Below are 72089 nucleotides of genomic sequence, written 5' to 3'. Positions count from 1 at the left end.
TGGTTATAGTAGCAAACTTGTGAGACTATATTGGTGAAAAGATTAATACTGTCATGTAAATTAAAACTTTCCTGGCTGAAGATAAAAAAGGACATATAAGAGTGCCTTTATTCGAAATGTACTTTCTTTTCAGTGGGTGGTGACAGACTGAATCTTGTCAAACCCGTACAAAAAGTCTTGCTGAAATTAATGTATCTCTACTGTTTGCCTTAAGAGAAAAAAAAATATTTTAAATAAGCAAGAAAATCTGAAAAGCTATTAAAAAAAATCTGTGCAGTTCAGAACTGTAACTTTTTAACAAAGTCTTGATTTTTAAACCCAATGGCTGAATTAACAGAAGTCTTCTGAAAGTAAAAATGTTCCCTTCACATCTGTTGTTTACAGTGAAAGATCCAAACCTAAATCAGCAAGAAGCTCAGGAGAAAATTCACAGTACACGTGTGGGTGGATGTCTTGAAAGCATGTTTATTCCCATTATCCACCAAAAAATGCCCCACAGTGCCCATGATTTTGCCAGGAGCAGAGCAGACTCTGCAGGTCTCTGCAGAAACTGTCACCAGCCCCAGACTTTCAGCTGTGCTCTGTGCTGTCATCCAGAGAGACATTAGCTGTTAATCATAGAACCATAGAATGGTTTGGGTTGGAAGGGCATCTGATCCAAACTCCAGGAATAGAGCAGAGGCATTTTCAACTATATTGGGTTGCTCAGAGCCCATCCAGCCCAACCTTGAATATTTTATGGATGGAGAATCTCAATTCCCTGTCTTGAAAGAGGGATTGATGGTAGCAGTACATGTATGCAGCTTTCTTCCACTCAGACATACAAAGTGACCTTTATTACCTGGATAAAACTCATTTGATGCTGCTCAGAACTTTCCCTTTCGTTGAACAGAAATAGTCAATAAGTAACAAAGTAGTGAAGTATTGGCTGCTTTTGCAATGACCCAGTACCAACAATATTATTTCCCATTCTGATACTGAGAAAACTTTGCAGTCTAAAAGTCTCACACAATGATTTCTGCAATTAATTATAAGGGTACTCCAGCACTCAACTATGTATTTTTCTACATGTATATATTTATACACATACACTCATACATCTATACAGCTTTTCATGCAGATACTCTATATATACCATATATACATACCATATATGTTTCCCATGGAGATAAATATAAAGTACATGTGTAATACCTAATTAATGCATGATATCAATGCACAATTATATATGTATATATGTGCTACTAATTGGCATGTAATTAGATGTGATACCGGTGCTCACAGGTTCAAGAAAACATACTTATACAAGGAAGTTAGTAATTCTAAATGGATATTTTCCAGAAATAAGTGAACAGAAAGTGAAAAGATAAAAAGTGTAGCTGCAGTCATGCAAGCTCGTTTTGAAATTATAAACCAATTAATAAAAAGTAGGAATTGTGTATTACTTGTCCATAAAATTTACCAGCATCTTCATCTCTTACATGATGTAGTCTAGCTTGTAAGCCTAATACTAGTAGTAGTAGTCTAGCACTTGTAAGACTATTTCCCTGTGTCTCTATGTATATACGTTTAAGAGAAAAATTCCAAATAAAAATATCCTGACTGTTACGTTACCTATATAAGGTTTACAGCTTGGGTGGATGACAGCAAAATTTAGCTTTAGAAAATAAAATAATTTATCTCCACAAAAAAATGTATATGTAAAAGTGTGGGTTTCATTATGCATTTAGGTTGTTAATATACTGAAAGCAATAATTTTGCTGTTTGTTTTAAACTTGGTTCCTTTTACAATTTGAATTTCACAGAAGAGTAATTTCTACAGGTAATGTAGAGACACAGGATTGAAAAGTGTTAGCTTTATAAACAAATGAAATAAGCCACAATTAGGTTTAAATTCCTCTCACACTCAAGGGATTATGAAATAACACGTGAGACTTAAACTGAATAAGTGAAAATAAATAATTTAATAAGTCTTGGTTAACATTCTAACAACTTTTAACATTGGAAAGAATAATATGCCATGCTTAAACTGGCTGATTAATGATTGATGCTGTAACATTTTAAACCTGACTGACTGATGTACAAGTGTTTAACAGCCTTTGTCGTGCTTTATTCCTCTGTTGGGCTGGAAAAACTCATAATTTAACAAGTTTCTTAGAGAACCAGAATGCAGCTCAGAAGAGTTTATTAAGGTTGGATTAAGTATTTTTCTTCATATGCATGCATATATATCTATGAAACTTAACATAAAGAACATTTATAAAAAATAGTCTTTAATCAATTGAAAGATGTTTAGCTCAGTTAACATGCTGAATCTTTCATATGTTTTTGTTTGGATCAATTAAAAAATATTATGTTATTTCAGGAAGCCAAACCAGAACTCAGGAGAAAAATACTTCAATTAATATCAGCATGATCTGGATAAAGCATTCATCCTTCCTGGAAAGAAAAATGGAGGTGATTATTAGAAAACCTTGTTGCTAAACCAATATGCAAAAAATAACTTTTATTGCACTCTTTTCAACAGTGTTTGCCTGCAGAAGAAATACACAATTCCTAATCCTAAATCTTCTCTTGCTCACTTCTCAAAATTCCCAGTCTTCAAGGTGACTCATTATTTTACCTTAAAATCTAAGCTATCAGTTTCATATTTGAGACTTTTCATATGTTTTAAAATGTGGCTTTTAGTTTTTCATTCAAAAATCTCATTAAGTAAGAGTTGGAAATGTGTTGCCATTTTTAAAGTAGTATTTGTTACTTTAATGCTGGAAATTGAGAGAAATTGGAAAATTAAACATTGCAGACATTTGAAATATCTTACTGCAAATTCTGGAAGAAATTATTTCTTACACAGTTATCCTAGAGGGAATGAAGAACATTTACTGAAATTGTACAAAAGATTTTATGAAAACTAGTATTTTTAGCAATGTTTTCAAAATTATTCTTTGACTTTTGAATATTTAGAGTGTTATTGACATTGCTATAGCTTTACATAGCTTTATGTGTGTGTAAAAAAATTATCATAACATACATATACAATACATAGCAAAGCACATTTTATTAAGTGTAAAGTTCAGATTGATTATATGCCATACTCCACTGTAGGTTGTCATAAATATGCAGGTGTATTGATTATATACATTAGAAACAGAAATTAGATCAGTAGATTTTTGTATCATTTTTTATCATCATTCAATATATTCAATATATTTTAGGTAGGCACTTATGTATCATAATTTTTCATATGTTTGTGTGTTTTCAAGAGATTAGAAGAACTGCATTTAACTTGTCCATGTAAAAGTATTTTTTTCCTTCAGATAGTATGCACAAAAGTACAGATATTAGGCAGAAAGAATAAAACACTACCAAAAAACCCACCGTGAGGAACTCTGAACAAAGAGTTTTAAAACATGCTGCACACCAATAACCAGAAAAACAACTTGGTATCTCTTTTTCTGGAATGTTGAAAATAGCTTTCTGATTCTCCTGAACCCATCTGTGAAAAGGATGGATATGAAAACTGGGCTGATACTACTGTATTAACTAGTATATTTACAGCTCAGAGCAGGATAACAAGGAAAATGTATTTAGTGCAGAATTCCTGAAAGGTGTTCAGTGGTTTGGTGCAACCACAAGCAAGAAGTATCAGAAGAGTGACAATCAAGAGATCAGTGAAGCACACTATGATATCTTTCTATATCATATCCATATGTTATGTCTTAACCACATGAAGTTTTAGTTCTAGTAAGTATTTATAGTATGAAGATAATTTTGGGGGCAGAAGGGGGTGAAGTGTCTATAAGTTGCAGAGCTAAGTATATCAAACATTTATTTAGTGACACAGTACAATGTGTTTGAAGTCTTTAAGGTTTCTGGCTCCACTGTAAGTCTAGATTCCAGGATCCAGAACAGTAAAGACACTGTTACACTTTGCACAGTTTAGAAATTGCCTCAGAGCTTGAGCTCTGGAAGGAAAAGGTAAAAAATTAGTGAAGTGCCAAAGCAGTGGCTGAAATAGCCTGATTCCTGCTCATGGCTCTTGATCTGTATTTTATACCATATGTATTAACACCTTATTCTCTTGAGTGTCAGTAAGTATAGTCCTGCTATCAGATCAGCCAAGAAATGTATGTTTAACCTGACTGTAAGATAATTAATATAAGAGACAATCAGCAAGAAGAACTGAAATAGAGGTTATGGTCAGATGTTACAGTAAATCGAAATTTACTGGACCACATCAAAATTGCTGAGGTCACTTGGGAAAAGTAGTCCAGTGGGTCAGATTTGTCTAAGAAAATGTGTGACAACAATTTTGAATAGGCAGATTTTCTTGCATTAGCCTGTCCTGCATTATGTATCTTTTTTCTGTCTCTTACTTGTTCCTCTTCCATTTTCTGAGGCCAGGACCTGCAAGCAGATGCTGCTCCACACTATGTCCCTTGTTGCCAGAACCACTTCTGGCCCTTCTTGCCAGATTCAGACCCGTTTTTACCCACCACCATGTTCTCTGAGCCAGAACTACTTCTCAGAAGGACCTTTTCAAACCTAATACTCAACCAAACTACTCATATGACTTTTCAAAGAGACTTAAGAAATAAATCCTTTTATTTTTATTCCAGACTCTCTGTCTCTTGACCATCCTGACAGCAAAGAGCTTTATTTACTCCCACCAAATGGTAAGCAGAATTACATCTCAGATGTGAGCTGATCCTGCAAAGTAATATTGGCTATTTCACTCTGCTTTTTCAACAATTAAAATAGTTTAAACACAGAGTGAAGCTGAATTGAATCTACTGATCTTTTTAACCTATCCTGAATTATTTGCTTCCTTTGTTATGATTAATAATAAAGAAGTGATAGTCTAAAAATTATCTCAGGCATGTGATCCCCACCCTTTTAACACAGTAGTGATTACTCAATAAATTACTCTTAAACCCAACTATTTGTGGAATGACAACTGAGAAAATGATTTGAGAACTGGAAACATATTTCTGAACTGTTTAACTTAAAAACAGATTCTAGATTCATTTAAAATCTTGTTTGAAGTTTCCTTTCATGCGAACTCTTTTGTGAGAAGCAGTTAAAGGGAGCTTTTAACAACTTCAACATAGAACTAAATCTTTATTGCAATTTCATAATTTACTGAATGGTCAGTGAAAAAGTCTACCAACCCAGCAAGCAGTAGCTATAGAGTTGTATTGTTTGACTGTGAGAGTTGTAAATGAAGCATAATTTATACATGTTTTTAAAAATTCTATGAGAAGAGCCAGAGGTTATTTGGCAAAGCTTCTGATGAGCTTGTTTTATGTTAAGAGCTGCCAGAGTAGCAACCATTAATGCAGTAATTGATGTGCTACATCCTTAGAAATTGCAAAACAATATTTTATTTCCAAATGTTCCTATAATTTTCTTCTTTTCTTTAGTATTGACCTTTGGTATGAATCTTCATATTTCATATTAAAATTAATCTGTAGTCCACATAATTCTTATTAAACCACTTATATTTTGATCTCTCCCTTACCTACTTCTCTCTTACTAATCTTTTTTTTTAGACTTGGCTTCCTCAGTCCTTTTTACAGAAAGGTCCATTAGAAATCTAATACAGAGACTGATGGTGAAGGCTGTGAGCATGGCTTTAAAGTCTAAACACCTCATCACTTCAATAATGTGGTTAGCCTTTGAAGCTTTATTAGGCCTTGGACAGTGTCTGATCACTTTCACAGTTTTCCCACTTGGCAGCCATTGACTGTTAACACATAATTGAAACAGCTACTTAAGAAACTTGTATTTTATTGGTTTAAACACTTTTCAGCATACTAGGAGTTAGAGTAGGATTATAGATTAAAGGAACTCAGCTATTTTTTACTGAATATTTTTGTCTCTATTTGATGAATTATTCCTCAATAATAAGTTGGAGCAACGTCACCTAATTTTTTAAGTATTTAAATAAGAGACAAGAAAAAGCATTTGAATAAGAAAAGGTTGATTTGGTTCTACCAGAGAGTAACAAAGAAGTATTTAAAATGGAACATCTCAGCTATGTAATGGCCACCTGTTAGCCATATATTAGTTTGGCTGACACAGTCACCAAATATTTATTAAAACCACCTCTTAAAGCTTCTTAGACAATTTTATTCTTCTCAGCATTGAAAAAACTGTGATTTAAATGAGGAAAATAAGTTCACTATTAGGAAATTCCAAGAAGAAAAGAAAATTAAATGATAACCACAGAAAATACACTGGACATGAAATTTTTCAAGCACTTTTATACTGTACACTCTAAGAGTCAAAATAGAAAGTCTCCATTGATGTCATTCATCATAATTGCACTGGAGCTGGTGGATTTATTCCCACTGGCTTTAGCCTCTGGATCCATACTGTATAGTTCTCATTCCATCTGTCCTCATCCTCACCCCCCAGTTCTTCCCAACTCTTCCTCTTACACATTCCTGCACAGAATAAAAAGCAGTGGAAAACTTCCACTATATATGATGGGCCAAATTCCTCAGACATTAGCACCTGAGTAATTATTGATTATCAGAGAAACTAAATACAGGATCAGGACAACATATTCTAGAAAAACACTTTCAAGCATTTGTGTTTTCCATCTCCTTTATTTTCCTGAAGAGACAACCTCATTTTGCTGAGGTTACCTACAGCCTTAAAGGGTATCTACTGCCTATCTTTTACAAAATGAGCATTCAAGATCAGAAGATAGTTGAAAGACTCTATATGCAACACCAGAGTGGCAGGAAACCAAACAATAACAATGAAGTAAAAAATAAAGTGCAAGATGCTTTTTCTAATGAATATTTCACACAATATTTTTTTCAGATTCAGAACTTTGGTATTCTTTTTGCTAATGGCAATTAAAACACTAAAAAACTATCAGTATTCTCAAATAGAAGTTTTTTCTCATTCCTGGACTTTTTCTCAAAGGGGAAAAAAAAAAAGTGTGCTTCACAAAAACACACATATTTTCCCACACTGGAAAATAACCAATAATACAGTTGCAACTGATATTGCAATATTGCAGGATATAGAACTGAAGAATACAATCTGACCTGTAATTCTCTTGCCTAATCCAACATGCAGAACTTTTGTGATGCAAACATAAATCAAACATCATCTGCCAAAGCAAGAGGATGTGTAAAAATGTATCTGCTATAAATAGAATTAAGATTAGATTTAACAGCAGAGAAGCCTTAAAGGGCAACTTAAATTTCTATGTTCCATAATAACTAAGATAAAGTACTGTTAACATTCAAAACACTTTCTACAACTGGAAGTGAAAAAAGAGTAAAACTCACATCTACATATCATGGTCAGTAAACCAAAACAAGTCCTTTTTGTCTTATCACTGGTCTATAATCATTGCCACAGGAGTGAAAATAAGCAATGAAATGGAGATGAATAACAGAACTTACAATTTTCAGACAGTATAAATGCTTAATGAAAAGCACAAAACTTAAAATGGCTTCACTATAGATAGTAGAAATGGTATATCTCTCAGAATTTGTGTAAAAAATGTTTTGTTATTTCTTTAAAACTTAAACATTCCTAAACTAGCTACAGCCCTCAAAAATGTTAATTGAAAGTGTAGTATGGCTCATTCCCCATGTCATAATATTCACTAAGATGGGTAAAAAGCTGGAAAGCAAGTAAATTACTTTCTTCTTTAGTGTTTTACTCATGATAATACGCTGATGAGTCTTATTTCTTCCAAAGTGAAAGCTAATTTCTTCGCTTTCTAGAGAGGTAAGCAGGGATATTCAATGTTGCTTAAGAAAATACCAAACTTATAGGATATGGATTGCCTTAAGTTCATCTTATCAACATATTAGACATGATAAAATTAATCCTATCATTGCAATATACTTCTATTTTGAAAGGTAAGGCAAGCTTCAGCACTGAACATATTGTACTGCTCAAAAGTACTCGGAGAAATCTTGTAAGCCAAGTGTGTGTGAGGATAGCAGCCTGTCAGGTTCCCATGGATACTCCTAATGCATGAAGACCCAAAGGTCGATGGGTCATGAGAAAGAAGAGTTACCAACCTGAAGAGTACGGCTGCTAAACCTGTGAACAAGTTCCCAAGAACAGCAGCGGTGCATGAGTGGCTGGAGGTCATGAGGCCACGAGAATTTGGGGTGTTCCTGCCCAGTGAAGTCCACCCCTAGAGCCCACCAACTTCACTTTATCTAAGGTTCATGTAACCACACTCTTCAGCAACATCAGGATGCCAACAAAATCTCAACATACCGCTGTTGCCTAGAAATTCCACCTCTTGAAAATAGGATATCTAATATGTGGTTATCATGGAAGCACACTTCTCTTAAACAGACCATATAATTTCCACAATGTATATAAAACATTTTTCAGAGTAAATGCATGTAATGTAAGTTTCAGGATGCATAAACTCTGAACGCATCATAAAATAACCCAAGGGTTCCTTATCTTTGCAGAAAAAGATAAATGTCCAAAACCAAAACTGTCTCATAAAGAAGATGCCTTTTATTCTCCCCAGAGTAATTTGCTTCATCGTTCGCTCATATAGAAAGTATATCTGAAACACATGGTAATATTACCAAGAGTTAAAGATTAATTTGTAAAATTCAGAAAAGAGCTCAAGTTAAGAAGATGAAGTTGCCATGAATTAGGACATGTCAGATCAAGAGAAATAGAGAAATTCTTTCTTCATCCTAGTCTCTAAACCAGGTGTGTAATCAAGGAAGTGAATCACTCAAGAGACTCTCGGGTACACAGTTGTTACAACTTTCTTGGTGAAAACCATTATTTTGTAGTTTGGTGTTGATGAGAGAGGCAAGTATAGACATTCCTGGCAAGGCAGCCCCTGGTATCTTAAACCTCAACAGAAGACAATCCCAGACTGCATAGCTCTGACTATTCACCTCGAGGCAGCTAAGCCCTTCAGTCCCTCAAATTCTCTTATTCAAGGGGAGGATAAATACAGTATCTCTTTTTTATTATATATTTATTAAAAACAAACAAACAAAAACAAAAAAACCAAAAACAAAACCCAAAACAAAACAAAAAGGCAAAAGGAAGCCTCTTCATTGATTTCTTTTATCTTATTTTCAGTTTTCATTTAACCCATTCCTTGTGTACATAAAGCAGGATCCTTTCTCCCAGATGGAATATTTACTGGTTTCTTCTGTGTCTGTCCCTCACCATCAAAGGACATAGTTTCAGTTTTAATATATAAGATCAGGTAATAGACAGCCAAACTTATTCATAATATGTCCTAACCCTGTCAAGCCTTTGGTAGTTCTCACCTTTCCTCATGCCAGGTCACAGAATCACAGAATCACAGAATCACAGAATGGATAAGATTGGAATGGAATACAGTGGCTTAGCTGGTCCAACATCTCTGTACAAGCTGGGTCAGCTTAGAGCATATTGTACAAATTGCATCCAGACAATTCCTGAATATCTCTAGGGAGGGAGACTTCACAACCACTCTGGGCAACCTGTTGCAGTGCTTGGTCATCTGCACAATTCTCTGACTTCACCACATCCTGAAGACCTGTGCTATTGAGAGTTTACAAAAAAGAACATGACATTTTCAGCAGAAAGTTTGTGGGAGTCTTAAGTGTTCTTTTCATTTATTTTCTTTCTCTTTAGCCAAGTTACTAGGCTCTTCTATTATACCAAGTGGAGATAGAGATATTCTTTTTGCTTTCACCACCACCTAGTGCAGTGCAGTACAGTGGATCAAGGAAGTAATAAACTCAGTGTTCTGAATTGCGCTGAAGGCACACAGAGTATCTTTTCCAGCTTCAGGTCTGTCCTGAATTTTCAGAAAAGATGAAGAAAAGAAACTGGACTTGCTAAGTCCCTACCTTGGGAATGAAAGCTACCTTCTATAGCATATGGAAAACTGGCAGAACTAAGGATCTGACCAGATTGTGAGATTACCACCAAGGCAGAGTAGTTATTTCAAAGTGCTGTTAGTAACAAACACTACAGAAAATCACTTTTCTCCACTGTGGCTAATTCCTGGGTCCTTGTCAATTAGCAGTGGTATAGAAATTCTCAAATAAGGTGTTTGAAACAATGGTAATAAGATTCATACCTCAGCCTAATCTGAGACAGAATAAAATACAATTTTTGAATGTAAAAGCTCTTTTTGTGCAATGTTACAAAAGAATCTGTCCTAGGGCACTGGCAGTATTAAGAAGAGGGGGCGGGGGGAGGGTGTTAGTTATTGATTGGTTAACTCCAGGTTTATAAATTTCACCCACTTCTCCCAGAGTTGCTTTCTGACATTGCTATGCTATGTATACATCATACTAGAGCAATATCTAGGAGTAATAAACTACTTCTCACTAGAAAATTAAATCCACAGCTGCCTTTGTGTGTTTACCATCTGAGACTAGGGTAAGGATGCACATATCTGGCTCCACATCAAGTGATCAAATATTTTATAGCTATCCAAGGATATGATGATTTTATAATGTGAGCTTTCAAATTCCTTTTGCATTCAGTAATAAAGGAATGCCTTTGTTAATGTCCCAAGCCAATCATCTTACCTGATAAGTGAACCTTTGAAATAGATGTCATCCCAGCAAAAGGAATTTGAATATTGAAGATTGTGTTATATTACTTACAAGTAAACACAGTTGACAAGATGCATATTTTCTATCCTCTCTTTAGTTTTTGATATGTCTTTGATAGCTTTTTGTTATGGAAGGAGAAAAGATGATCCAGAAACCTTCAGAATTATACAAAATGGAAATAAACATATTTGTAGTCTTCTATTCCATCACTATTGTTTATTAAATTCTATGTTTTGGATGGTGTAAACTCCCTGTGAAAAAAGAACTCATCACCTTATTCATATACCCCTTGCAAAGGTTTTCAAATTGTGGTAAATGTGGAAAATGTATTTTAAGCCAAAACTTCAAGTATGAATTCTTGGGATTCAGTCTGAATGTCAGAGTTCTGACCTTTAACACTTCCTAGACCAAAAGGGAAACTATAACAAATATGTGTCAAGAGGTGATGACTCTTCTCTCTGTCATCTTAAGGAACTGAACAGTATCTATGCCTTCAAAACATAAGCATTACTGCATCAATAACAAGTGATGTCCAGATGAAGCAAGGAAATCTTTAATTAATTAAGAATTAAGCTATTTCATATTGTTTGCTATCTGATTAGCTTTCATTTGATGAATGCTAACAAGATCTTTATCCTTCCTCGTTTTTCTCATTTTGGAACGAATACCACAGAAATAACCATAGAAACCTATTTTTGATCATCAGAGCATTTACAGCTATCAGACTTATCAGTTGCTCTATTAAGAATAAAAAATACATCTGCTTCCATTCTAGGGGATATTAATGCAATACAGATGACTAAGTACTTACACATAGAATACAGCCCTGCCTGAACAAACTGGTGAGGAAATTTGTAAGAAAACTCCACAACTGGCTTAAAAAATGTGGAAGTAAAGCCAGTTAAGAAATTTGTAAAAATCAAGTGCACATCTGAAATAGATAATGTCACCATATTAGTGTGGATAGTGTATTTTTCTTTTTGAGGTGGTTATAGGAAGATAGAGTGATTTGCCATGCCTGTCAGTAGTTCAGCTCCAGGGTTGGTTTTTCTTTTTCCTAGAACAAAGCCAAAGAGAGAACAAAATGGCAAAAAACAGATCACTGTTTTCTTCTTTACAATGCAAGAGAAAGTGCAAACAAAAGTACTGGAACACTAATGCAGGAAAAGATACAGCAAGTGATTTCTAATGGCCTTGCACTCGGTTTTGACAAAGACAGAGATAAGGATCTGCTGCAAGAACACAGTGGTTATTGCAATGCAGGGATGTATCAGAAAATGCGGAATATCAGGGACATGGTGTCAAATCTTTGCTTTAAGACTACAAAGAAGCAGTCAGCAAATCAATAGCATTCATAAGCAGTTTAGTGATAAGTCCTGGACGTAAAATGATCTCTTCTCAGCTAAGCCTCTAATCTATGATTATTTTACCATCAAAATGTGTCTTCTATTTTCCCTGGATATAACAGAATACAAATAAATTTGCAAAGATGACTGACTCCATTTTGAAAAAATAACAGTTTGCTATCATAAATCACACTGCAACTAAACCTCATAATTCATTATATCATGACTACTGGTGGAAGAAGGGAAGAAACATGAGAAAAATGTCATTTTAGGAGTGAAAGGTGGTAAAAATAAGCTGAGATTGCATAGAACTACTGTCAATCATGCAATTATAGCTGTTCTATTGTACTTCAGTAGTGTGTCTAGTCTTCTCCTTATGAGTGGCTAATAAATCCATCTAATCATGTTTTTCCATCCCAGTGACAGTTCTCAAGTCTGGTCACCTTCCCCTTTTTGCTGACAGTTACAGCTTTTTTGCCTGCTTCTAAGGAGAAGGATTTTCCATAACTGAGAAGCAGAGAAAGGTTGAGGTAATGTTGACAAAGCAATTAAATCCCTATTGGGCCATTTGATCATCATATTCTGCTGTATACAGAAATATATGAAGATACTTTGGCTACCTTAGGAGTGTGATTCCATAATACCCAATTTTTTTTATGTCTATAAGTGTCCACCTATCACCTGTGAAGAAGTTACATATCAGCTTGTTTGTGCTCAGTACAGGTTATAAATCAGTAAAAGTCTACTACAGACAATACCTAGTGAAAGATATATTTAATGAATTCTATGAGGAATGACAAGATATCCAACATCACTCTCATATATGTGCATAACACAGTAGATAAGATTTCACAGTAGAACTGCTGGCCAGTTTAGATGTCATTCCTCATTTCTTCTATATGAATAGAATTATAGGTATAAAAAAAAAAACAGAGAGAGAGAGTCATAATGTTTACAGACTAATTAGAAACATTAAATTGGTGAAGGAGTTTGCAATGTTATTAATGAATCATTTGAAAACTTATTTTCTATACTAACGAAACTATCATTGGCATTATATATCCCATTTTAGTATCATTATCCCAATGCTCCTCATCAATATCAGTAAGTACAAGAACACTGAAAAATATCCTTTCAAATGTAATTTAAATATTCCTAATGTGATTTCAAAACCACTAGAAAAAAATTTATTAATATCTTCAAAATGACTTGTCACTTTTTGAAAGAGAAAACAAAAAGAAGTTCAAACCTGACAGTCCAATGTTATAAAATGTTATCGGACAGGTTAGTTGGAAAAAGTCTAAGTAGCTTTCATTGCTCCTTTTCTTTGTATTGCAATGCCCCCTGCAGGTATAACAGATCTTCTGTTTCTCCACAGAATTTTTCTTTAGCTCTTTGAGGGGAGCATTTCATCTGACAAATTTATGGCTTCAAAACCCCTCTCTAATCACAAATTATTTTTTGAATCACAGAAAAAAGTGTAACCTCCCTCCGCCCTGATAGTGGAGAAAATAGAACGAAAAAGGGAAAACACTAACTGGATATATCCTGTATATTAGATGGAAAAGACTGTGTAAAACCATGAAAAAACTCCACTTTGCAAAGGTTAGTGAAAAATGTCTCAAGAGGCTTAAACTGGAGAGGAACATGATGGTCCTCAAAAAACATTCGAGTCTAAAACCTCTGAATTCAGTTTTAAATGAACTGCATGTTGTTATTATTTAACTGTTGTTATTACTATTTTTCTTAGGTGAACACAAGAGAAAACGTAAATGAATTTTCTCAGGATGACAGATTACATGAACTACCCACCTGCACCCATATATGTTAAGCTTGAACCCAGACCACTGACTGATTACCATTATCTTGCAGAAGATACTTGGACAAATAATGGATGCTCATACCTCTTCAACAGGTTTTGGACAAAGAGGTATGGAGTAGACAGTCAAAAAGACTCATGAGACAACATAAATCTCTGACATCCAGGTGTGGGCCAGGTGCCCCTCAACAGCAGCTGTGGTGGCATGATTAGAGTGATTGCCGCTCTATACCAAGCGCATTGTTAAAACTAGGTAGTCTGAAGGAATGGTGGATGCTGTTCACAGGCTAGCATCTTGATTAAAGATTTTTTGTCAAAAAATACCCCCAAAAACAAACAAGAAAGCAAGGAAATTTCACAGTTGTTTGCAGGTAATATTGGGTTGTATTAATTAAGTGTCATGTTTCCTACTGTATCAAGCTCTGCAATTAGAAGATCCATTAAGTAATTACAACATCCTGGCAACATAGCTGAGGCAAGGAGTGGATATAAATGTACACAGTGTGCTTTCTCTGTTTCAGTGGGACTTTTCTCAGTAAGAAGAATGTGTAAATACAGTTAGATATACAGACCCTTAAGCATTAAAGAAAATCACTACATAATCAGAATTAATGAATATACCATGGATGAATTGAAGACATTACACAGGATTTGTAAAAGTTCTATGAGGCTAAGAGGACAAGAGAATGAGTACATAAAACAGTTACCATTGCTGCCTAAGAAATGACAGCATACATACACTTCTGCTTAGGGAAGTATGTGTAGAAAAATGGAAAGGAAGATATTATATTAAAAAATTTAAACCATTGAAATAAACAACTATATTTATTTGAATATTGTAAAATTAGTCACATAGAATAATTACATGTGATCAGGAATACACAGTCATTTTAACCTGTCCTTCTGGAATAGGAAACAGCTTTGTCTGAAAAAAAAACTTTTTTTTTTTTTTGTTTTCCACTGGTAGGACTGGATCATGAGTGATATAGGAGTTATGAAGAAGAGGAAGAGGGACTTTCTTTTCAAGAGCAGCTCATATCTATGCAACTTTTACAGAAACCTCTAGCTATGGGCTTCCACTTGCAAGGAACTAGATCCAGAGAGCAAGAAGTGTCTCCCACTTCAATATATCATTGAAAGTACTCAGAAACTGTGCACAAATAACAAACGCCTTATGGGAGGGGGAAAGATTGAAAGCAAAACAAAGATACAGTCCACCTTTTTCTTTCCAGGCAAATCCAAAAGTTAGGCCTATATTCATATTTTAGGTTAACCACTGCTTTTACTCTGTTAAACATTTATGACATCAATGATGATGTTTGATGTTCAAAGATGAGGGCATAAGGTGAATGTGGAACAACAAGGGCACTTAATATGCTATTAGAAAGAGGTTTCATACAGTTTTAATAGTTTTCTGAAAAAAAAAAGTTTCATCCTGATAAGTCATATGTGCTCATTTGTTGCTTACAAACAGCTCAAAGGCTGTTTCATTTCATCAGTTGAACTAGGAAAGACGCTTACCTACATTTCTTAAAAAAATAGCAAAAAATGCAGCACATCTGAGTGAAATTAGACTGTAGGCATCTATCCATTTTAACAATTTCTGACTGAAGTTGTTAAAATTAATCAAACACTTCAGGAGGTGTTTCACTCTAGCTTTATAAATACAGAATATCAAGATTCAGCAGCTAAAAGATAACAACTGGACTTAGAAGGACTCTTGTTCTAGTTTGATCAAAGAGCATTGGCGTCTTGGAGTTTGTTATTTTCTTAAAAATTAGAAATCTAATTCCATATCAACATTTCCTTGGTTTAATTTAAAACTACACAAATTTTTTATTCAAAATAGGAAAGCAGAGAAAAGTGTAACTTCAGCAAAGGTTATGCATAGGTAAAAACCCTTTCAGAACACCCAGTGATATAGCCCTGAATTCATATTTTTACATGAAACAGCCTTCCTTCGTTCTACTGCAGTCTTACAAGTGTGTCATACCTAGATCAATTTCCAACATCAAAAAATGAAATAACTGCTTTTTATTTTTGCTCTTACTTGACCTTCTTATTAAGGGAATATTTTTTAGACAGATACATATGAAATGTTACAACCTAATCTCAGTCCTGTTTTCTTTTGAAGTTTGGTTTTCTTATATTTTACAAATTTACAGTGTAATAAAAGTCTTTCTACACATTAGAAATTAGGTAGGCAGAGACTAATTGTACAGAAAATTATAATGGAGATATGAAAACCTGCTATCAAATTTATTTAAGAACATTACCACACAGTTTGAACTATTAGAGAAGCAGGATAAAATGATAGAGGTTTTTCCATTTGAGATCAAGCCAAAAATATGCAAACTTCTTCATTTTGTACAACTCAAGATTACAAGATAAGAATTATTTCCTCCTAGATTCACTGGATTGGAAAGCATAAACATTGAGAAACTGTCAAAATGCAATCTGTTAATCTTAATTTAAAATGTAATAAATCAGACTCTAAAGGATGATAAGCAAAATCCTTTTGTAGTAAAGAAAGCCTAAAGCAAAAATTACTAAGATTAAGTAAAAAAGGTAATGTACAAAAAGAAGACGACTTTTGCCCCAGATAGTTGCAAGAATGTCAAATCTTTTTCGCTGAACAAACATAACCTTTTTGTACTACAAAGTCTATATGGCCACATGGTGAATTTACAGCTTGGTAAATCTGACAGCTTGCAGTCCAAAAACTTCCAGTTGCATGAATATTATCTGAATACAGATCAAGACAACTATGAAATTGTAACTAAACACCAACTGAAAAAGGCTATTCCTTTTAGAGGTTCATCTAACACCTATCAAAACATCAGTCAGTGTATACGCTGATTTGAACAGAGAGGCATCACTGCCTCTGTCATGAAGGTCTCATCCAGGTTACAACAGTAACCATTGCCTTTACTGAAAGACAGAGAGGGACTTCAAAAGGCTATGCATTGATAGAACAAGGTGTGGTGGCTTTAAACTGAAAGAGGGTGGGTTTAGATTAGATATTAGGAAGAAATTCTTTACTGTGTGGGTGATGAGGCACTGGAACCCTGCAAGTGTTCAAAGACAAGTTGGATAAGGCTTTGAGCAACCTGGTCTAGCAGAAGGTGTTCGACCCATGGCAGAAGGATTGGAACTATATGTATTTACGGTCACTTCCAACCCTAACCATTCTATGATTTTATTCTCCATTCTCCAGTGAAAAAAGTTTTACCTTGTGGTTTTTGGTTGAAGTTTTTCTTGGAGTTTACACACTTACAGAACTGCAAAGAATGATTATTTTATAAAGTATAACTCTTGAGCTACAGTTTTTTAAATTATCAATCAAGTTGAACTTTATAATGCTTACAGAAACATGATGCTTCAATGAGCCTTACATATGCATTTGAAGCCTGTTCACCTATTAAAACATCTTAAAAAGTACTTTTCTGCCAGTTGCATTGATTGATCAAGAGGAAATAAAAATGCAACGCCTTTCTTCTTCAGGTTCTGTGTATTCCGATGCAGAATATCTTCCAAACTCAGGAGCTACGCATTCACCTATTCTGTACATGATAAAGGCATGTAAATCAAAGCTTCTTTTACATTTCCATTAATAATATGTAAAAATACTTTCTTTCCTTCACAACCTGTATAAGATGTTCATCAGAGGTACTAACGCTGGGATGTCATTACTTCTCCTGTGTATTCTGTAAGAATCTTTACCTGTAATGGCATTTCTCATAAGGATTGTGACCATAAAGATTGTCTTTTATTTTAAAAATAGAAGTTATTTATTCACAACACAATAGTAGGAAAGGATGTTTTGGAGGTTTTGTCTCTAGCAGTTCCAGTAAGCAGAAATGCTTTGTCCAGTAAGGACAAAGGAAAAGCTTGAAATGAAATGCTTCTGCCTGAAGATTTAATTTCATGGTTATTTAACTATCTGTACTTATGTAATGCTTTCAATATTTTGTATTCAAATTATTCATAAGGAAATTGTCATTCGTTGCTAATGACGATTGCAGAAGAGTATTTGCACATTCTTTTCCAACAAATGCTTGGGGAAATCTATTCATTGATTTGTAAATTACAGAATGAATGTAAAATGCAATGTTTACCAACTAATATACTTAATGAATATATAGGGTGATTTTTTTTCATGATCAAAACTAATAGGAACGATCCTAAAATACAATTTCTGAAATTATATTCAGTTCTGGAAGGTTATTATTATTATATTGTATTTCACCTGTGCATTACAAACCTGGACATCTTTTTGCAACAAAAATTAATAAATTAGATTGCTTGGAAATTATGTTACTATAAAATGTGAAAACATAATTAAAAGGATGATTGCCAGTAACTGAGACCAAAATATCCCATTAAGGCATATTCAGAAATCACAAACTTAGAACACATTGATGCCAAAAGCCATCAGGAACTTTCTATAGCATTTAAAAGCTGTTAGTAAATTGCACTGAAAATATTGTAGTATTTTAAAGTGTTCTTGTAAGAAAATAAATATTTTTAGTTTGATTTCACCTAAAGAATTCCTTCATTCTGAAATTATTTTGTTGTTTCCTTAGTTCTCCAGTCTCTCCCAGCCTTTACAGAGGTGACAAGCCCTGTCCCTGTATGAGAGTTGGTCTGGGCTGAGAAATGAGAAGTCATCATTGCTCCTCCTTAGGATTCCACATAAGCAGGGTCAGAGACTTGTCATTCAATGGCAGCTTCTGCTGTTTACTGCCACATGTAACCTGGATTCAAAAAGACTTGACCCTTTCCCTGCACTACAGTGAAAAAAGCTGTGATATTCCTTATGCATTATCTATGAAGCTTCTGCAAAGGCTCCTGAGGATCCATAGCAAGAAATTATAGTCAGACAGGACTGACATGCAAAGACACTGGAATTTTTCAAACAATGTTTTCTACCTACTGGAGCAAAACCATTCAAATGAAGACTTAAACAAAATTCTCAGTATGGCATTTCTGGAAGAAGAGAATGGCCTCCCACCAAGTGACTTCATGTTTAGATAATGGTCTTCATTCTAAACCCAGTTCTGCCTCATCTGGAACAGATTTCAACTCAGATGAGCTTTTCATCACTTAGCTGTTTCAGCGTAGGTATATTTCCACTGTTTCTGTTGGAGCTGAACTATTTAAATGTCTACTGAGTTAAATTCACATATCAAATTCACATTAGAGAGATGAAAAATAATATGACTAAACGTGAATTTTTATGTCTAAAATTCACATCCTAGAAATATTTATAAAACGCCATCATGACAACATAAGTTCACTGATGAAAGCAGAGAGTTCTTTTATTCCTTTCATACCATTCTGATTTAAAGTGTCATACCTTTGTCATCCCTATATTCCCCAGCAGGATGCTTCCCACTTGTTTCAGGATCCACTAAGTCATACAGAAAACAGTATTACTGGATACAATTTTATCAAAATCCCTGCCTAAAAATCTTGATCCACCAATAAACAAAATTATCAAAATAATCACACTTAGTTCCCATTTCCCTCTCAGCAAATTCAGTTAAATCTGTCAGAAAACATTACTACAGAAGTCTTGGTTAGATAAATATATTTCAGAGTGACAGACTCAATTCTCCACTTTTTGAGACATCAGGTAACAAGTAGTAGTTTAAAATAAACGTTACTAAACTGTTGATACTTCACAATTTTCTTCTGTCTGGCTTCTGTTCCTCGCTGAATTCCTTCTAGTCTGGTAAAGGTTATTATTTTGGAGTCTTGCTTGGAAAGTGGAGGACGTACACAAATCATTCAGCACATGAAGTTCAGGCTTTGAAGGACTGAAATGTTAAATCTACTTTGCCCCCTTTTTAAACTATATTATATTTATGCACATGTGCCTATTACAAGAACTCCAAGTAATTTAACCACATAATTACTATAAAAGTGCAGTCTATCAGACTGGTGATAGAATCCTAAGGAAGGAAAGGTCATGCAAACTAGTCATATTTATGGCTTCACTTTATCTCTATCATACAGTACAACTAAAATCTGCCCTTTATCTGATGAAGAAAGAGCTTCAATTAACAAGGTTTTGTCTTATGCAAATGTTGCTCAATAGCTTTATGATACTGATAATTATCAATGCAATAATGTCCTATACTCATTTCACAGTGATGGAGATGATATTGGCTAGTAAAGAAAACTGGTATAAAATATAAAGTGAAATATAGAGCTGAACAAGCTGTGGAGCTAAAGCAGAAATCAGAAAAAAAAAAAAAAAGTGATATTTTAAGAAATTACCTGATACTATACCTGACAAAACAGATCAAAATATGAATTGGAATTAAGATAATTTTATCTTTTATTGCCTTCTGCTTACAGAACCTCTTATTCGGTTATTCAAAACCCTTTTCTATTGCCCTGCTCAGTCATTTTTATCTTGTTTAGCACTGAACTTGCCACAGTTTCCTGTAAACAGGTTATTTTTAGATAAAAAAGAATATTTTTCCATAGCAAATTAACAAATAACTTTCTTCTCACTGTCTAGTACTATCTCAGCCAGTAGAAGAGACATTTCAGTTAAATGTCAGTGACAGTGTAATTAATAGTATCTGTAGATAGTAGAAAGAGATCATGTGCTCTTGAGGTGTGTTATGTGGTGAAAGAGCAGACAAATCACTTTGGTTATTAAAAGCCATTTGTGAGCCATTTGAGGCCATGTCGATTCATCACAAACGGCCTGAATGGAAATATGAAGCTGTGTTTCTACATGGAGGGGAGATAACAGGTCATAGGATGATCAAAAGTTGCCCAAAAAAAAGCTGAAGCAATCACTTATGTCCTTATTCAGGAGACTTTTCCCTCAATTACTTTTTTGTATTTTTACAAAGATCAAATTCCCATCTGAGCACAGGGATCAAAGCGTTATCTGCTCTTTTTACCTTTTTATACAGAGAAACAGAAAATAAAGATGAAAATGCTTTAATATGTCTTGAGATCTTTATTTTAATATCTAAACATTTTTATGTCTAAAAACTCAGCTATGATCTTTTTTTATTCTGAATCAGTAGCTAAAAAGAGTTCATGGAGCCAATAAATTGATAGCACATTACAAAAAATAGACTGAGAGATGATTTGCTTAACTAGTCACCAAAAGACAAATGTTGTTACAAGCAGCACTATTTTTAAAAATGTCACATGCTCAATGTAGTGGATACATGGGAAATACTCATATAGAGATATGATGTCAGCACAGTCATTAAGTTTGCCACTGAATAGTTTTAACACCTGAAAAATAAAAAAAGTCAAGATAAAACAATGGGAAGGTGAGATAAAGGCTCAAAAGAGGAGAAATGGCAAGAAGATGAAAAAACCCAAACAAATGAAATGGTAATGGCATATACAATGTATTATGCAATACAGGGAAGTTATCAATAGTATAAAGATTTTAAAATCCATGTCAAGCCACATAAAAATTATTTTTTCATAGCTAGTACAAGACTGAGGGGAAAAAAAAAAAGATAATTTCATAGGAAATTGGGCAAAAATGTAATAACTTATCAATATGCTAAAGCTAAGGATTAAAACCATGAAAGATGCAAAAAAACCCTAACTGCTTGCATATCAAGCTGTAACTTGGAAAGGAATGGTGGCCTACATATCAACAGTGATGATTATGTCCTCTCACTCTTTTCAAACACATCTCTTCTCATCCCTGGGCTGAACCCAAGTAGCTCCTATTTAAAAGAAGAAACAACAAACCAATATCTACAGAAGGTTTTTCAGAGGAATAAAATCACAGAACCATTGAATGGTTTGGGTTGAAAGAGACCTTAAAGATCATCTTATTCCAACTCCCCGTCATGGGCAGGAACAGCTTCTACTACACCAGATTTCTCAGGGCCCCATCCAACCTGGCCTTGAACACTTCCAGGGTTGGAGCATCCACAGTTTTCTGAGCAACCTCTTCATGGGCATGGCAGCTGTGAACCTGAACAAAGGCATCCACAGAGGCTGAGACAAGAGGAAAAAGATGAAGTGCAAAAGTAGACACTTTAAATGATGTGCTAGGAAATGAAATGAGACAAATTGTGAGCAGATGGAGTGACTTAAGAGCACTGTGCCATTCCCATTCCATAGTGTACATTTTTCTGACTGAGTTTTCTATTTAATGGATGGTTTCAGGTTTTGCTCTTTGGCTTCCAGACAGTAATTCATCTCACCTCAGAATCTCAAGTGATGGAGGACTCAGCATTTGGCAGCCAAGTGAGTCTACAGTGTTGCCAGGACAGAGGCTACTTCTGCAAAACTTCAATCATTTACCTCTGAGGTGGTCTTCTTAGACCTTCCTCAATGTCAATAAAGAAAAATAAGCAGTCTTAGAGAATGATTCATCTAACATATTTCAAAAGTCTACTCTGTGTTGAAATTAATTCCTTTCAAAAAATGCCTATTTCTCTTCACTGACCATTGAGGCAGCTTAGAATGACTAGCTCAAATACCCATGTCTAGACTGTATCCCACGCCTGCATTCCTTTGACAAATCCCACCCAAGATGTCAAAAACTGAGAGGGGGAAGTATCATACTGTCTGGTTATACGAGAAGAAATCAGCAAAAAATTACTGGGCCTTTTATGGATGAACTATATGGATATTTATAAAAGATAACTATTAATATAAAACAACATGCATACCTTTGGATGCAACAAAAACCCCTTTATTTGGGGGATGTTAAAGAAGCAAGAGCAATTCTAGCTTGCCTGAAAAATAAATATTCATTGTCACTTTGATCTTTGGCTTCAGCTATAAGAAAAATCAAGCAAAAACAGAATAGGAAAAAAAAAAAAAGAGCAAAAATGCAAACCCACTACCCTTCCTGTGATTGCTCTCAATTTCAATAACTATTCCCATGTTCTGTTCAATGGGTCGTAAGATTACCAGGAAATTTCTACAGATCATTTTCAACATATGAGAAAAATCTGCTTTATATTTTCAGATTTATAATTATTTCCTGGGGTTTTTTTCATTGATTTTTTCCCTCAAATTAATCCCATGGAAATATTGAGCTTTTTTTCATTTGTTTGGGGTTTTGGGTTTGGTTTTTTTTTGTTCAGAAAATATTTTCATTTCAGATTTCTGCTTGGCTCCTTGGCCAGATCAAGGTTACTATGCAAGTGGGAACTGGAAAAGGAAAATACCATCAGTGTTGATAATATTGATTTATCAAGACTAGACAAATAGCAGTGCCACCTCCTGCTCAGACTTTTTAACTACAGAAACTCCTAAGGGCTAGGCTGGTCCATAATTTATGGTTTTTTACAGTCGAAATGTTTCTTAAAAGAAGGAATAGCTTTCTGTAACTGACACAATGTAGCCTAAAAAAAAAGTTTAAAAGCAAAATTGTAATCAAATAGTTGTGAATGAGTGAGATCACTCTCTTCCATTTCAGTCTTATTTTTTCATGCAAACTATTCCAGTCATGGAAATAAGAAATTTGAAAATATTTTAAAATTAAAGTGGGAAAGCAACTCATTTCACAGTCGTTTGATTTGCTACATGATATTGGAAAGTATCAGCTGCACTTGAGCTTCCTCTATGCACACTCACTCACAACACACATACATAAAATGGACTTGTAGACTGAAGTATTCCTGAAATTTATGATTTGTTCTCCTACAGAAAATAATTACAGAATAATTACATATACAGATTAATTACAAATACAGAATAGTTTCAGAAAATAGTATTATTTCCAGATTAATTGATAAAGGGCACACAAAATATTAGCATACCTTATTTGGAGGAATTGTTTGTACTGACGTTTAGTAATGTATGCAGAAGCTCTTACTGTAAGGATAATGGGATTCATCTCTACAAGAACTTTATAACCCACCAGTAAATCTTTGAGTATGATTTCATTCCTATGTCAGGCTGTTGCAGGGCACGTGCTAGGACTAAGCCCACCACCACAGATGTCAGGATAGAAAGGTGCATCTAACCCACACATCAGGCCCTGGTGAGGGGCGACTTCCCTGCTCTACCCCAAGCCCTTACCCCTGTCAACAGGTATGGGGCAAATGGGACTGAGAAGGAAAAACTTAGTATATCCTTTGGGAAAAAAAAGTTAGTATATCCTTTGGGCCATTTGTGAGGGTGGGGATGTATTTCCAACTTATAACAACTAACTACCTTACTCTTGTATGATGCAATAGATAGCCACTGCTTCATTTGTTTGTTCTCTCAAATGTCAGCTGTGCTACACACATGTATACAAAGACACAGAAGCCTATTACAAAATTTTCTGTTGAGATTATTACCAGTGAAAAAAGCCTTACAGGGTTTCTTGGACACATTATTCTTGAAAGCTGGAATTTTAGATTCCCCATCCCTCTTGTAAAATGATTACAATGTTCCAGCAACATACGAGTCCCTAAATGTAGGATACATGCTAATTGTTGAAGCCAACTGACAGTGAGGCTTCTAATTCAACCATCTTGATTGAAGAGAGGTCATTCAGTGGGTGAGTTGGTTCATCTTAACATACAATATAAGCTGATTCAGTTTACTGCAAATAAATGTCAATATTTGCTTACATTAAACAAATAAATGAAAGCATGATTTTGGTCAAAATTAATAGATCAGAAAAACCTAATCTTTAAAAAAACAAAACAACAAAAAAACCCCAAACAACCAACAACAAAAAAAACAACAACAACAACAAAAACAAAACAAAAAAACCCAACAAAACACAAACCTCCCCCCCAAACAAAAACAAACAAACCAAACCGAAAAAATGGATCTTACAAAATGAAGAATTTCAACTCTCACTCCAGAGCAATGCTAAAAGTTATGACATTTGTTTTTAATAGAACAAAATATACGTTGACCTGCAATTTTTTGCTTTGGGTAGAAAAATTATCATTCTGATATTTATAATTTTGAACAAACTTCTTGGCACATTTGCTTTGTGTGACAAAGAAAAGCATAGATTAGCTTTCTTTTGCAGTCTGAAGTGGTCAGCTGTATACCAAAAATGACAAGCAAACTCTAGTCTTACTTTATGTATCAGTGGTACAATGATAATGAATATTGAAAGCAACTTTTGATATTACAACTAGATGATGACATAAATACATAAAGACAGGACACAAACTCTCAGAGGCTGTAGGGAGATGTAAAGCTGCTGAAAGGCTGACCTAATACAGTACCTAAGTAGCAAAATCTGATCAAATGCATGATTTAATAGTGCTGCTCTGTTCAGTCGAAATAGAGGAGGCCTTTGGAAGCTAAGGAAGAGCTATCCTCTCTTTGATATTTACAAGTAACTTGAATATGTCATCTTTGGGCTAAACAGCAGCTCTGAGTCAGCCCAGGGGAATTCTCACCCTCAGTCTTTTTGTTAATTCTTTTTACTCAATTTTCATTAAAAAAAAATGCTCCACATAAAGCATAGACAAGTGCAAGGGAATAAAAACAAAGAGTATGTTGCCTACTCAGTTTGATCAAAGTAAATTTAAGTGGCACCCAAGTGATACACTGGGGACAGAAAGAAACAGACAGAAGTCAAGATAAAGACAAACTTTAATCCATACAACCATGAAAAACTAGTGTTTCATGTTCCTCTTAAGTGATACTGTACCATTTTATTTAAGGAGGCTCAAATTACACAGCGTCAATGAATCTTCACAACTATGTTTAATTCAGTTAACTGTCAGCCATAGCCTCACTTAACTACAGGCAGGTCAGCCTGCAAGCTATATCATATAAGGCTAGTATGCACTGTTGGATATGACTAAACTCACATAAATTCCTTCAGGCTTCGACTGAACCTCTGGTAAGGTTCAGCAAACCTAACCAGCCATTATGTTCTACCAATATAGTATATTGTATAGTACCTTTTTGTTCAGAAAGGCTGAGATTGTTAGCCTTCTGCCTTGAATCAACTAAATAGAACTGTCTCATACTCTACATATAAATATATATATATATATAGGTTTTGATTCTGTCTGAGAGGCCATATTATAGGGCTGCATCTGGAAAGTCCTTTGATTGATGGATTTCTGGTATGGTAACCTATATTCGAGCTTTCTAGGATAGATTCATATTTCATAACATATGACAAATACAAGATTCTTTAAGCATTGCTAAGGAAAATTTTAATTGGGCAGTTTAGATGTTTTTCCTGTTGACCCAACAATTAATTCAAGTTGTACCTATGTTGTATTCTATGAAATTCAAGCCCACTCTTAATTGCTGACTGTTGCCTTGGCTTTAGTAATGTTACCCTTTACTAACAAAGTCCACTGGCAAAGATGTAATCCCAGTGTTTTATATTTGTTTCCCACAGACTTGAAATGAAGTAGGACAGGAACTGGAAAAAGGAATTAATGAAAAAAAAGTAATGGCATTCCCTGCCCTGACAAATTGTCTTCCTATATAATGTCACAGACTGCATTTCACCTTCATACTTATTTACAGTCAGACTGTCTTTTTTTTCCTTTCGAAGTTATCATTCACAAAACATATCTTTTTAAAAGTAATTTTTTCCTGAAAATTCTTTTTGTACACCTTATGAGGAAGTACACTTTATTAAGATTCCAGTCATGACTCAATGATGAACCTTGCTTTTCAACATAGTGAACTTCTTTATGTTTTTACTTTTCCCTTTTTGATTACATATTTCAGTATTCTGTCTATACAATTTTGAAATCTTGCTAGAGGTTGCTAAATCTAATTTCATAAAATTGGTCATTAGTATCAGAACTGGTTTCCAAGACAGTTGTTGAACTTTGCCTTCTGAAAACCTCCTGCTAATGTTATTCTCTCTCATGAGCCTCAACAAATCTTCAGTTTGTTAACACCTTTCTCCCACAGTTCCTTTGTAGTCAGGCATTTCCAACCTAATATCCCATCCGTCTTCCACCTTATGAAGTCACCGGTCTCCCTCCAAAACCAGGTAGTTTTTGTCTGGAAGTACCTCTGTTCTTTTGATCTCACTTTTCTGGGGGACAATTCCCACATTTGCTTTATTTGTAAACTTCTGTGTCCTGTAACCAGTCCTCTTTGAGTCCCTGTTTGGACACCTTAGTCAAGCACAAAGTGATTCTGTGAGCAGGATGTACTCAGCTTAGAAGTATAAAAAATATTTATTGGTTATAATACTTATATGATCACTATTAGGTTAGACATTAATGTGCTCACCACCTTTATAAGACATAAGCATACACTTTGCCCTGCTAGCCAGACAAGCAAAAGTCAGGAAGGAGAAAGGGCAGCTCTTTCAGCTCCCTGGAGCACAGCCACAACCATGCCTCTTTCTGACACTCTTTTTTTTGTTATGATTTTATACTTGCCCATTTCAGTGCTTTCCCTTGTCTTACTCTGTCTGCAATTGCAGCTTTCTCATCTCACAGGAAGCTCCTCTTCAGACGTTCTAACAGCTTCAGCCCCCTCCCCAACATAGCAATTTCCTCAAAAGTCTGAGCCACGGTTACATACCTGGGTAACTTCAGCAATGGATCTGGTATCCTTAGACAGAGACACCTGAATGGACTTCTAGACAGAAGGTGTCACACTCCTCTTTTTTTAGCACTGAGATGAAGAAAATTAATTAGTTTTAAATGGCCACCAGTCTAACCCTCAAGTTTGAGTATTAGTTGCTCAGCACTAACCTCTATTTTCATGTTTATGCCATAAGAAAAGCTTATCCTTTTCATTGTAATGCATGATTATACATTTCTGCAGATTTTATTATACTGCCATAAATCATTATATTTTCTTGAACATTTCAATCCATGTATCAGCATTTGGATACAGGCCAATTTGAATTAATGTAACAAAAAACCCTGCATAAATCCTTTAATGACAGCTATCCATAACAAGAATCTTCCATCCTCCTCACTATTTTATTATGTAGAGTTTATAGAAAAGAGACATATTTTTAAAATATATACTTTGTCAGTGATAAAAGAAGACTTTCAAGTCAAGTTTGACTCTTGACGATTTTCTTTATATGTCTCCTTATTTTTCATGAGGGCCTTAAATCTGAGAAGTAAGAATTCAGTCTTACTGACAGAGACACGTTACAGTAGTCACAATACTACCCAAGTTAATTGCGCTGACTAAAAATATAATAAAGTTAAAGTGCTGTTATACCAAAAGTGCCTTTTGCTTCTATAGCTTAGTCTGTGAAGGGAAATGATTTTACACACACTTTCAAATGCCTTGTAACTTAACTATATTGGTGCTCCAAAATACCTGTTCTGACAAACACCACGTTGTAAAATCATTGAAACATTTATGTAACTCATGTAAGCCTTTTTAAACATTTTATTCTTAAGAAAATGTCAGAGTATTACAAAAAACAACTACTAAAGGAGCAAAGAATGAAAGATGTATGTCATGCTATAAAAATGTTGAATATAGATAAATTTATCTAAACATGAACATGCAGCAGATGAAATAAGCTTTGACACTTAATGAATAAGGATCTGATTGAGTCTACTTATGGGAAAGAGAAAGGATTGAGTTGAGATATGGAACCAAAGAATCACAGACTTGCAGAATCAATTAGGTTGGAAAAGACCTCTGAGATTGAGTCCCACCTATGACCAAACACCACCATGTCAACTAGACTATGACACCAAGTGCCATGTCCAGTCTTTCCTTAAATACCTCTAGGGGTGGTGACTCCACCATCTCCCTGGCCAGCCCATTCCAATGTTTAACAACCCTTTCCATGAAGAAATTCTTCCTGATGTCCAACCTGAACCTTCCCTGGAACAGCTTGAGGCCATTTCCTCTTGTCCTGTCGCTGGCTTTCTGGGACAAGAGGCCAACTGTCTCCTGGCTACACCCTCCTTTCAGGTAGTTGTAGAGAGTGATAAGGTAACCCTTAGTCTACTTTTCTCCAGGCTAAACAATTCCAGTTCCCTCAGCTGCTCCTCATAGACCATGTGCTCCAGGCTCTTCACAAGCTTCATTGCCCTTCTCTGGACACTCTCCAGCACCTCAATGTCCTTAAGAAGTCTTTAGGCCAAAGGAGACATGAGTATTTCTTTTTTATGGACATAAACTAAAACACAAGAAGTTCTATCTCAACATAAGGAAGAATTTCTTTATGTTAAGGGTGGCAAAGCACTGGAACAAGCTGCCTGGGGTGGTTGTGGAGTCTCTCTCTGGAGACATTCAAAGCCCACCTGAACGTTGTCCCATGTCACCTGCTTTAGGTGACCCTGCCTCGGCAGGGGGGTTGGACTTTATGATCTCCAATGGTTCCTTCCAACCCTAATGATTCTCTGATTCTGAGTGCCAGCTGCTACATTTGAGACGCCATCTCATTTGCTGTCCTTCGCAATGACTTGCTTGGTTTATACTTGTAACTATCTATGATTAAAGGTTTAATTTACACCAACTCAGCTTAATCTACATCACTCATTTTCCAGTTCATTAATAGATAAAACACAGTACAGAAGGAACAAGAGGCTAACCAATGTACTTGAGTACACATTTAAAAGCATAAGAAAGGTCCTCCTCCTGTGTTTATGATCTTTGTACTTGCCACAGCTGTCAACCAAGTATTAATTTAGATGCAAGTGTGGTCCTAATGATAGTACAGACCACTGCAAATTAGAACTCTAACTATAGTCAGAACTCTCTGACTATAATTAAGGCAAGATTTTTTTCACCATTAAGGCTCATCTGGTATTCTCATCTAAAAGCTCATCCTGTAAATCTGGAGGAAGGGTGCAGGATGATGTAAAAGAGCAGACAGTAACTCCGCCATCAGACTGTGGTTTCTGTAAGAAAATCCCAGGGCTCTGTTTTGTAACTATTGCTCTTTAGTAGTTGAAAAATTGGCTAAACTCTGCACAAATGCTTTAGACAACAGAAGCTGCCATGGTTCCACCACCAAAACAGCTGCATCTCCTTCTATTCCAAATCCATCCCAGCATCTCTGAGATACCAGTAAAAAGCAAGGGTAATGGATGGCACGGGTGAAGGAGTCTAATCTCTGTTAAATCTAACATAGTGGGTTTTCCCCAGTTTAGTTTTAACCCGACAGACTCCAGGGAGAGTTCACACATGATCACCTCTCTCCCACAGGCATCTTTGTTCTCCCTCAGTAAAGCCTGTGCCTCCTTCATCCGCTGCTGGCCCGAGTATCCACAGCACCTTGAATCTGTGAGCCATGTTTGCTCTGGCTCTTGCCCTCTAGAAGGGTGTAATGACACAAACACTCACCAAAAAAAAAATAAAAATAAATAAAATAATAATAATAATAATAAAAAATTAATCTTTATTGCCACCCCGAGGTCACCCCGCCACTACCCCGACGCTCCCACGCGCGCGTCGCGGCACAGGGGCGGTGCTGGGGATGTGGACACCCGCCCACACGACGGCAGCGACAGCCCCCGGAGGGACCGGGCCGGGCCGGGCCCGCCGGCACACCCAACCCAGCGGCCTCCGGTCGGGCGGCAGGGGCGGGCCGGGGACGCCTCCCCCGGGCACGGTCCGCCCTCAGCCACCTCCCCCGGGCACGGCGCCCCCGCAGCCGCCTCCCGTGGGCACGGCCCGCCCTCAGCGCAGCGTTCCGGGCGCTCGGAGCGCCGCAGGGTCCCCGCACCCGCCGGGCCCGCGCTGCGCAGGCGCGCGGGGGGCGGGGCCGGGGGCGGTTCCAAGGGCCGGGGCCGGGCGGCACCGCAGCGACCTCCCGCGACCTCCCGGTCCCGACCCCGACCCCGAGCCCGAGCCGCAGTAGCCGCCGCTGTCGCCGCTGGGGCTGCCTACGGGGCCGCTGACGGGGGAGGTGGGGACGAGACGGGCACGGTGCCGCTGCTGCTTCGCGTAGGCCACGTTAGAACCCCCCCGGGAGAGGCTGGGGCAGGAGCCTGCGGGGAGGGAGACAGGAAGGATCGGGGTCGGGGTCGGGTTTATTGGCTCCGAAGGGACGTGTCCCGCGTAGGGATCGCCCGCCTGCACTGAGTTCCCAGCTTTGACAGGCGCCGCGACTGCCCCAGGCGCTGTGTGCCCGCGGTTATCACTGGGCGTTCGGCGCTCGTTGCCTTTAAAGAGCTTGTCCCACCTTGCAGCTCTGCTCTGCCTGTCTGTGTCGGCTGTTTGCTGGGCGGGAGTGGGGAAAGGACAAACCCGGTTGCGCCGTAGGTCTGATCTCAGAGCACACGAGATGAAACAGAAACCTTGTAACGCGGTCACTTGGTCGAGATGAAGTTGGAAGTTGGCAGAGTTCCGCTCAGACCTGGCCTGCTCGGGGTCACACCGGTTTTGTTTGCACTGGAGTCTGTCGGGAACCTTTTCGTCTAAACGAGGGTATTTCCGCACATTATGGTCAAAGTCTTGCTAGGTGTAAACCAGTCTTGCACTGGGTTTGTGAGTGACCCCTACTATATCCTTGTAGCATAGAAAATTACAAGGCTTGCCGTATACCAGCCAGCCTGCTGTGGGTTTTTCTTACTAGGATCCTGACATCGGTACTTTGTTTTTGTGAACCAGTTGTTTGAAGTTGCAGGATCGCTCCTTCCGCGTTGTTCAGCAGAAGTTGAAGGGGACACTGTATTCACGTTGTTAATGATAAGGGACAGTTTGTTCGCTTGCTTTTTGCATTATTTGCAGTTTTAATCCTCCCTATTTCTCAAATGAACGATTGACTTCATGGTCAGTGGTGAACAGCAGGGTGCCAGATGGGGCTGGTGAAAGAGAGAGAGGAGCTACTGAACAGAAGTTCTCCCTGGAACTGTTCCATTGTGGAGTGAATCAGCTGTTAATGCGTTTGTGTGTTTTAAGTGAGAGGGGTGTGAAGAGGACCTTGTTACAGTATCCCTAATGTCTTTTAAACAGGTTATGCCTAGAAGAAGGTTTTTACCGTGTGCTTCTATGGTATCCAAGCTCACATACTGACGCTTCCTTTGTAACTTTATGGTAAAACAGAGTATCAGTTTCGTTACCACATCATCTGCATCCAGACGTCACTTTTAAGAAAATGTGGACTGCTAAAAATCTTTATAGTGCTCAAATACTGTTGCTCCGGTTGAAAGAAGGCAGACTGTGTAGTTGCACCTTTTCCAAGACTCATCACTTCTGGATTGGAATTCCAAACTGTTGCACTGTAAGACCACCACATAACAGAGTTAAATTCCAGGTAAGTATTTTTGTAATGCTCTGTAGATATAAGTGATGTGCATCAATACATTGAAAAAATAATTTAGAATCTACAGAACTAAGCTTTTGATCTTGCAGTGCTATTTATGAATTGAAGATGCCTTCAGTTTTATATAAAGGGGCAGGCAGCAACAAGTGCTGGAGTACCATTGTTTCAGAAGAAACTTCTTGTGTGTGATAGTTTTAAGTTGGGAAGAAATGGTAATTTTCTTTAAATTACACTCCAGGCAATACTGCATGATAACTGACAGGCTGATTAGTTAGAGTGACAGTCATTTAGTGAAAAATAGGACCAAAATTCTCTGGAAAGTGACTTCCTGATGCAATATTGTGCAACAAAGGTGGGGGGAGTGCATTGGTAAGGGAGGATAAAAACATAAGAGTTTTATCATAAAACTCCCCATATATATATATGGGTTTATATAAACAAAAATAGTGGGAAAGGACACAAAGCTTATTTTGCACACTCATTGTTCCAAGTGACAATGTTTTCCCTTTTCAATGTCTAATGAAATTCATCTTTAAAATATAAATTGCTGCATGTATAAATAACAGAACCTTGTGGTTTAGGGGGGGCTAAGCAATTGAGAAATTAATCTAGATTATTTTACAACTATTTTAATTGACTTTATTAATCTGTTTAGTGTTAAATAATCTCATATTTGCTGTTGTTTCTCTTTTTAGTAATAATATTTGACTGTGTGATTGTAGGTTTCCAAGGTGAATGATAAACAATCAGTAGTTGATAGAAGAATGGCTACTAGTGCAGAGGGAACTAAAATACCTATTGGAAAAAGTTCCAGTGGAGCACATGATGGAAGTCATCATTCATTAGAAGGTATTGAACCTTTTGCTGCCCTCTTCTTATGAAATCAGCTTTCGCTGCCCAATGTAGACAACTTGTATTAAGGGACGAGATGATCTCAAATCTTAATTTGAAAAATTTATATCATGTGATATGTTTGTTTTTAAATTTTAAGGGGATTATATGCAATTTTTATAGTTTGCAAAGACTTGTGTAATTTTCCTAAGTTTCTTAATGGCTGATTAGATTGTGTGCTTATTGTTTTGTGTTATTATTTTAATATTTTCTCCTTCAATTTTATCAAACTATTATATTCACTGAAGGCTATGAATGGTTTGTGAAGATGCTAGTGAACTTCCTGTTATAAATGTGAAAAAACAGTTAAAAATTTCTGTGTCAGTGTTGATTTTTGATTCAGGTAAATCAGTAGTTACACTTATGACCTCTATTTTAGCAATGCTGCCTAGCTAGAGAGTTCTTTCTGTGGGTTTGCTTGTTTTGTCATTCTTCACTAATAACTAATACTCAGATGTGCTGTTATGCATAATACTTTTTAGCTCCTGTGCTTCAGGGTGTTTGGTCATTTGCATTCTATGTATATTTAGTTTTTCTTTGTAAAGGTTTTTTTTATTCAGGTGCTTTGGGCATTTTCAGCTTTTGTTTACAAGTGGAATGACAGGGAGGTAGTTATGACAGGTTAAGACCCTGAGATCATACAATGTTTATGTAATTATGTCGCTCAGGAAACAGCCACATGAGAAACTGTTGTGCTATTTCTTGTGTATGACAATCAGGAAGACAACACCTGTCCTGAAAAATCTGTATGGTACTGTATTGTAATTCTTCTGTACAGTCTTCTCTCCTTGCATACGTTCTCTTAAATGTTTGCATTACAAATGGATGAGATACTGCTGAGCAAACAACCCCCATCCCCCAGTAGATTTTTAATCACCAGTGAGGCTTTAAATTTTTTTCCCTGCAGATGTGGTAATCTTTTAAAGAGAACTCTTAGGTTTATGTTTATTCCTGAATGCCCCTGTGTTATATGTAAAGTAATGAGATTGAAGTGCCCCAGTGTTCTTCTCATTTCTTCTTGTACATATCTTGTCTTACACTTCTGTTTTTTTTCTTGGAGCCAACAGAAGCATTCCTATCCCCTTAGCCAGCTGAAGTCCTCATAGTCTGAATTTTGCCAATCATGTAAAATGACAGCATTTTTGAAAAGCAGTGGCAAAAGTGTTTGCTATATCCTGTTTATGTCATATGTCTACAGTATGTACACTGTCCAGCTGAAATGTACTTGTGCATCTTTTAAGGTTCAGTGAGTTTTTTTCTTAAGACATGGCAATATGATAATTTTGCATTATAGGTATCAATATCTTTAATGGTCACAACTTATGTTGAAACCTCTAAGAATTTTTGTTCTGAAGTCTTGTGGAAGAGGTGTTTCCTACCATTTCTAAGACGCAAATTTCTTCTCATCTTTGCTCAGGCAGCTCAAAGAAGTGGTCTGTGTTCAGATGTGACTGCTCCTATTTTCTATAAGAAATTGTCAGGGAATAGTCGTACTGTAGACTTAATTAAATTTCTCTCTGTTTCCTCTTTGGAGTTATTATAACCCTACTATTCTTTTTGATCAAAATGGCAGTCATCTACCAGAACATCAAAGCAAAAGACATTTTTGCATCATTCTGTCTTTGAAATACACCATTATAATTTGCAAATCGAGTGATGCCATAACATACTTGCAAGAATCAAAAGAAATGGGAAAGTTTATATTCTTATAAAAGTGAGTGTTTTTGAACAGTGTTCCTTGACTTGAAATCTCAGCGCTGTTTTTTCTTCTTGTATGTTCGTCTCTCACTGAGTGCTTTTGTCAGTCAAGTAACTGATGTGAATACTCATTCAATAATCTCTCTTTTTGTCTCTTGGGTAGAAAAATGAAGGAGGCAGAGAAGTATGGGATCTAAGTGTTAAGAAATTAATTCCCATCAAAAAGTGAAGTGCCAGGTATCCATATACTCAAAGAGAACAGAGGTTACTCCCAGTAACTGATAATTAGATAGGAGTAAGTCTCATATAAGAAGCTACAATTTCCTCATGAAGCCATGTAAAAGAAGGCATGGATATCTGACTTTAGTTAGTATATGTTCAGCAGTTTTTGGTCTGAGATTCAAATAGATTTTTCAGTTCACATGGCCTCTTTTCTACTGGTGCTTTAGAGAAAATATTCCAGCCAGTTCTGTATACAGTGAAATGTGTTTCTATATTTGTAGAGGTTTTTTTCTGAAAAAAATCTTTCAATCTAAAATTTCTTGCTGTAACTCTGCTTTAGATACTCTTTAGTTCTCATATTTTTTTGATTTATGAACCTTTTAATTATTTTCCAGAAGGGAGAGATAATTTTTGGAATATAAGCCTTGTAGAAGGCTTGGATGTGTATATACATGAACATAAACATCCACATGCTTATTTTTATTTACGTAACCTTATTATCTTACACTGCATTTCTTAGTTATGTTTCATAGGTCCCTTAGATGTAATTATTTGCATTTGTGAACTCATATTTCACATATTTTCTGACTAATCAGCTATGTAAATGTAGTCCTTATTTCATGTAATGTTTCATATTAGTGGTGCCTTGACCTTGAGGTCTATTTTGGACAGAAATGGGAATTGATTCTCCCATGCTTGCTTTTATTCCTACATACATCGCATTTGCTTTAACCAGCTTCACCTTTTTGTCAGAGTGACCTGTGATGCAAATGCACCTTTGCTCCTAATTTGTAGAAGGCATGGAGACAGCTGCAGCAGTTGCTTAAACTCCTGAGACTGAAAGAAAGCACATCATTACATCATAATAGAAAACTAAAACTGCCAGTTTGAACTTTCTTCCATTCTAAAAAAAAAAAAAAGGGTTGTTTTTTTTGTTTTCTAGTAATATCTTGAATAAACTTTTTTTAATCTTCTATTCATTACAGTGACTTTTCTTTAAATTAAAAGATCCTTTCTTTTCAAAAATAATAAAGGGATTTTCATTTGCTTTGTTCTAAATGCCTTTCTCTCACATTATCACAGCAAGAGCCAACCTCTAAAACTTTCTGTGAGCACAAGTATGTTAGATTTATTACAAGTATTCCTACTTACAAGTGTATATGCAAGTTTTTCCAGTACAAAGTTGATAAACTACCTTATGATAGTGTAGTGTTTTACTGGAATGACTGGTGCACCAAATATTCCTTGGCACTATGATTTTTCTCTCTCCCTGTCAGTGAAACCTGGTTAGACCATTAGGTCTGATTGTAATCATACCATGGGTAAAGTAGTTGAGTTGAACATGTTTTCTTATCTAGGGGTTTTGAAAGCTGTTTCTTATCCTCATCTTTCCTATTCTTCCCATTTTAGAGTTGAAGAGGCATCTTTAACCAAAATATGTTGCTGTACATGTTTGCCTCTCTTCATCAGGACTGATTGTTTCCATTCATGTCAAGATGTACCCAAATATAGTAGGAGTTTATTTTTAATTTAGTACTAAGATAATGTGTACAATATCTCATATAGCTCTACAATAGAATCTGTGGAATACCTTGCTCTCATAATTGTGATTATTTGCAGAAACAGAAGAGCTAATAAAATGTACAGCATTTTATTTTATTTTAGTTAACCATTCCTAGTGATCTGAACTAATGCTTCCTATTTGCGTTTGTTTTTTTTTCTATTTTAAATTCTACCCTAGACATCTTCAGACCATGTGTTTGTTTATACATTTAATGCTTTGTATTTTACTTTGATTATTTTTGATTCCTTCTTATTTAAATAGTAGCAACAACATGTTGTGCGGTTTTTTTTCTAAACTAGCAATTACTTTAAGAATTTTTCAATAATAATAGTAAACAAATGAGTTTCAGAGGTGACAGAAAAAAATCCTTTTTCAATTATGGTGGATTCAAGGCTCTGCTTGTGTAAGGGAAGTATGAGCATGGAATCATAGAATACCCTGGGTTGGAAGGGACCTTAAAGATCATCTAGTTCCAACCCCCCTTCCATGGACAGGGGCACCTTTCATTAGACCAGGTTTTTCAGAGCTCCATCCAACCTGTCCTTGAACACTTCTGTGGACGGGGAGTCCACAGTTCTCTGGGCAACCTCTTCCAGTGTCTTCTACCCTCACAGTACAGAATTTTTCCCTAATATCTAATCTGCACCTACTGTTTTCAGTTTGAATCCATTCCCCTTGTCCTGTTACTACGTGATGAGACAGTAGCCAGCAGTTTTATAATTAATTTGAATTTTTTCATCAAGGTGGCTAACAATGTTTGTTCTCCAAAGGCATTCTTTTATTGCTTTTGAGTAGCTATTTTTAGTTTGCATTTCTTTGACAAATTAGATGAAAACATGTAGTTACGTTGTATATAAAGATATATATTTTTGATTGATTTTTAACGGGATTTGTGCTAAGCATTATTTTAGGGTTGTTTTCAGTTTTGGAGATACTAAACTAACTGCTGCTTGTTTGATGTATTTAGTAATCAAAAGTTTTTAGTGCTCTTAAGTAAACTGCTTTTTATTATGTAGATATGGTTTGTTATGTGTTCTATTGCAAAAGAATAGATGTATATTACCAGATGAAATTAACCCGTCCTTTTTTCTTAATGTGACACTTTATTTCCACAGCACAAATGAAACACATCAACCTGTCCTTTTCAGCTTGTGGCTTTCTGGGAATTTACCACTTGGGGGCAGCAGCTGCTTTTTACAGGCATGGTAAGAAGTTACTGACAGGTGTGAAAGCTTTTGCGGGAGCTTCTGCGGGATCTCTGACTGCCGCTGTCTTGTTAGCAGTGCCAGAAAATATAGAGGTAAATCAGTAAACTCGTAGGTATAGGCCATGATAATTTGCAAAGGACATTTTTTTTAATATAATCATCTTCAATTAAGTTTATTAAAATATTATGTTTCTTGTTTTTATTCTTCTTGCTATTTGCTAGGAACAAACTCTTGTGTGTTGTTTTCATTAGCCACATCTATGACTTGTGGGCAAAAATGCTTATAACAAAAATATTTCATATGAATTTTGTATTTTAAGCTGCATAAATGGAAATCTTATGTGTGTGAATGATGAGTTGTAGGCAACCAGGTATACTTTAATTTACCAAAATGTATATGTACTTAATGGTGATACATTACAAACTGAATCATTGTTTTCTTGGCTAGAGATAGGCTTTGTTAAGCAAGTGCATAGCACCATCCTTTCATCCTTCTGTGAAATGACATGAAAATGGTAGATGGAATGTATCTTCATAAACACCACACACTTGCTCAATTCTTTTCTTTGCTGCCTGTGCTCCATTAGGCAGCATAAGAAGTGGCCTGTGTGTTAGACTCAGTACAGCGCATGCCTTACCAGCAGTAGCCCCCACTGTGTGCCTGGGAGGATTAACCCTCGCAGCATTCTGTTCTGACATGCTACATACAATTGTCTGGGTTGTTTTTCCTCCAGAGATGCCACTCCTTTCTCACTATGCATTTGGTGTCATGTAGAGACGCCAGTTTTATTTAATGACTGCACTTTTTTTTTTTTTTTTTTTTTTTTTTTTTTTTTTTCTTTTTTTTATTATTATTTTTTATTTTTATTTTTCACTGGAGGTTAAAGCTACTTTGCCCTTCTGAAGTGCTTGTAGTGACTTTGCATTAATATATGTAGAGGACCAGCTATTACCAAAATGTTTTAAATGTCTTATTGTGGGCAAAAACAGGCTGTAAGATTTTTGGTCTAAGTACACTTATAGTTCTGTAAGTGTTGGATAACTTCCTCCAGGCCTTGCTTATTTCACTGAATTTGATTTCAATAACAGTCCCAGCCAAACCACACTTGGCCACTGATCTTTTTGTTAGTTTGTGTGTTGGTTGTTTCTGCTGGGATATGAATTCATTAGCTATACTTTTGTTGCTTTCATCAGTAGGTTCTTCCCTGGCTTCTTTCCTCCCACCTGACTTCCCCAGGTGCATTCTTTATGTGATTTGATATTAGGCAAGTTATACTGGTGTGAGAAGAACCTTGCTCTTATCCTGTTCAGGTGTTACTCCCTTTCTGTCACCTCTGACTGGTGGTTCAGCTCCAAGTTTGCCTGGTGTAATGTGTACCTCTGACTTTAATTTCCTCTGTGGTGAGCACAGCAGCCCTTTGTTAGCCCAAGGAAATTTTTCTGCTTATTGTGGGCTCTACAATACATGGGTATGAGCACTTGTTTTCAGCCTGGTCCAAATCACAAAGATGTTTCTAACTAAAAATATTTGAACAGTTTTAGCTTTTGTTTGTGGAAATCAAAGCTATATTATATTGAATCTGATGGATTTTTCCTTTGAAAATTTGTCATTTTATTGCAAACTGAAGAATGTTTCATTAACTTTTTAGTCCTTTTCATTTTTTTATGTACACAACATTTTAGTTATTCTCTTATATTGTTTACATGGAAAATTGAGAGATATTTTATCAAGGGGAATAATTCTTTCTAATTCTCATGGAATTTAAGTAAAGGCAGTGTTGTGTACTGAATAGAATTAACTTTTCATATCAGGATAATTATATTATTATCTTTACTACATTTCTAGCTTGAAATATTTAATATCCACAGATATAGCTCTTAATCAGTTAATTATTTTTTCTGGTTTTTTCCCCTCTCCCCAGAGATGGCAATGTTAGACAAGCCATAATTAGGACTTTCTGCATCTCCTAGTCTCAGAGCTCTAATGCAACCTGTCCTTATCTTGAAGTGAATATAACATTGAGGGTTTTTTTTAAACTGTTGCTGTTTTAATAAGACAGTTTGCAAATGTTTTTCTGTCGTATTTTTGTCATTGCTGAAAAGGCATGGGACTTTAGAATTCTAGGGAGGCATATATAGGTATAGATAAATACCTGTTTATTTAAAAAGTACCTTGATCTTATTTGATATCAAGTTTGCTTAACTCAATACAATTTCTAAACATGTCCTCAGTCACTACTTAAATTTTAGATGTATTGTTTAAAGCTTTTAGCAATAAAATTCTAAAACAATTCATAGTTGTAAGAAGTTGTTCATTTGGGGAACAGGAATTGAGAGCCCAGGTATGGTCTATTCCTAGCATTTGTAATATGGAATGTAGTTTTCTGTCATTCAACTAGGTTTGAGTTTATCCAGCTCCCTGTTACTCTTAGCTCCCCATCTCTTTATTAAAGCTTCTTAGATATAAAGATGGTACTTCTAAGGTACTTCTTTGTAGGGTTTTGTGGGTTTCTTCTCTCTTTAAAGAGAGGTGTCTGAATATGCCTCTATCCAGCAGATTGACTACAGAAGAAGCCTAACTGCTTAATGTAAAATAAATTCAAGACTAATAACTAATTTTATATATTTTAATTGGATTGGAGCTCGCAAAGGCAAGTACCTCATGGGCTAAAGGTGCAAATCTAACCTAATTAATTAATTAGCACAAATCATAGAATCATAGAATAGATTGGGTTGGAAAAGACCTCCAAGATCATCAAGTCCAACCCCTGATCCAACTCTGATTACTATATCATGGCACTAAGGGCCATGTCCAATCTCTTTTTAAAAACCTCCAGGGATGGTGAATCCACCACCTCTCTGGGCAGGCTGTTCCAATGCCTGATCACCCTCTCTGTAAGGAATTTCTTCCTAACATCTAACCTAAACTTTATGGTTACTATTTCTTTAAGAGATATGAATCTCATAGTGAACTTTAATACATTTATTCAAATGCCATGTAAAAGAAAGTGGATACAAGAGTTACGTTTCTTTTACTTAGATGAATGCTCTGTCATTCAAGGGATGTGAGAAAGTTAAAGGTGCTTCAGTCAGCTTGATCCTGATCTTATGCTAATCCTCCCTCCAGCTCCTTCCTGATTTTCTTCCATCAAATCCTTTATCCTCCTTCTCAGTAGGACACATTCACTTCTCTTTTTTTCATGCCTTTCTTCAGTCACTCATTAATTTATCTTGTTACTAGCAACATATTTGTCCTTCATGCAGGGAGCTAGTAATCCAGAAAATCCAAACTGTCTTTTTTCCATGTGGTTATATGGGTGAATATGGGTGTAATATGTTTACAGAGTACCAATTTCAGAAGGCTGCATTAGACTGAATTTGCTTTTTTCCCAAGTCCTTAAAATGATTAGGGAAGTCTGCATGAAAGGGTAAAAAAAAGAATTGCAAATACTGAATACTGAGTCTTAAGCACTCAGGATCATAGCTCATTGTTTCAGCGTATTATGATTAAAAAATAAATTTATAGCAATTCCATTACTCTCCTTTGGGAGTTCTTACAGATCACACTTCAAGCTATTTTTCTGAAGCCATTAATGATGGGCATTTCAACTTGTGTAGAAGAGGTTCCCTGTGCAGGACTGTTATCTGGTTTCTTTTCTTCCTGTGTCATCCATCATAGTATTCCGTTCATTAAATACTTCCATAGTATATACATATATAGATATATATATATAGCTACTTGTTAGTAGCTTGTTTTTTGCATTAGTGAGACAAAAATGTAGTAATTTTAGGGTTTTTAATGCTTCTAAGCATCTTAAGGTAATTGTGTCTGGTTTTAGTACTGAAAGTCTTTAAAATAAAAGGTGGCTTTAGAATTGAATTATAAATTATTGTTTTTGTAAGGGCATGGTTTAGGCAGCTGATTATTTATCAGTGGTAGTGTGTAGAAAAATAGCCTTTAACTTTCCTTGATTGTTAAAGTGGTATACTTGTGAAAGTTTATAATTTTTTTTAATTAGGTTTTTTTTTCTTACAAATTAGTCCTTATGAAAGTCTCAATATTTTGTTATGCATATCTTGTTACAAACCAAGCACATATGAGAACGTATTTCAATTGGATCTTACAGCTCTCTCTTGATTAAAGCTTTAACCTCTAGTATGTTTTAGATACTACACTTGAATATGCTTCCCATCACTGAAACATCCTTAATGGTTAATGTTTTTCATTTCCAGCAATGTAAGCACTTTGCCTATGGATTTGCAGAGGAAGTCAGAAAATTGAACTTCGGTGCTGTAACGCCTGGTTATGATTTTATGAAAACACTTAGGTACCTATCTTAATGCTTCTGTAAGATCACTTTTGTGTTGGACTCTCCAAATGCAAATGAAGAGTGTACATATTTCTTCTATACTGTGGGGTGCTCAACACTCTTTCATTCACCACTAATGTATTTGCAACATTTTTATATAATGATGATGAGTAATGTTGAGCATTTTCTTTCCTCTAGGGAGGGCATAGAGTCTATTCTTCCTTCTAATGTTCATGAGATAGCTGAGAACCGGCTCTATGTGTCAGTCACTAACTCAAAAAGTGGGGAAAATCACTTGGTTTCAAATTTTTCCTCCAGGGAGGACCTCATTAAGGTAATGAAGTTGAATATTGCTGCATTAAATAAAAATGCTTGAGCTTCTTCAAAACTTAAGAGTATGTTATTAGCTGTACAGTAAATCACTGTTTTATTCAAGTAACCACATGTACTATCAGTGGTGTTACAACCATAACATAAACAATGGAAGCACAATTTCATCCTACAGTTTCCTAAATTTTGCTAAAATTCATTTTATGCTTGTTTGTGTTTCCTTAATCTGTTATTACTAAGGTATATTCTACCTTGTGGAAAAAATATTTTTAGAAAATAACAGGGTAACTCATTGCAGTATATGAGAAATAAAAATTCTTGAAATTTTATAGTAATTTTTGCATTTCTTGCTTCACTGATACTATCTATATTAAGTTTCATCACAAAAGAAAGTAAACGAAGTTTAAAAAAAACCTCAACACTTCCTATTTGTGGGGAATAGATATCATGTAATGTTAAGTCCTATATATAAACTGTATTTTATCTGGTACTGGAAAATATATCTTTTGCTGCCCTTCTCTTCATTTGAATGTCACTTTTTAAATTTGGATCAGGATTGTATGCATAAGCTGATATTAAATTGTAGGAGGAAGTCAGATACATTTAAAGCATGTTCTTTCTAGTAATTGATTTTATCTTAGTGGAGAATATCATAAGATATAGCAGAATAAAGAAGGAAGAAGAATAAGAAGGAATTCCTTTTGCTATGCTTGTGGATCCTTAGAGCAAATAAGAGTTTCTTTACAGTTATCACTTAAAAAAAATCACACTTGTTTACAAAATCTCAAACTATACATTGGGAGTTTGCCTTTAAAGTATCATTTTAAAAAATCTTGATCCTATTATGTTAGTTCTCATAATTTTTAAGACTTCATCATGCAAATATAATTATGCAAAAAGTTTATCTCTAATTATGCACTGTTTTTTCTAACTATAGGAAGTAACTAGCAGTGACAAGCATGGAGATTATTATTCTGTAGGTATATGTGTTTTTGCAGTGAAAACTTCTAACCTGGAGAGAATTAGAAATGTCAGGATGACCGTGGAAATATGAACATATTATTACTCTTTCAATAATTCTCTCTTTGATTTAGCCATTTCTGTTCTATTCTTTTGTTCTCAGTGGTAGCATTAGAATGAATTGGAATAATAGTAATAATATTACAAATAATTGCTCTTTGGAATACATTCATATTGTCTGATTTTTCAGTGCAGGTCATAATACATGTTTTTGTGCATACCTTCACCTCTGCGTGTGTCATGTGTACAGCTGTCTGAGTGCTGGTGGCTGCTGCAGTAGCGTGGAGGGTAGAGATTGTTTGGTTCTGTGATTGCATGAGACCTAGACATGACCTGCTACATCCAAGGCTGGATAAAGATACTGCTGAGCAAACTGTTTTACAAACAGCAAAACTTCTGTACCCTCTGTCAGAAATCTTTCAACTTCCATATACATTTGGTTTCAGTGCTTAACAAGCCTTATGGTTTCCAAAGCTTTTCGTAATGACTGAACTGAATATATGTTGTTACATTTTTAAGCTTTTATCTTTTTTACTCTTCCCTGTGGACATGGGAAGTCAGTTAATAATCTCCCTCATTTGAAATAGTCTTTACATATGTGAACACAATCATCTCATATCAGCGTTCCTAGACTTGCAGTTCTTAAACTGGAGGTGACAGGGAAGAGAGGCATGATTTGTGTGTTTGTGAGGGAGGACGGCACAGAAGACTGTTGTATTTAGTTTGGAAAGGTGGGAGCAGTGTATTGAACTCCACAGTAGTCTGTTAGTGGTAGAGAAATACTGAAAGTGTTCTTAAAATTTGTCCTTCCTCTCCTCACTCTTGAGATCTAAGTGACTTTAGAAGGAAAAACAACTGCTTTCTTCAGTCCTTTTGAAAAGAATTCAGGTTTTGCAGAGGTCACCTCGTTTTGATTCTTTTCTTTCACTAAACATTTTTCCCTTTAAAAGGGACAAAGTTGCTGAGGTGGGTTGAAGGAGAGAGGAGAAAGGAAGTTGGGCAGGTGAAGATGCTGATGTTGGGAACTTGGGAGTCCTGTGTTATGCTTTTGTGAGGGAAAATAGCTGCATTTTTCATAAGGAAACTTTTTATCTGAGCTCAGACAAAGGTCTGGTGCTCTACATCACTGGGAAGGGAAATAGGCAAGAGAAGAGTTCTCAGAGTTGAAGACTTTGTGTACAAATACAGTCTTAATTAAAATTTTTAAGGGAGCAGAGGTGCTTAATACTGAATGTAGCTTAATTTTTTTGTAAAAGTGTAATTCCACTCAAAAAAGCTCAGGCATTTTATTCCATAATCTGCGTGGCTTGTGAGTTTTTCTGCATCTGATCATTCATGTAGTATATACACCAGTTTGGGACCCACTTCTGTTCCCCAAATTGTTTTTTCATGCCACTACACAAGCACATGGATTCATCCTGTTTAGCCCTATGAAAAATTCTGACATATTGCACTTTGTCCATGCATTTATCCCTTCTCTTTGAAATGCTGTATACTGGTTGCTTATATATATGTGAGTGGATACATAGGTATAGAGAAACACACATTCTCTCACAGGCATTGCTATGAATGGATAGAAAGATATGTGTGTGTGTAAATCTGTACATGACAGAACAGTGTCCTGGTCTAAAATAACCCCAAAAAACTGAGAGCTGCTGTAGATAGCAATGAAGACTTACAGTAGGGGAAATAGTAATTTGTTAAGTATTGGATGTATTAAATGAAAAGTACTGATACTGATAAAGATATACATGTTTGAATTTTTGGGATATTTATAATATTTTTGAAAGTTGGAAAATCTGATTTATTAGAAGAGTAAACACTATATTAATATGGCAACAGAATGACCGGGTTAGTTTCTTTGACAATATATTTCTCTTTTTTCAGCATATGCATATTTAGTTTCTGACAAACTATAGACTTACTTTGTGCAATACTAAGCTCATACTCTTTGGAATCACATAAATCAATGAGTTAATTTTTGATATTTTGTTTTGAGACTTGTCACTGTCAAGTCATAAAAAAAAGCCAACCCTATTGAATAATTTTAATCACATTTTGACATACCACAACAAGAAGACATTTTGAGATGACAGTGGGTTTATGTTAAACTAATATATTGAGTGGTTACTGCTGTAGTATTCAATATAGATAAATAGGTATGAAAATATGTATTCATTTAAAATTACTTTGATGCCTTTAATTTTTTTTCCTCTATTCTTTCTGCTTTCTCCTCTCTAGGTCCTGCTAGCAAGTAGCTTTATACCAGTATATGCAGGAATTAAGGCAGTGGAATATAAAGGAGAGGTAATTTTTCATAAACTACCAACTTTCTTTTTATGTGTTCTTCATTTATGATGTAACTATTTAATCTTAAGGGAAAGCAACTGCAGTACTGTATTTTGTAAGACAGTTATTGTTTCTGTTGATGTTGGAGATTAACACCAGGAAAGTTAATATGAGTTTGCTCATGCATTGTTTCAGAAATTGTGGGTACTGAGACTGAAATGATCTCTGTAGTGTGAAGCTGTTTCTAAAGATAGTGTCTGACACTTACCATGAGAAGCAGCTTGTTTTGCTAAAGATTCTTCTCGCCACAAGCTGTGTTATCAGCTTTAAAATGGTTTATTTTGCAGTTTAGAGGAGCAACAATCTTCTTTCTGGTTGTTGGAAGCAATGATAGGGGAGGTTCTTGGCAAGTTGGATGCTGCTGGAGTACATGTGTTTTCATGTGTGTTCTCGTGTTCTGTATAGAATTACATGCTTACCAGGTACCTTCAAATCCCTTACCTTTGGAAAAACATTTAAAGAATAAACTTTTTTCCCCCTATAGTATACAACTAGGAAATTTCCAGGAGCATACACTATTATAAGAAAGCCTTTTCACAGTTGTCTTAACTCAATTTAGCTTCAAGAATGTTTTCGTCTTTCTTACAGAAATATATTAACACTGTAAGACTAATTTTAGAGGCATGAAATTAGCTATTTCTTTCTGAGAAAAACTACATGATACTTCTTCCTTTATTTCCTTGTATTCATACAAATGATTGTTCTGAAATCTCCATAATCCTCACAGCCACCCTGCCAAAAAGCTGCACAAAACCATATATATTTGCCCCTAGCTAATAGTTGTTATGTCAGAAAGCTTTTCAGCTTGAGAATTATATATATGACAATACATATCAGCTGAAATATTTGAAGGGTTTAAATCAATATTGCTTGACTGCTCGAGTTAAATGGAGACTGCTTACAGCTTCCCAGGGTCTGGAATTTTTTGTTGATTGGAGTCTGTTGCTTGTGCTGCTTCAAAGGGGATATATGGATTTTTAGGTTCATTCTGCTATTAGTTAAAGGGAAAAAAGTGTCATTGTTAAATTTTTTGTGGTATTCTTTCAATTAAGAAATTGAAAAGTTGTCCCAGAGTTTTGTCCAAAACTTATTTAAACACCATTTTATTGGAATAACAGTTCTATTATGATTGAATAGGTATTGTGATATTTACTGAAGCCTTTTTAGACTTTTTTTTTTAGCTCTGTAGTGTTTACTGCAACCTTTCTTCTATGGGGCAGTTCTCATTGCTGCCTGTGTTTATTTTTTGCATTCAAAAGGTAAATCAATGAAAGCTTCATGGAAACTGATTCTTCTCTTACTTGAAAGCTTCTTTTCATTCCCAAAGCTTCTTACTGCTTTCCTTTAGTGAGATGCAGAAAAGACAGTTTCTGGGAATGAGGTTGCTTTCATTTATTGTTATTTGTTGGATTGATTAGTTCTGCATGTCTGCACTGACTTTTCTCATATTCTGTAAAACAGTGCATTTGTGGATTAGGATTTTTTTTTATTTTTTTTTTTATTTTTTTTTTTTGAGAAAACTGTTGCCTGTAGATGCTTGTGACTTCCATTATTTAGTGCTCTGAGCAAGGTGAGAGCAAAACCTTGGGGTCTCCCTTGCGATACTATTTCCTTGGTTTGGAATGAGGATATGTGGGTGTGTAGTAGGGCCCAGAAGCACACATGGTGGACCCAGATACACAGCATGTAACATGTTCCAGGCATGGTAAGCACTAAGTTGATAAGATGGATTGGATATTGATTTGGCTTTGCACAGTCACCCATCATAAAGCATCATATTTCAAGCTTCCTGAAAGCTTTACTGTAACAGACCAGTATATATTCTTCACTATACCTAAGTTCTGTCTGTCTGCATTTACACTGGTTTAGGAGGTAAATTCCTTAGGCTGTAGGTCCCTGGCAGCATGGAATTCAGATTACTGCCTGCTAGCTGCCTGAGTCTACTGGCCTTATCTGTGCTTTAGAGCAGTTGATCTGGGTCTTCTCTGGGCTACGTATATCACCTGCACACATATCACCAGGTCATCTGGAACTGTTTTTGAAATGTACTACATTACCTGTGCTATGTTACTACTACCATTATGCATGGTAAGTAGGCAAGTATGGTGCTAGCTAAACCTTGCTAGCCTGCCCATACTGCTTACAGAGACTGAACCCTAGGGTTCAGTTTAAGGTTCATTGCACTTTAATTTTCTTTTTAGGAAGAATACTTTCTGGGGAGCATTTGGCTTCACATTGGGTTTAGTTAGTTTACCTGTAAGTGTGCATGCCTTCAGCCTACGCTCTTGGGATGTGATAAGCTAAATTTCATGTTAGTGTGGATGAAACATTAGTCTCCTCATATTATATTTTCTTCTGATTTGATGAGCCTAAGAATAATCTGACAAAAAAAGAAGTGTAAGATAATATATGAGAATTTGTTACCTGGGTTGGGTTTTTCAGGTACCCTTGGACTAGGCTTCCAGTAACACCGGTGCAAATCTGATCCGTGTGAAATTATCTTTCTTTGACTTAGTTTGGTGTCCTTTGAGTCTCTGACAAGGTTTAATTTTTAAGACAGATGAAGATGAGCAGATGATTTAGTTGACTGTATCTGATGATGAGTCTGTAGTCTGTGTGACTGTAGTTCTTACGGAACAGCTTTGTGAAAACTAAATTGGTAAACAGGTAGATTCTTTTAGGTCAAGCCCACATCCTCATTTTCATTGGCTGATTTGGTTTTCATTGCATGTTATTTCAAAACTTTCTCTGTCTTTGCACTGTACTAGATATTAGTGACACTAATTTGGAAGTTACCAGGAATTTGTCTCATCAGCTAAGAAGCATCTTTCAAGAATTTAAGAAATTAATTCAAGAAATTAAAAGAAACTGGGACATCACTTTTCTTTGTCTGCAGCAAATAAATGTTTAATAACTATGAAGAACAAGGGACTGTGGAGCTAAAGTATTTTTGACTGAAAAGCAGTTTCTCCCAAATGCTCAAAAGAAAATAAACCAACAAAATCTACAGAAAATAGTGCTAAATAACAATAATTGGGATGCCTTGGTAAATGTTTTGGTTTTCAAATAAATGCTGAAGTTACATAAGAGGAGAGGGGAGAAAAATAAATAATCAGAATTTTTAGAAATGTGAAAACTTTGAAGTTGTAGAAGTGCTAAACTAGACTTGTGAAAAACATTATTAATATCGTCTGTTATGGTTCCTTTGACGTGGCTTAGACAGGGCATCCACTGTACTTTTCACAGTAAGAAATGCAACAAAAACCCACTTGGTACTACAAGGAACATGGCAAATGAATCAGTAATAAATTACTATTTATAAATACACACAAAAAAGCTGCGGTGTTAGAAATGTTATGGTATATTGCAACTCTACTCACAGCTACCACAGCAATGCTGTAATGGGAGTTTGAGAAATCTGAAAGATAGCTGTCATTCTGGAATTTTATTCATTTTTGCCTTCTTTTCCAAGATGAAACCATCTCAATCCTAAGCATTGAGAAATATGATGTTTGTGCAAAGTGAAGGAATTCAGTGGTGGATTATGGGTGCTGACATCAGCTAATGTCAAGAGTCAAGTGCTAAAGCATACAATGAAGTCACAAGATGAAAAGGGCCATGGAAACTGTTGAATGTTAGTATTTGTAGCTTATATTTTAAAATCAGGAACATAAAATTCATGTGAGATAGCAAAGAAGAGGGTGGTATGGGGGGGACAGTGTACAAATGTTCAGAATGTCATAAAAACCTTCCTAAACATATACTTTTTTTGAGAGCTTTTTGTTGATTTGTGGGGGGTTTTAGCTTTTGTGACTTTTTTTTCTCTCTGGGATGATAAAAGAAGTGTAGAATTTAGTGAGATGCATCTGGTCATCAGACCTCATGTATGATGTTAGTGAATGCATCTAGCCAGCAGAGGGGTGTTGAGTTTCAGGTTATGCATGTAAGCACAGAAATAAATATGAAGATATAAAATATATTAGCAAGAAATTTCATAGTTGTCTTGCTTATATTGGAATAGAATTTGGACGTGGTCCTTCTAAAGATCAGATCTGTGCTCCTAGATCTCATTCTTCACCATACCTAACTCCTGTCTACTCCCTCCTGTGTCATAGTTGTTCAACTCCTTCCCACCTTTACCCTCCACTTTCCAGCTACTGCTGTCTTGTGTAGTGTAAGTAGGAAGATGTGAGGCTCTGGAAAAAAAATCACAAAATAAAAGAGGGGAGGAGTCGTGTGGTTTCACTTGTACAGTCATTTTACCTGCACATACAGATTGTACAGCTCCTAGTTTTAATCAGAATAATGTTCTAGAGGAGTATATGGTACTTAATTTGATTCATGTGTAATATTAACAATCTTATATTTTTATGTATGTGTTGAGAAACATTCTGTATGGGGCATTTTATTATTAGATTAACCAACAAGCCTTATCAGTAGCTTGATAGATACATTACACACAAATATGCACAATATGTCAAATGGTCATTGATTCATAACTCTGTGTGTACATTGTCAGTTCGCTTATTGTTTATGCCACATATTCAATATTATCTATTGTATTCTTAGAAGGAAACTTGTAAGTTTTCTTGAGAGTGGACTGGAGGAGGCAGAGTCAGGAAGGACAAGGTATTCCATTATGATCATACTGTACTAGAGTAACTTGGAAAATATTTCTGTTTCCCAACAGAAGTGGGTTGATGGTGGCCTTACCAATGGCCTTCCTATCTTGCCTGTTGGAAGAACTGTGACGATTTCTCCTTTCAGTGGTCGATTGGATATCTGTCCACAAGATAAAGGACGTGTGGATCTTTATGTTAAACTAGCAAAACAAGATATGATGGTGAGATACTTGTTTATTAATTAACTTAAAAAGAATAAAAGGTACTTCTGCAGTTAAGTTTATGTTTATATTTGTCTATTTTGTGTTATATGTCAACTTATGTAAAATGTTGGCATTTTCTGATTTGCAAATGGAGGTTAAACCTTTTCTTAGACACAAGGGAAGGAAAATGTAGAATAAAGAAGGAATTTTGAAAATCATTGATCTAGTACAAATCGAGCACATTATAGCAGGCTGTAAAATGTAAATAATATTAGGCTTGCTTTACATGTCATCAGTCTATGGCTAGGTACAGTGTTTATAGGGAAAAAATCAAATTAAATACCTCAGTAAAGGAAAACTCCAGAACATTTCTTCATATTTATTGAACTCTATTGCTCCAACTGATTTTAAAATACAAGTTTAAGTTTTACATTTGAAATGATATACAATGACTTGTCACCACATTGCTCAAGAGAGCATGTGAACACCTGTGACCACAACACTTTTGCAGAAGTCCTGTTAGAAGTTGCAGAAACATTTCTGTATGTTGAGGTTTAAGACTGGTTTTTATTGCCTCATTTTCATTGTTGACATTTCTGTATTTGCAACCTTTGTCTCATAAATTTTAATCAGTCTTGCTTCTTTTGATATGATGAAAGAAAACATTGAATAAAGATAGATCTAGTGGTCAACAATATTCCATTAGGAAGAAACAATAAAGATTAACAACAATTGGCACTTGAAGTTTCTTTTTAGACAGTTTTTAATGTTTTCTTAAATTTTAGTAAAATTAGTGTTATATAATTTCATTATAAATTGGACCAGTTTCTGAATCTTTATAATGTTTCACAGAGAGATTTTAAGCATGGTAGTACTTGGCAAAAGGTCATAAAGTAGATTACTTATTTCATATATTTCAAAAATATACACAATACTGGGTATTTCTTGGTCATATTTGTATCTAATAACTAGTGTATCTAGAGGAGTTAAAATGAGTTGCTGATTAGTTTAGAATAGAAAATTGATTGCTGTTGGGGTCATGCATGTGCGGACTTGTGCAGAATCTCAGGAAACATTTTAAACTATTTGATTTGAAGCATCTCTAGCTCTTAAAACTGTAAGAACGATCACTAAGAATATTTTTTTTCCCCAGCAATATTGTTATCTGCATAAATTGAAGAGTTGTATATCTTCATTTACCTGTATTGGAATGTTAACAATTTTCTGTCTCTTTGAATCGCCTGCATCTTCTAGGATGAATTTGAATAATTATTTACTTTAAATAATGAAGATGATTTTGATACTGTTTTGCAAAATTGTGTATAATAAATTATGTGGCTAAAATATAAAGTTAATTATATAAATGAATTGTTCAGAACATTATTGAATTTAATTATATTTTTTTATTTGGCCATAATTTAATAAAGTCTGTATTCAAGAATAAAGCTCCAAAATACTTTTACATGATGGAGTGACCACTTAAAAAGCTGAGTAGTCCTTAATTTGTTGGTAATAAAAGCTACGTTTATACTCATATGTAAACGTTGCCTGGGAATGTTCCCTAGGATGTGGTTGTTTGCACTAGTAAGTTGTCAAAATATTTCCTTGCACAAGTTTAGCTTGTGCCAGCTACCACTCTGCCAGACAGTTTTGGGAGTGTTTCCAGATTTAAAGTGTTTCAAAAACTTTGGGCAGTTTTACAGGCAGACAGTCTGTGTTGGATGCTGTGAGTTTAATAGCGTGTATGTGTTGTTTGTGCCAGTTTGCCTTGGCGCTCAGTAGTGAACCTGGACGTGGTTAATTTCCTGGTGTAGACACAGCCATGCTGGTCTTTTGTTTTTGCATATGCTACATGAAACACATGACAAAACAGTCACGTCTAGATAAGTTGCTTTAATAAACTAATTTGTAGCTTCTTGCTCTGTTGCAGCTGTCACTGGCCAACCTAGTAAGACTTAATCAAGCTTTGTTCCCACCAGACCAGGAGAAAATGGAATCATTGTACCAAAATGGCTTTGATGATGCTGTACGCTTCTTACTGAAAGAAAACTGGTTCGAGTAGATGGCACATAAAAAAGTAGCGAGACATGATGGCTGTCAAAACACAGCTACAGGCTGCCTGGAGAATCTCAGGGATTGCTGCCCCGGTTGCTGCTTGTGAAAATAAAGATCCTAATGGATTTGAGTCTGCTTCTGCTGAGAAAGTATGAATTGCACTCCAAAGAACTGTATAAACATGTCAGAATGGAAATAGTGCTTGCCTGGTGGATGTCTTGTTTTGAGGAGGTTCCACTTAAATTCATTCTGCTTCAGCTGGGGATTTGAGTGTGGGATTTGTAAAAGGCTTGTGTTGTCATAATAACAGAAATTTGGAAAATTCTTTTTCAGTTGAGAGACAAATCAATGTAATATCATGAAAAATTACAATCTATATTATTCACTTGTGCATATTAATTGGATGCTCTCAAGTGTTACTGATCTAAAGCATTTCTTGCAGTGTTCTAAAGGACTTGAAGATTACGCACTAGCTACAAAAAATAAAACATGTGCACTCTTATTTTGTGTATTTTTTTCACATTAAAATGTCTTAATTTTTCAGTGAATGTGTTCTTTTAAAATTTGAAACACTGAAATTTGTAGCAGAAGTGTGATATAAAAATAGCTTGTAAAGGGTATAAGAAGTTGTCATATTTATTATATTTTCTTCCTCTGCCAAAATTGAATAAATATATTTTCTTGAATCTTTTGTCAAGAGTTCATTTATAAGTTTCATGGAATGCTATACCTTAAGTTCAGGATCTTCAGTCTTAATGTCTAAATGCTAAAATCCACAACCATTTATTTAAAAGCAAAGAGTACTGGTTTATCAGTGTAGGGTTAAGTTGGTTTATGTAAAAAATTTAAAAAAAAAAAAATTGGAGGTTGAATTAAGCATGTATGAAATTTTAGAATTCCTAAGAACAACTGAAAAACCTGTGGCTAAGGAAAAAAAAAAACCCTTCCATAACTGTTTGAAATCCTCTCCAGCATGTAACCACCTGATTTATATTTATATGTAGATTGCATCAAATTAGCATTCATGAGCATGAGATTGAATTATTTTAGTACTGTTTTTGATAATGAAAGAAATTTTAAAAAAAAAGGAAAAGGCCAGTGTAAGGCCCCTCACTTTCATTTTGAACAGCAACTCTTTCTGGATGCAGGAGATTCTGTATACAGTGAAAACAGGATAGGTTGTGTGATTTCCAGATCTGTAGGACAGCATTTTTGCATTTAAAGCTGAAATAAGTTACCTTTGGTCTACCAAGGCACCTGTGCCTCGCTCACTTGCATTCTCATTTATAGAGAGGATAACTTTCAGCATGAATAGCAATAGTAGATAATGCTATTAAAAATTTCTCTCCTTTCATGTTGATCTGCTACGGTCGAAGTCTCTGATTCAATGGTAATACCTGTTCTGGAATTCTGGTGGAATCTTGAAACAACTCTTTTTCACTGAGGGAAACACTGAGAAATCCAACAAGATCAGAGCTTCTTCAACTTTGTTTCAACAGTAGTTGAATTCTTCAGGGAGTGAATATTAGCCTTTTTGAATGGACAAAGTTCAGGGGGGTTTTACCACTTTGCAAGTTCTTCAGTTGTTATGGCTCTTTCCTAGCTAATTGTGCTGACTAATAACCAGAATTTTCTGTTAAAACATCATAATCAGTTGTGCTGAAAAGGAATCCTTGCCACCTTGTTTACGTTTCTCACAAAAGCCTAAGGTATTAGGAAGTCCTTTTTAACAAGTCCTATATAAGTGGAGTTGAAAATCAGTTAGTGATCTCTTTTGTCAAAATATACCCCAATGAAATAAATGAATTTTTAATTTCAAGAATACTTCTGAAAGAGATTCTGTTGCTTCTTTTAGATTCATTTTAGGTGTAGTCCTTGTGTGGATGAAAGCAGAACCTCCACTCATCAGAATTTTCTGATGGACTTGCTACACAAATAGGCTGTATAACTATTTTTCAAAAATACATTACTAATATCTTAGAAGGGTGAAGGAAATGAAATTTGCAAAAACTCCTACCTACTTTGTACCATGATGCTGTTGATAAGTGTTGCAATGAATATAATTGCAAACAATACTTATAATTTAAATAGAAGGTTCAGTTTCTACTGAAGCATTACTAGCTCTTCTAGCTGTGTTGTCTGGGAAACCATTGCTTTGGTTTGTTTGGGGTTTGATTCAGATTTTATGAATACTTTTGAAAATCATTAGTCAAACCTAGAAAATGAGATGGCTAAGGTAATATTTTATCATGAGAATGAACATATTTTTAATTACAAAGCCCAATGTTAATATCTCTTCTGATATTACTTCAGATTATGCTAAGGATATGCTAAGACACTTTTTCTTGTTTAAATATTCTGTGCAGAAATATACTTAGACAGGTAAGACATACAAAGCCTAAGAGACTATTAAGAACATATAATTTCTGTCCTGCATCTGTATCTTTCCCTCTTGGTCTATAAAGATTGTCTTAGGCAGCAGAGATCATTCTATGCTGAAATACGTTTATTGATTTTTGGAAGCTAGTCTGAGATCCTGTTATACTCCAGAGATGTGTCTCACATGATTTAGGTATTATTTGGTCAGGGAGTAATTTTTTTCTTAAAGAATTTCATATTCTCCCAAAGAAAGACTTGTGTTCAAGAATGTAAGTTGTGTGGCTACACTGTTTCTCCTATAGTCAGATCAGTTACCACCATTTTTTGTTCATATGCAACAAAGGAACAGCAAATTTGAAAAAGATTTTTTGTATACTGACAAAGGAGAGAACTCGTGCAATTATAATTGTACTAGGGAAAGATGGAGAAGCATTAAGAAATCTACTTTCCAGATTTATGAACTGGACAGCTCTGTAGGACTTGGTGCCTTACAATTTAATTATAATTTTGCTAAGGATAGACAACATGACACCTACTGAGACCAGAAAATTGGCATTTCAATGTGAGAACAGAAAAATACAATAGGTTTCCATTTCTCCTCATGAAGCTGACTATGAAAGGAAAAAACATAGACCACCTAAGTCTGTCTTTAACCATTAGTTAAGTTAGTGTTCTCCATAACTGAATGTTGTTAGTATAACATAAATGAAGTTACTTTAGGCTCTTTTGCATGACAAAAGGTAAAGAGGGCATGCCCAGGTGTTGTAAGCCCAAGTCTTCAGTTAAAACTTCACTCTCTGCATGGTGAGGCAAAGAACAGCTTCACCTCTTCTTAGAGCTGTTGAGGAAGATCACTTCAGTCCTTGAAATGAAAGAAACTCATTCCTGTGTGGAAATTGGATAGTGTTGGGATGTAGCATTCAATTAATGCTTGTATTCTTGGTTTTCATGATTTTCATGTTTCAGAAATGCAGTGAATTTTTATGTGAACATATCAATTACTCTGTCTAGGATATTCAGGAGTAATTCTGTGTTTTCCCAAGAGCTCTGTTTTCCTAAAAAGACTCGACTCTGAAACGTGCTCTGAGATTGAAAAATTTGGTCACCTTTGTGTGTAGAGATTGGAAATGAAGATCACTATAAAATGCAACAATTCTTTTGTTAGCTAATACAAATAGCAATTGGCTGTGAGTACTAGGCTAAGCAGTAATGCTCATCATCCAGATGAGCATTTATACATCTATAAATATCTGATACCTAGACAAGTACTTTATTTCTTCAAGAGCAGTTCTTTATATGAACTTCAATACCCATCCTTTCTCCCAGCTCCCTCTTCATATGAACATCAATTTCAATCCTTTTTCCCATCTTCTTTTGTTTTTCTAGATAACTATATGGCATGTATGCTATTATCCTGTATATTTTTCTGTGGTCCAATAAGTCTGTGAAGTGTTTTCTGTCCAGTTTTCCACACTGTAATGTAATTTATACACAATGCATCTTGAAATCTGTAATTACTGTTAAACTTCTAGCTCTGGATGTATTAAATAATCCTTAATACCAGATGAAGTAATTGGAAGTGACTGCTTCAATTACTATTTTCCTTTAGCTTGTCTACATGTTCCATATCAGAGTATATATTTAAGAGATTTGAAGGTAAACTGTAGTCCTAATAAGATTACCAGGAGTTCTCTCTCCAGTCCCTGAAGGTCTAAGGCTCCATCCTTCATATATTAGGTCATTAACTTGAGGTTCTTAAGTTATGTGGAGCTGAACATATACACATGGTCCAGAGGGACCTGGACAGGCTGGAGAATTGGACTGAAGAGTATCTCATCAAGCTCAACTAAGAAACATGCAAGTTCCTACATCTGCTTTGCACAGAAGGAGATACTGAAGCACAACAAAAAGACCATGGCCCAGCAATATACTATCAAGGCAAAGGTGTCAGTACCTGCCCTGCTTTAGGCAGAGCGTTGCCAGCAGTTCAAAGGTGGTGATCCTTCCTCTCTACGTGGAAGAGGCTAAACCACATCTGGAGTGCTTTACCCAGTCCTGTGTTCCCCAGTACAAGAATGTTATAGAATTTCTGGATTGAGTCCACTGCAGGACCATGAAGACGATTAAGGACTGGAGCATCTGATATATGAGGAGAGGCTGGGAGAGCTGTGATTGTGTATCCTGGAGAAGAGAATGATCAAGAGGATCTTACCAATTTGTATAGATACCTGGAGAAGATGGAACAGGATCAGCAGGGAATGGTCGCAACACAGGAGGGTCTGTCAAAACATCAGGAAACACTTTAGTGTGAGAGTGACTGGGATAGGTTGCCCACAAAGGCTGCGGACTGGAAGATGACAAATAATGTCTTCATGCTGTTGGTGTTAGGTGGTAGAACATATTACATAATATATTTTTTTCGATTCCCCAGAACTTTCTGAATTTTTAACCTTTCAGAGTAGAAGTTTATGTCCAATTTCTTTGGAAGCAGCTTTCAGCTGCTTCTGAGAAGTGCGTGAAAAACTGCAGAAATTCCATTGACCTTCATTTGAAGGACCATTGATCTGAAGTGGAGGCAGTGTTATAAAGTGGAAAGAAAAGAACTAAATCTAAGTATATGAGTTATCTGAATTAGATGGTTTTTTAAATGCACCTTCTAGTTATACCTGCTAGATTAGGTATGAATTTTTTTTTTTTTTTTTTTTTGACAAAAGGTTAGAGCTGAAGGGTTTTGCTGAGTGCATTGACCTCTTTGTGCTTCGTGTACTTGGAGGTGACTTTGGTTCAGTGACTGTTTCCTTCAGTTCTTCACAGAACTGCGTCAGTGGCTGAGATGAAGTTCACACCTCACATCTTAAAGGATGGAATGGCTGTATTTCTGCCCTCTAAAACTCCATGTTAAATATATAAACATTCCCTGTATTTAACCGCTTAATATTTAACCCAATTTATAATTTTACCTTTAAAATTAAGAGGCATGTATTATATGCAGTAAGGATTTTATTTTTAAAAGAGTCTCAAAATACAAAATTTCAAGTGATTCTTTTTTCTGGAAAAGAAATGAACTATGTATTTACATCCACAGTTAAAGTTTGATATACTGGCTCTGGAAATCTAAATATGTATGACAGCAGATGGAGTTAGTTCCCAGCTTAGGCAGAGGAGGAGGAAAGACCATTGTTTAGTTCCCAGTGTCCAAATAATAATAAAAATAATAATAATAATTAAAAGAGATTCTTCATAACTGTTTTCCCCCATCCAAATATTCGAACACAGCCTATCTGTTTCTTTGAAAGTCAAATTTTGCTCTCAGTGCAGTAGCCAGCATTTTCATCAAAAGCAATCAAATGATCAGATCAATTTCTTGTAATTATTTGGCATTTTTACTGATGTGGAAAGGAAACATTTCACAAAAAATGGCTAGTGATAAAGCTGAATCTAGTGAACAGTGTGTACCCAGTTCTTACTGCACAATTAATGTATAAGACTGTAGCCTTTGCCATTTTATTCTGTGAACTGTTTCCATTCACAAAATATATTTACCATGATTAGCAAATTTGAAACACACTATTCAGCTTGAAATATTTGACTGGGGAAAAAATGCAGTAATTTAAATACTTTGTCAAAGTCTTCATTTCCTTCAAGTTACACATACCAAGGTTGCATTTCCTCAAGTATGCAAATTATGATAATCTCTTTCTATGTAGTTTAGCTGTATTGTTGTTATTTACTTACATTCCACAACTATTTTAGTTGACACATTTTTGACCCAAGTAATTTTTATTATAATCTTAGATATGGCACATAAGCAATAGACTTAAGCCCTTCAGCAGTAAACTATGTAGCGTATCTACCTGCCAAGATTATTTTGGTAATTAATATTTCTTTAAAAACATATAAATTATGACTTTTAAAACTGCATTAGGTATTTTCATTCTGTTGGAACGTGCATTATGAGGTGGCATAGCTGGCTAAATAGCTAAGAGTAGAAGGAGTTGTAGGAATTTATGTATGTAAATATGGGGAATATGAGTTAGAAATAAGGTCAGACAGTGCACTGGGAACATGTGAGGAATTCCTCTCTGTCAATCTGTCATTACAGTGGGCAGATACTGTTTTACAGAACTGCATTTTTAAAGCAAAGAAGAGGCCTTAACCTGGGTAAAAAAAAAACATTGTGACTGTGTTCTTGTGTTTGAAGTAGAAAAAAACCCAGTGTAAATAGCTTTTACAGTATTTTGATGATAGTTACATACACTAAAGCTCATTTCAGTTGTAGCTGTGTGGAGTGGAAACTTCTTTAACTTGAAATAAGTACTTGAACAAAAAGCGTTCCATGTTACGAAGAGATTTGTGTGTATGTTTCTTTTCTACCTTGACAGGAGTAGCACACAGCACACATGCTCATATCTTCTTTTTCGTATCATTTTCCTTCCAGTGTCACCTAAAGCTCTTATTATTGACATATCTTCATATTCTTGATTATACCCATTATTAACTGGTCTTGGTGGCTGTTCATAAATCCATTCACTTAGCAGGGTAGCACTGCTGTCTGTATTTCTTGACTCATTCTTGCACTTTGTACAGCATTGATGAATCTGTTGCAATAGTCTATGTATATTGTTAGGTAGTTTAAAGAACAAATGGCTACCTTTACTGGTAGAGCAGTCCATTGCTTACTCTGAATTGGTTTAAAAGTTGTTATGCATATTGCAGTCAAAATGAAATGTGAAAATACTAACATTAACTACACCTTCATAGTTTGTCAGACTATTAATTGCTGTTATTATTAGTAGTAAAAATGTTAGTAATATTTAAGCTAAGTTACTAATACCTGTGTAGTTATTTGTTTATAGTTTATTTGGTTCTAACTTAATAAACAAGTGGAATATGGTCAGATGTGTGCCATTATGATGCAGCAGAATAATTATGGTACATTTTGGCTTAAAATTTTTAAAAACAAATACCTAAAAGTGTTAGATTAATTAATTTCAGTGAATTAAAATCTTATATGATGAATTCTAAGCCTTTACAGTTATCAGAGTAAGGGCAATTCATATTATACTCAAGAAACGAGCTGAAAGTATGTCTGACTGTGTACCAGTGATTTCATATAATGCTTCTCCAATTCCCAGTAGGGCACAGGAGTGCTGTGCAAGGTAAACATGCTCAGGTATTCTTCCCAAGAATGCCAAGCAAGTGGAAGGATTAAAAAAGATTTTTTCAGATGCAAGGACCACTTTTTTATGATGTGGCGCACTGGGCCTCCGGGGGAAAAAAGGCAAGTTCTCGCTCCCTCAGGGCCTCTTTTATCCTCTCTGTTTCTCCCACTCCTTCCCAAGACCTCTGTGCATGTCTGTTAGGGCTCTCTCTCTCCTCTCACATATCAGACAGAGAAGCTGAGAGCTTCTCTTGGTATGTGGTAGGGGGGGAAAAGCATTGAAACTGCTTTTGAGAAAGAGTTACCGTTTAGGCAGAAAGCCTTCCTAGTGAAAACCGAGTTACTAAATTTCTGATACAAATTCTTCCAAAATTGTATTTCTCTCTACAGCTGGGAGATACATTTTAATTCATTTTTGATTCTTAGGTAATACAGAGGGTTTTTTGGAGATAAATGTCTTGTTTTGGGTAGGATTCTCAAGTGCCACTGTAATGACAGAGTTATCAGGCACAGGTTTCATTGGGATTGTGCCTTGCTGTGCCCTAGTCTGGACTTTGAATCCCTGAGAAAGCTTGGCAGAAGTAAGAAACAGGGCAACAGTTGAGTGGACTTTAGAGTCAGAAAAGGCAAGTCAGACTTCTTCCTGAGGTCTGTACAGAAGCTCCCTGAAGGCTTTAACTAGTCATGACATGCTGGATTTAAGCAGTGGACTGTAAGGGCCAAAGGACCTTTGAGTCATCCAGTCCCACTTTCATTAGTTTACACTCTGATTTTGACACAATGTAGCTTTTCATGACAGGACACATTTTTCATTTAGTAAAGAAATGACCTGTAAAAGTTATAAACTTCCTAACTTTATAAATTTCAGTGTTGGTCTATGTGGTACGTTGAGCCCAGCCAGCAGCCAAGCATCTTCAGAGCTGCTTGCTTGCTCACTTCTCCATCCCAAGAGTGGGACTGGGGAGAGAATATGAGGAACAAAACCAAAAAAACCTAATTTGTCCATATGAAGACATTTAACAGGGGAAGCAAAGAGCTAAAAAAAAAAAAAAAAAAAAAAAAAGACAAGAAAACAGCAAAAAACCCAGTCTATGAGCAATTGGAGACTCGAAAGCAAAATAATCCATTTTTTCTTCTTCCCCTACCCAGCTTTTGTTGCTGAGCATGACATTAAATGGTATGGGATATCCCTTAGGTCGTTTGGAGTCTTCTGTCTCTTGTGTCCCCTTCCAGCCTCTTGCCCACCCCCAACCTCCTCTCTGGAGCAACAGACTGAGAAAGAGAGAAAGCCTTGATGCCATTGGAGCACTGTTCACCCACATCACTGCTGTGTTAGCAATGGTTTTAACCACAAATCCAAAGCAAAGTACCATACAGACTGCTATGAAGAAAGTTAAACTCCATCCCAGTTTCCTGCTACTGCTTGCTAATTGTGCCCACAGTGATTCATATTAGGAGAGACTCACTTGTCTCACTTTTTATGTTCAGATGCAATACAGCTTCTGTCAGGCTTCCGCTGCTGCTGTGTGGAAGGTTTGAGTGTTTACCACATCTCTCTCTGGTATGAGTTCCCTACTCCCTTGAATACTCCTGTCTTTTCTCCTACTGCCTGAACTCTGTTAACATTTCTGGTTTTGTTGTGGCTTTGAGGCAACAGTACTTAAAAACTGGTTGCTAAGGAAAACAAAACCCAAACCTTATTTGACCCAGAAGGGCAATCAGATACTGTAAATGTCTTTGTAAGTCTTGTAAGTTATGTCACTGGTGCTGAGTCTTATCTGATAATGAATTCCTTGGCTGTGCATCAGTAACAGCAGAGAGGAAGCTGTTGCCATAATGCCAGGTTCAGTGCTGCTGAAGTAGCCCCTTTAAGTAGTACCTTTAATTAGCACAAGCTGAAGAAGACAGAACAAGGTGGAGGAAATTATTTGGTCCTTCTTTCTAGACATAGAAGAGCTACTGGTTTAAAACTATATTGATTACTTAAGAGCTAAGTTTTCTTCCCCTAAGCCTATTAAGTTTGATACCTATTCCCTCTTGGTTGAATTTAACCTGTGTTTATTAACTTATAAGGGACTCTACTATAGTAGCTTTAAAGAGAGAGATTGTTGGTGAAGTAGAAGGAGTTTCTGAGGTCTCATATAATCTTGGAATTACACTTGCAAGTAGAGACCTTGTAAATGTAAGTAAAGCTTGTTGTACTGTTGAGGGTTAGGCGGGAATGTAGTTCCATCCATAGTTTCAAAGACTTGTGATGTTCATTTACCTCAAGTTATGGGCATAGCTCAGATGCTTCAGCACAGATTTATTTCCTTTCCAGTGGTTTCATTAACATGAAGGATATTCCCAAGTAGGATCCAAGTAAAGCTATTCATTAATAACTGGCTTTTTAGGTTTTGGTTCCATAAAAAGTAGTTGATTAAAATTATTATAAAGCTTTTTCCTGAAGTGGGGAACAGAGCCACAAATAGAAAAGAGGGAAGGATTTTTAAAATACTGTGGGAAGCATAAGAACTCTCCGTGGGTTTAGACAATTTTGTATACTAACATTTTCTTTTTCTGTTGCAAAAATATTTTCAAGAGTTCAAGTTGTCAGGGTGCTGCACTGCTGGACAGGTAAATGTCCAGAAGTGGCCCATACCAACTAGTGAGTGGAAGTGGGCATGAAACCCTTGCATGACTGGTTGGTTGGTCAGAACATGAGTAACAAAAAAAGATGAGCAGACATTGATCTGTGCCTAGGAGAGCTCATGAAATTAGGAGCTGGAGCCCAGAAATATGAAGGGAGCAGGATGTGTTTCAAACTGCTAATCATTTAGGTATTTATTTTCTTTTTTGTTTGAGGGTAAAATTAAGAAGATCAGCCAGAAACATAGAAAATAGCTTCCCAATTTTCAGCCAGCTCAGAAAAAAAATATATAATTTCTCTACATGTCACAGCTTTGTCTTTTTTTGCTTTAAGGCTGCACCCTCAAAACATTCATAGGGTGTGGACTACAACACTATAGTTACATAGACTGTGCATATTCAGGCTAATCTGCTTATCGTTTCTTTCAATCAGAGGATGCTACCCATCTTTAGGTTTGTGGTATTTGTTTCTGAAGTTATTACTTACACCAAAAGTTATGATAACTGTGGTGACAAAGACAGTGTATCCAAGAAGGAACCAGCTCCACCAGATCTCATCTGATCTTATACAGTCTTTGCATTAGAAATCTGGAAGAAAGAGAAAGAAAATTAAGTATTTGAAACAGAAAAAAGAGTTGCTTTTCTGATAAGATTTCATTTGAAGGATTAGTGAAAACTGACCAAAAAAGCACTGTTGACTTTGTTTTCATCACAGTTTCTTATGCAGTTTTTTCAGGCTTAAAGGTTAAACTTCTCTAGAGAGATCTCTTGTCTTCTTTCTACAACTAAACATGAAATTTTTGAACCTTTTGTAAATTACTTATACAATAGAAAGTAAACAAAATTTTCAGTTTAGTAGAAGTGGAAAAATATCTTTGTTATGTAGGAGAAGCAATTTAAATGGTAGTTATTTTACTAAGTCAACTTATTTTGACTAAGTTGACTAAGTCAACTTTTTTTTTCCTCTTGTTTTTTAAGAGAAAACAAACATATACTTATGGTACAATAGTCAGTAAAATTTCCTTGATCATTCTAGTTTTTAGGGACTCTGAAGAATTGTGCTGGTTGATTGTTAAACACATCTGGAATGAAAGACATGCTGTGTGGCATTTAGGACTTGCCTAAAAGATCCACATGAAGTAAATGTGGCTCATGTGAAATAGTTTATCTTGGTCACTGAGGTCATATGCCCAGCAAGATTGTGGGAATTGCATTCATAATTAGAAGATGGGGAAAACTTTTAAGTTGTTGAAAATAATTTTACAATCAAACAGAAAGAAAATTCTGCTTCCACATATCTCTACTGTCATGTGCACTCTTTCCGAAAACACCACACTGCTGTGTGAGTTTACTGTACAGCTTTTGAGTAACTGGAAGGGAAAGCATAACTGCATTTTTTAAGAGACCATTTGCCTATAAAGACTGAAGAACATGATAATAATATATTATCATGGGCTTCATTTGGGTGATTTAAATGTGATGTAAAAACTCAACAAATGTCTGTGGAAGAGACTAAGTAATTAAAATAAACACATAATTTTAACAGATGCCATATATTTTGATATGTAAATATTTAAAATTCTGTAAAATATATAGTCAGAGTTCTACTTCACAGTGAACTGATTTAGATCCACAGAAAGTCACCATCCGTCCAGCTGTATAAATAGTTCAAACAAAAGGCATGCCTACCCTCCCCTACTCATGTGACTGTAGACTGGTCTTGCACACCCTTCCTCTGGCAGAGGCAAGTGGTGGGAGAGAAGAGAGTAAGACTGAATGAAAATTTAATTCAGCTTGCACACATCAAGATTTTTTCTATCACTCCCAAACACTCCTTACCATGCACTGTCAGCTTGGTGCCTTTTCCAGGTTTTCCCTGAATTTTCTCTGTTAGCATCACATCACAAAAATAGGAGTTACTGACATTCTGGTCAACGTTGCTCAGTTTCAAGATGAAGAATCCCCTGAGGATGTTTCTTATAATGTGTACCTGTGGTCTGCCTGTGCTGGGGCTCGACTGGAGGTTTTGCTGGTTGTGAAAATCGAGGCTTTTCCTCCAGTACACAACTGGCTTCTTGTCCTCCTAACTGGGGTATTCAAATACAAGCAGCATCCACACTGGGGAGTTATCAAGCACACTGGCATCTTCAGGGTATTGCATGACCAAAAGCTCTGGCCCACTGCTGGCTGCAGTTTGAACATATATATCAAGAAATGTATTTTCAGAAGTTACTGGTCTGTATTGAAAGAGATTCCTGAAAGCTAACACGAAACACTTTTTAAAATTGTAATAATCCAGGAGAGTTTCTAGGCCACACTTTTTATTTGGGTGAGAAATAAATATCTTAAGAAATCAGTACATTGCATCAATAGTGATATTTCTCTACCCACAGAGTACAAGTATCACCTCAGTTGAATGAAGGACAGGTAGCTAACTTTTTGAAGAGATAGAAATGGCTCATATCTGAAATACCTTATGCATTTTTATCAGGCTATAAAAAAAATAATCGTAAATAACTTTTTTTATTTCAAGTTTATTGGTGTAAGAGAATATATACACTTTTACAAGTGCTCCAAGATGCAATTTTATAAAAATCCTGAAATAGTATATTGTCCAGTTCAGCTGCATATAAAAATATCAGCATAAATATGAATGCTTATTTTTCTACTTTTCCACTCAATTATAACTTTATTTTCTGTCAGATTGAATTTTAATTTCTATCTACTACTTTAAGTAATTTTATTCTTTCTTTCCCCTCATTTTTGTTTTCCTCCATAAAACAGCAGCTTGAAGAGTTTATTAATTTAAACTGAGCAAATGACATTTTCATCCGTGATCAATAAATTAACATTGCCTTCCTTGAGCAATTAGGGTTTGGAAAACTCTGAGCTAAAATAAATTAAAAAAAAAAAAACCTACTTACCTGCAAAGAGAATGAAGTAAATTGTAATAATTAATATACTGAGTGGCATAATTTTCTTGGGATTTCTAATGCAGAGGTTTTAAAACAATCAAGACTACGGATACCAAAGCTTTCAGCAAGAAGTTAGAAAGTAAATTAAAACTCTCCTGAAAACATGTTTTTAATCTTATTTCTAAGGGGAGGTTCTTGTGGTTTCATTCACTGTAACTATTTTCTTTTGTACCTTCAAACATCCTGGACATCGCAACATATTAACTTCTAACAGTTTCAAGTTTAACTCCACTGGGATTATTTTTCCAATCTGAAAATTTTCTTGAGATGACTAGTATGGCAGATTTCCTCAAAGCTGTCCATCTCAAAAAGAATGCTAAAACCCCCCAAGACTCGGAGCAGTGCCTATCATGTAATACAGCAAAGTTTGCAATAGATGCCTAACTCTGATGCTTTTGCTTAAAGTTCCATTTGTGCCTTAAACACCACATGGATAGAGATGACTTTGCTTTATCTAGTGTTGATCCAACCAGACAAATCAAATATACTACAGGAATGATTCAGAGGAAGTGTTTTGGTTTTGGTTTTTTTTTTCTGAAATCATACTGAATGTCTAATTATCACCCTGCAGTCCATGACATGTGAACATTACCTGCCAAAAACTGCAAGATGGCAAAGAAGGCAATGTATTTAACCTTCTAATATATACATTCAGAATTTACAGGAGTACACTAGGTTAGTTAACATGGTTGTAGCATCTTCTATAGACTACTAAATTTCATCCAACAAAGTTATCCCTAGGCTTCACTAAAAGTTGTAGTCATCCAGCCTCACTGCCTGCAGATTTGAATGTCTGGGTTTGACTAAGAGATAACTTCCATGGAAATATCTAGTTTTGATCTGAAGGCTTTGAGAGATAGAGAGTCAACAAACTGAATGGTTAGCTGCTCTGATGAGTAGTCACTGTCACTGCAAAGGGTTGTGTCTTCATTTGTATTCTGAGCACTGTCTTCTCATCACCAAACAGCTTTGATGTCTTCTCTATAGCCCTTTAGTACCTCCTTTTTTAATATTATACTTATACATTATATATGATAACTCCTGATATTCTTTAAAAAAAAATAAATCCCAAAATGCATGCAAGCCTCCTATTTGAAGACATCTTCATCCTGGTATAACTGATTCTGTTTCTTGAAACTAGTATTCTCTAAAGATCCATCTAAAGATGGACCTCTTAAATCCTCTTTATTCAGGGTTAAAATCTTATTTCTATTCTTCTGTCCCTCTGTCTTGTTTACAGACACAGGAATATTCCTCCACAGAGTCCTACTGGGATTTCACAACTGATTTTCTACTTGAAATGCATCTTTTCAGAGTCACTGCTTTCTTACAGGGTACAGGTAGGTCACATATTCCTTACATAACATTAAGACTACAATCAAACCCTCCAACTTTCCATCAAATGCTATTTAGCAATGTCTCCTCAGTGATAACTTTTAGAGGTGTTTTCTTAAACTGATCTTAAATTACTGATTGTGTACTCTAAAAATAACTTGCACTTATGTCTCAAAGAATCCCATTCTCTGAATTTGTATTCATTCAAAGGCCCATTGCAGTTAAAAAAATGATCTGTGTTACCTCATTTTGTTGTTAGTAGATACGAAAATGTATCTAATTATTTTACCAACATCTGAATATAAGAATATCTAATTGGATGTGCTTTTTATTGATCATATCTAAAACTAATAAGGTTAAAAAGAGAAACAAGAAACAAGTGTAAACAAAAAAATGTCCTGGTTTTCAATAGTAACCTCTCAGATAATGCTCTCTTTTTATCTATAACATTTTGAAAAACCCTTTAAGATACTGACTTGAAAAGGAAAGAGCTAATTCAGAGAAAACTGATCAAAGATAAGAATAAGTAAATTAATGAAACTAGTCCAGGATTCACATGCGCATTTAAGCAGCTATCCAGCATCAGAACAAACAGGGTGGGTGTTTTGTTTTATTTTTCCTGAAAACTAATTTAATGAATGATATAGCAATTATTTTATACTGTAACTCAGTATTTATCTCAGTATCTTGGTTCAATGAATTTTGGCCTGATAAAGTTTAACCTGGTTTTAATAATATGTAATTATAATAGTACAGAACTGTACTATTAAGTAGAATTTGATGCTGTAATTAAAGCATTGATTTATTGGCTGAGTATTCAGGAAACAGAAAGGCTTGCCTACAGTTTTGACTAACTAAACCATGAAAAATGTCTATTTTAATTGTCTTGAAGTTTATGTGTTTCTTGTAGACAGGGTAAAAAGTATGTATTATCTTTATAAAATACTAGAGAAAATTGCTAATGAACTAAATCCTACCAGAGCCTTGAGTTTCCGCTAAGCAAAAGTTTTATGTTCATACTTAAAGACAGACATGTACTTAAGTCTTTCCCTATTCATTAGAAGTTTGAGAAGAAACTGTATCCTACAGGAGTGATGAGCATATGATATAAGAACTTCCATGAGGAGAAATCAGATGACTTTTGTACTTAGCTATGCCAGTGAAACTTGCGGCTGAGAAAACATGATGAAAGATTCTAAATCATTAAGAGTTTAAATAAGATAAAATCTAAAAATGCTCTTTTATGGTATAGACACTATTAAAATGCCCTTGCCTAAAAAATGCTTTTACTCTCTAGCACTGGAGAGATAACAATTTTAAAATATTGTTTATATTCTTCCTGTGCATGAAATGGCTGATAGAGAAGAATTCTAAGGTTTGAAACTTCAGACAAGTTAAGAAATGGGCAATCTTTTCAAAAAATGTATAACTTTGAGATACCTAAAGATCAAGTGATCAATGTGTAGATCTGTTTCAGGACTATCTTATGGTGATGAAAATAAGAGTCGGGTCTATGAAGATATTAGATACCAACAGACAAGTATAGTCACATTTAGATTTTCTGTAATGTCAATCCTGTGTACTTTCTCATTGCTAGCTTCAACTGTAATTTCAGGGAATTTAGAAACTTAAGTCTTATCACTTGAAAAGTCTCTTTTTTATTTTCTTCTGAACTAAGGATTAGATATTGAAACAGAGCAGGGCCCTGAAGGAGTTAACTCAGAATGCAAGCTCTGAGTAAAAGAACTAAAAGAACCAAATTTCAAGGCTAGCAGAAGATAATACCTCGCCAAAGAATGCTAACACAATAATACAAAGAACATAAAGTAAGAACACAGGAAAATAAAGAACACCAAAACATACCTAACATAACACACATACCTAAATAGACATAAGGAAGGGTTCCTTAGGAGATAAGGGGCAAAATAGGGGCATGAGTCCAAAATCTTGCAAAATTCACCATCAGAAAGACACCCAACTAAGAAAGTTGAAAAGTTCAAAGCAAGGAGGACTTCTGGAATGAGACCCTCTGAGGATGAAGAAACTGGAACGACCCCCAAAACAGCACCCCAAAGGACAACTCCGCCCAGACTCCACCCAGGCTCTGCCTGCTATGAATATTATAATGAAATGTTGTAATAATATGAATATGCATGTAGAAATGATATAATCTCTTACAAAAACTGTATAAATACCTGACTTTACACTGATAACTTTGGGCTAGTTTTGTCCAGCGTGAGTTGGCTAGCCCCCAACGTTGCCTAAAATAAATACTTTTTGCTGCTTAAAGACTCGAAACTGTCTCTGAGCAATTTTCAATGTGCCTTTTGGGGCATCAATATAGGCCTACAGAAATGACAATACATAATAGAAAGGCCTTAATTCCAGCTAATATTATCCTCCCATAGGACTGGAGAAAAAGATGGATGGATGTAATGAATAGACTGTAGCTCCTCCATAATCAGCATTATTTTCCACTATGCTAAGACTTTTGTAAGAGGTGAAAGTGTAGCTGAATGGCTGCCTCACTGCTCTGTGGTTGCAGCCTGGAGGAGTGGCATGGTTAAGTAATGTCTAAATGAAAAGCAAATACATAATTTGTTTTGAAAACACATAACAGTATCATCAAGAGATGAGAAAATAAATCTTGTGCCAATTTACAACTGAAGCAGAGAGAAGGGATAACAAGACATGAGGGATGAATCAAACAGTCTCAGACAGTAATATCCTTCACCAATTCTCATTTTGAGGTATTTGTCTGTGAGAAGCAATCAAGCATTTTATGAAGTGGAGGTGAATGTGGCTGTATGAAATAAAACAGTGCCTTATAGTTTGACAACTACCCCAAAATAAATGCTTTACAGTACGAAACAACTTAAAATAGCCATCTCCTTAGCATATGTTGAACAAGTAGCACAACTTGCTTTCAGTTTATTGTTTAGGTTTATTCATCATAAATTTAGAGTCTAACAAAGCAGTTAAACACAGTAAAAGCTTCCTAACAGTGAAAAACAGCAGACCTCTCAAGAGGCTGGAAACCTTTGGGAAACATAAGACAAGCATGTCAAGAGTGACGCAGGTGTTGTGGATCCTGCACTGGCTGGTGATGGAGGATGTGATTTGTTGCTGCTGAATGCATATGGCCTCAGGATTTCTGTGTCTTCTACTCAGGTGTACCAAGGGAGAGAGAGCTGCCACAATAGCACAGACTGAGAGAACCTGTCTGACCTCCAAAGCTGCTTTATGACCAGTGACCATTCCTGCAAACTTCAGGTTCCACTTTAAAATCTGCAGAGGATGTAAGCACCTGCTGGGTGTCTCCATAACAGAGCATTTTCTATCCTAGTAGAAAGTTTAAGGCACTGCAGAATCCTTTTTAATGAAAACCAGAACAAAACAGGAATATAAATGAAATTCAGATGGGAAAAATAAATACTTTAATGGAACCCTACATTCCCAACCAGGAGAGAAAACGGATGAAATCACAGATGAAATATGGAAGAACATGTAGTCTCATTTGATCAAATTTACAAACATTTTAATTATTTAGCAGTTCATAATTCTTATAGCCAAGAGAGGAAAAACCATCGATGCCAGAACTCTTACCATGTGTACATATCTCCTTACTAACCACTATGAATTAAAAATGCCTTAGTAATTTGAAATCCAGAGACAAAATTTATGCAATGTTCCCTTCAATAAGTTGCCCCCATCCCTGGAAGTGTTTAAGGCCAGGTTGGATGGAGCTCTGAGCAACCTGGCCTAGTGAAAGGTGTCCCTGTCCACGGCAGTGGAGTTGGAACTAGATGATCTTTAAAGTCTCTTCCAGCCCAGCCCATTCTATGATTCTGTCATAAGCAGGTATGGATAAAGATGCCAAAAGTGCATGTCAGTTGTAGATCTGCAGTTTGGAAATTGGAGTCAGAGCAAGTTGTTTATGAAGTCAGCTGATTTCAGACCCCAGGATTGTTGTGTGTTACCAGTAAATAAAAAATTAATTACTGTTTAAACAAATAATATCAGAGGAAAATCACTTGATTTAATTTTAAAAATAAGCGTTATGCAATTAAGAAAACTGTCTGATAATGAACATTACTGGGTGGAATCTTAGCTTCTGGTTTAATCAGAATAGTTTGAGATAAGGAATATGATACTTTCCACACAGAGGAATGTGGAACCTGTTAACCATTTCATTTCAGTTTCAATTCATTTCTCTCCATGGACACCTCTACATGCAGACCTGCTTTCCCTCTATAGAGGAAGCATACTTCCACATTCTGGAGCCTTCTTCCATGTTCTCTGTGTAGGCATGAAATAAACTTGAGACTAAAACATCTGCATTTAACTGCTGCCACCACAGTCAATGAAGATGCAGTCACTATCTGCAAAGGAGTCTTCAAGACATTTCAGTGGAACAGCTTGTAGGAGTCTGCAATATATTGAGATGACTTAGTGTTCCTGGGGGTTCTTTTCTTAATCCAGTACAGAGAGATCCAAACTGGTTGTTAAATCCTTAAGAAACCACTCAAACAGGCTAGTGACATTAAATTCTAGCAGACTGCATGAATCAACATATTTCTGCCAAAACCAACACAGTTGTTCAACATTCTGATCCTGGAGATATCCAAAAGTGGTATCCATAACTTCAGATTTATGATGCTCTGAGATTTCATGTATAGATGCACCCCAATCCTTCATATGTGCTCAGAGGATTCTTAATGTGGGTGATCAGCTCTGAACAGTCTCAAAAATGCTGTAAGAACAAGATTTTTCATGATGTTGAACAGCACTTAAGAAATGAAAGCTGCAGTCTTTCCTCAGCTTATCAAGGTGAAAGTTTTCATTACACAAAGTATCAGACCACAGTACAAATCAAACTACTATAGAGTGAAAAATACACTCTTTGTTTTTCATTCCCCATTTTCATTCCCTTGGCTCTCTTCTGCATGGAAAGTGGAGACCACTTTGAAGGTGGCTCCCTGACCTGGAAGTATTATTTACCCTGCTAAACAGAAGAAAGTTTACTGCAGTGCTTTTCACTGTCTCCTGCTGCACCATAGAAGGGAAACAGTTTATCAAATAGCCAGAAACCAAAATATTTTGGGTTTTATAGATCCGTATTAAATCTTTAAAATCTACACAAAGATCTCAAGGCAACTAGTGCAAAGCACAAAATTGTCATGCTATGTATTTCCACTGAGAAATCAATTCAATAAAGAAGCCGTAGATTTTGATGTTGGTTTC

General features: G+C 35.7%; 1 protein-coding gene across 4 annotated transcripts; it reads left to right on the top strand.

Moving 5' to 3' along the window:
• The first annotated feature begins 30382 nt into the window (after window positions 1–30382).
• On the top strand, window positions 30383–56315 carry PNPLA4 (patatin like phospholipase domain containing 4). Of its 4 annotated transcripts, none has more exons than XM_050333867.1 (9): window positions 30383–30537; window positions 31587–31887; window positions 32619–32745; window positions 37387–37571; window positions 41712–41806; window positions 41987–42122; window positions 45380–45445; window positions 50178–50330; window positions 52243–56315. In XM_050333867.1, exons 2-9 carry the CDS (start codon window positions 31729–31731, stop codon window positions 52372–52374), a joined length of 1053 nt encoding a protein of 350 aa, XP_050189824.1. In that variant the 5' UTR covers window positions 30383–30537; window positions 31587–31728; the 3' UTR covers window positions 52375–56315. The 4 variants fall into 4 exon arrangements, with proteins under 4 accessions (XP_050189824.1, XP_050189826.1, XP_050189825.1 ...); XM_050333869.1 differs by having other exon boundaries at window positions 30461–30575; XM_050333868.1 differs by lacking the exon at window positions 30383–30537 and having other exon boundaries at window positions 30651–31887.
• Window positions 56316–72089: the final 15774 nt, after the last annotated feature.

Source organism: Myiozetetes cayanensis, unplaced genomic scaffold (assembly GCF_022539395.1).
Source record: "Myiozetetes cayanensis isolate MyiCay16 unplaced genomic scaffold, myiCay2020 scf5-8, whole genome shotgun sequence".
Classification (NCBI taxonomy): Eukaryota; Metazoa; Chordata; class Aves; order Passeriformes; family Tyrannidae; genus Myiozetetes; species Myiozetetes cayanensis.
Note: the sequence above shows the minus strand (reverse complement) of the source record. Positions and strands in the feature narration are given on the sequence as shown.

Bases quoted from the DNA above. Each gene is read 5' to 3' on its own strand.
- PNPLA4 (XM_050333867.1), top strand. From the start codon at position 31,729: ATGTGGACTGCTAAAAATCTTTATAGTGCTCAAATACTGTTGCTCCGG. The intron at 31,888-32,618 runs GTAAGTATTTTT...GTGTGATTGTAG, and splicing joins ATAACAGAGTTAAATTCCAG to GTTTCCAAGGTGAATGATAA. The intron at 45,446-50,177 runs GTAATTTTTCAT...GTTTCCCAACAG, and splicing joins CAGTGGAATATAAAGGAGAG to AAGTGGGTTGATGGTGGCCT.